The sequence below is a fragment of the Condylura cristata genome, unplaced genomic scaffold (assembly GCF_000260355.1).
Source record: "Condylura cristata isolate star-nosed mole 26May11 unplaced genomic scaffold, ConCri1.0 scaffold00011, whole genome shotgun sequence".
In the NCBI taxonomy this organism is placed as follows: Eukaryota; Metazoa; Chordata; class Mammalia; order Eulipotyphla; family Talpidae; genus Condylura; species Condylura cristata.
Window position 1 is genome coordinate 18,832,158 of NW_004567112.1, and position 71,448 is coordinate 18,903,605.

Below are 71,448 nucleotides of genomic sequence, written 5' to 3' on the forward strand. Positions count from 1 at the left end.
AAAGCTGATCAGGGCTGACTCACCTTTCGTACTGCCTATCTCGTGGTGATGGAGCACCCCAATGTCGAAAGTCCATGATTAACATCAGTAAAAGGAGACAAGAGATAAAGAAGAGTCCTAGAAAGGCTACTCGCTGCCGGGGAAATGGGCTCACAGTGGGCACAGTGAAATACCAGGAGGCTGGGCAGAGGTAGGAAAAACTGATCCTGAAATGAGACAAACACTGGTAAGTATCTACAAGTGAATGCTGGAAACGGTCATTCCAAGGGGATAAAAGATCTTCCAAAAAAACACAAACATTTACACAGCCAGAAGTCTCAAAGTCCTTTCAGCCTCATGGAAGAGAAGGAGCTGTAAGGTTCCTGGTGCTGCTAACTACATAAATCAGAAATGCCTTACCAGCTCTTTTTCCAAAATCTGCACTTCGGGGTTTAATTCAGAGTTAATCTTTCATTCATGAAAAAAATTAAGTCTCTCTCGGCAATCTCATAAGATTGGAGAATCTGAGCCACTGTAATATTCTCACAAAGAAGGTTGTCAAATGCCTGGGTAGCAGAAGATGGGTTCCATTGATTTATAAAAACATTTTTATTCGTCTGGTCCTTTGGTCTTACACCGCACATACTGTGCTGCAGGTTTCCCCCACTTAACTCTATTTAACCACTGTCACGTGTAGATCCACGCTAATCTTTTCCATAAGCTCCAAAGAATTATGACATATTTGTAAGTGTATCCCTGAGTGAAATTCATTTACTGTATCGACCGACCCCGAGTGCTTTCAAAGTTCACTGTCCAAAACAAAAAACAAAATATCTTTGTTTAACCTCCTCAAGGGACCCCTGGCCTCACTCAAATGGAATTAGAACACTAAGATCTAGCACTTTTCAGTGCTGAGTGAGCACTCACTCCATCATCTCTGGTTATGAGCTGTTAACTGTTGCATCCTTCCCCAAACTGCATTGTTGATGTGTCGGTATTCATCTGACCAGGCTGCAAAGTCCAAACGCAGCCCTGGGGTCAATCTCACTAATAACAGCCTCCCCGGGGCTGTTCCCCAGCCAGCCTGCCAGCTCCCGACGAGCCCTAGCTGAGGAGAAAGTGTGCAGCCTTACCTAGCCATGGGTTCCCTTAAGTGGTCTCAACACCTGTCACCTCCTTTTCCTTTTGCCTTGAGCAGATGGTCTCCGTGTCCCAGGCATCTCCTAAATCTGCAGCCTGGAAAGAGTTGGTTGGATTTCAGGCTTACCTCCAGCGTGCCCTCGAGACCAGACCCGCACCAGAAGGTCACGGCGCCCACTCTGCCCTGGCGCCCACTCTCTCCCCTGGCTCCCACTCCAGCTGCGTTCGCTCTTGTCCGAGGGCCCGGCGGACCCCTACCCGCGCTCGGTGAGGAAAGAGCATCCCCGTCCCTCGGCCCCCAGAGAGCGAAGGTGGGAGGGGTCCCCGCCCCCCTTCCCAGTCCGTCACAGCCGCGGAGCCCGCAGGCGCTCACCGGGTCGAGCCGCTCGCCGGCTCCCTCAGCACCTCCGTGCTCGCTCCAGAGCGGCTCCCCAGCGGCCTCTAGCCCAGCCGGAAGAAGGCCCGGGCCGCCGGCGGCGCCACGTCCCCAAGGAAACCGCAGGGAGCCAATGACAGGGGACCCGCGGAGAGGGGCCCGCCCGCCGCGCTGTCTGGGCCTTTTGCAAACTAGCTCCGTGGCCCGCACGTCCGTCCGCCGAGGTGGCCAATCCCCAAGAGCGCTGGGCCTCTAATGCCCGCCCCGGGATTTCGATCGCGTCCAATCCGAAAGGGCATCGTGCGACAGCTCCGCCGGGCGGGGAGGCGCGCAGGTGAGCCGGCGGGGAGGTGCGGCGGCGCTCTCTGCTCACTGCTTTCTCTGCCGCTGCTCCAGGACCGACCCGCCGACCGGCGCTGATGGGTGGGCCCGGGGTGTTCGCCCAGAAGTGCATCCTTTGCCCACAACCTATTGGATATTTGTGTCTGCCAGCCCTGCCCACCAGAGTGGCAGGTGATCCTCCAACCTCAAGCCCTCCCTCTTGCCTCCCCTCTGATGCTGCCTTGGCTTCCATACCTCGTACCAAGGTGGGGAGGGGGCGGAGCAGTGACAAAACAGGGACATTGACGTCTACAGCCAAGAACTTATATCCATCCATTCATTCATTCAACCTTCAATGAATGTCTACTGTGTGCCAGACAGACATTTTGAGCGGCTGTGTCCCTGTCTTTCCGGTCCTACCGTAATAACATGCAAACGTAGTATTTCCTTCGTGCTGTTTTTCTTCCTTGCTTCCACCAGGAGAGAGCCGCTTGAACTGAGTGAAGACCAAACCCTTTAAGGCTTCACATACAAGGCTATGCACGACCCTGCAGCCCTCTCTGCTGCACCTCACCTCCCTTACTCTCCAGCTGTGTGCTTCAAAGTTTTTGGCATCTTGGTTTTTGGTAACACCACCCAACCCCATGCCACTGCACCTGCCTTTAAGATCCTTCCCACTTAGCCCAGCCATCTCCTACTCATCCCTTACACACTGGGCATAAGGGGCACCTCCCCTAAGCCTGGCTTGCTCTATCTCCCCTTGTGTATATACGTCCTTGTTTCACGTACCACGTTGAATTGCAATTATATTCAATAGACAGACTACCCTGGAGAGCAGGGGCTCTTCCCACATCAGTGCTGGATAGATTGTTACAATTCTCACCTGCCACATCCATGCTAGGCACTACCTCGTACAGAAAATACAGCTAGTATATGATAAGTGAAATGGCTACAACAAATGATCACTTCGATGAGTAGAAAAAGAGGTTATATGTTCTATGCCTGCTGTAACAAGGCAGTCAGTCACCATCACATATCAGATAGGGGAAGGGACAACTTAAGAATTAAAAAAAAGAGAGTATGCACTTAGCTCTGATTGAGATGTTAGACTGGAGAAGCTGGAAGAGGGCTAACTAGAAGCAGGACAGCTTATGCAGATGGCTTGGGGAGCAGATTTAACTTTGTCTACTTGAGCTGGAAGGACAGGGACAAAAATAAGAAAGCTGATCGGTCAGTTCTGACAGTTGCTGACTTGTTGCTGCAGAGTTCTGCTTACAGATGGCCTGCCCGTTGTCCAGTTTGTATAGTCAGTTGTGATTATTATCTTATTCTTCCATTACCCTCCCCATTTCTTAGGACTTCTCAACTGCCCTTCTTCAATTATCAATTTTTTCTCTGTCCCTTGGTCTCCTGTTTGCATTAAGTGCTTTATCCAGGCTTCCAACTATTCCACCCACTGGGTTAAGTTACTCACAAAATTATATTCATGTCAGGCATTTTTGTTATTGTAGAGCCTGAAACTAGCTATGGAGAAAGATAAAATGTTTGGAACAATATATTTTTTTTAGTTCTCAAAGGTGATATATTTCAAACTTCAGTGTTCCACTCATTGGGTATTTTTGAGTGAAGTTTCCTATTTATGTGTTAAACAGAACCGAATTCATATGGCTTATGAATTATATTGACTTAGAGCGTGAAGGTACATTGAGGCATCTTGTAATTTACATTTCTCAACTATTATAAAGAAGATGCTTCCATTTTAACCTTCTCATTACACTTTCTTTATACATCTGGTTTGGACAGTTCTTTGTTCAGTAAGTTCATATGCCCTCAGTCATTTGTAAAGCATGATTCTTTACTAATACCTTAATGCTTATCTGATTAACAGCTCATAGGGTTGAGTCCCAACATTTCCAGTCAGGAGGCCAAAAAAAAAGTTGAGATCATTTCTCCATCTCATTTGGTGTAACTCAGCGTGTTGAAACAAATTACAGAAATCTGTATTTCAAAACAGGTTTTTAACTGCTTTTTAAAGGCTCGTCTACAATGACATTTCTAGTTTTTCTAAGAAGTCTTTGATTCTATGTAGCCATCAGTAAGATCAGCCAAACCAGTGCTACACTGGTTCATCAGTTCCCCTTCCTTCCAAACTTCATCCTGTCCCAGCCTCTAAGAAGTTTGTTGTAAGATCATCACACTTTGACTTTATATAATTCTCTTCATATCTTTGGGGCACCTCATTGTCCAAGACCAAATTCATTGTCTCTCTGCTCACTTTATCTATCCCTCCAACACCCTTCCCTCATATTCCAAACTTTGATGAAGTAGCCTATGATTCATCCAAGGAGAAATCTGCAAGTCATTCTAGACTTCTCCTTCCTTCTCCTGATTCCATCCAATTAGTGAGTAGGTGTTCCTAATTCAAGTGTCTGCAAACTTGCCAATATCTTCTGAGGAAGCCTTCTAACTGGTGGCCCTGCCTTGAGAACCACACCTCTCCTACATACACCTCCATTGTGCTATAGTGAATTATAATCACGCTACTTCCCATCCTGCTGGTGATTCCCTCTCTGTGTGGGCTATAGTCCAAATGACTTAGCTTGATGTGGCAGTTCTGCTGACTGCCTACTCAAAAAACCAACACCCTCTCTTCCATCTTGTTAACAATTTCAATTTCACTCCAGTAACCACCCTCCTATGCAGACCATGTGTGCTTAAAGCGTGCTAGGCTCCAACCCCAACCCAGGGAGTAAACTACAATTGACCTAAGTCAGTGATGGCCCATTCTCTCATTTGCTCAAGCATGGAAATACAGTGTAATTCTAAGCACTAATAGTGAAGCAAAGTCAGCCACTGGAAGCAATGACAGGAGGAAGGGATATGTTCTGGGAAAGATTTCCCCCATCTTAAGAAATACAAGCTTACATAATGACAAAGTGGTCTCTTTTCTACCTCCAGAAGTAATGTTAAGGGTATGCTGCCTGGATATGCAAAAATCCTACAGCCATTGGAAACAAGCCAGGGACAGCAGAACAGAGTTTGAGCAAAAGCCTGGGTCCTTGACAATATCCTTGCGCTACTGAGTTAACCAACATGGGAGCTGCCTTCCTTATGGACTTACTGAGATACTGTTATTTGAGAGTGAATTCATTGTTCTTAATTCTAAGTCAGTTGAATCAGGGGATCTCTCTGCACGCAGTCTCCTAATTTATACCTGTTGCTTACATTGCCTGATACAATGTAGCCCCCAACATCCTTCAAGCTCCCCAATAGGCATCTCACCCACACCCTTATTTACAGTTTTCAGAATTTTGTCTTTTCTCACCTCTGAGCTTTTGCTCTTGCTATTACCTCTCCATAAGTGACTTTCATTCACTTCTCTTCCCAACTAACTCCTATTTACCTTTCAAATCTCAGTTCAAGTATCACCTCCCCCGAGAGCTCCCGGCCAGCTTAGGTGTGTCTTCTCTGCTCTTGTAGCTCTTTGCTCATGTATACTTCTATTAGTGGAAGAGTAATTGTTTTAAAAACTGTCTGACTGAACCTGGTACCACCTGATTTGGTAAAATATATATATCTTTATTTTGAAACTTAATGGGTTTTTTGGTCAAGGAGAGTTGAGTTCCCAGGGCTAACCCTAAATGGAAGAGGTCTAGATGAAGCCTAAGTTACTCTGCATAATAAAATATAGGAAGTTTGAGCACCCCTTTAGAGCTGGATTGGGGAACTGTAGTGTGAAAAAAGAAAAACAGATGAAGGAAAAGAGGAGAGACCCATGCAAGGTGGTGGCAGACGTGACTAAGGGGATTAGCGCTTTATTATTTGTTCATAGTTTCATATTATCCCCAAATGTGATGGCTTATAGCAATGAGGATCATTTCCCAGTTTCTGTCAGTCAGGAGTTTGAGGGCTGCCCTTCTGAGATTGTACTCACTCTGTCAGCTGGGGCTATAGTATCTGAAGTCTGCACAAGGACAAAGATAACTTGTAGGGCAGCAGGCTGGCATGGCTGGCAACTTGATGCTGGCTGTTGTTGGGACATTTTGGTCCCTTCCACAAGGGGCTCTCCCAGAGTTGCTTTCAAGAGATGAAGAGGGGGCGGTGCTGATGGAAAGACAGAGAGAAGGAGAAACTTTTCTATGACCTAGCCTTGGAAGTCATAGATCTTCACTTCAGCCACTTTTATTTGTTAAAAGTGTGTCTTAACTCATGTTCTGGGGGAGAGGAATTCGGTTCCACTTTTTGAAGGGAGAAATATCAAATAACTTACAGACATATTTTAAATTCACTACCATAGCCCCCAAGTCAGGAAACTCTCAAGTAGTGATGTTTACACCCAGTGTTCACACTTGATTGTGCTATTCTAGTCCTCTCCTTGACTCCCAGCCTACAGTAAAAGCCATGTGTTGGTGAACTCTAAGGAACCAAAGCAGAGATAGTGCAAAAAGATGACAGCAACTACAGAAGTGAATTAATTAATAAGTAGGATGATTGAAAAATTGGCAAACACAGGAGATCATGGCCCCAGGTCATTCAGAGAAGAGCAGGGGCTGTCAGGGCAGGTAGGTACAGAGCTGAGTACTCGGGTCAGAACCATGGGGACATTGACCCCCTTCTCTTGGTAGACATTCTAATTGTGTTTGAGGATTCTGACCAAACGATATTATTGTTAAGAGAAAAGAAGGCTTATTTGTGAGATAGTCCAAAATTGATGTTGTCGTTTAACAACCACTTGATTGTGTAAACCGGCAAAGGACAGTTAACTAGTCAGTTATCTTGGTTTCTTGCTCAGCAGTTAGGCAACACAAAATGCCATCTATATTGTGATGGGCGGAAAGAAGTCCTAAGAGAAAGATAGGTTATGATAATTATAATAGTAATAGTCATCAACATGTGGTGAGTTCTAACTATATGGTTGAAATATACTGAGAATATCACTTTCTTGATTGAATCCTCATATCATGCCAGAAGTGTGTTATTGTTATTACTATTTCACAGATGAGGTAAGTGAAGCTTAGATCAAGCATGCCCAACTTCTAGGGCTGCTGCCTTTCTCCACAGCAGCTGAAGTGACCTTTTCAGAATGCAGAATTGACCTGATATTCAACTCCAAGCAAAGGTCCATGAGGAGAACCTGTTATTAAATACAAATGTCACTCACATGGTCTGGCCCCTACTCACCCAGGCTTTATCTCAGGCTATGCTTCCCCCAGCCCCCAAACTCTGGCCATATCCTCTCATTACAGTGTTTTGCAGTATGATGTGCAGAAAGTTCTGCCTCCTTCACCCCATCTGACTTAGCCTAATTAATTATACTTTAAGATCTTATTTCAAATGTCACTCAGCCTGTGTTATGGTAACTCCCTAGACGAAGTCAAATACACCTCACATTTGCTTTAGTGCGCCATGTACTTTCCTGGCATAGAACACATCCCAGTGGTGATATTTCATGCTGAGTGTATGGACAATGCTTCTCCTCCCCAACAGACCCTGAGCTCCACTAGAGCAGACCGTGCTCTGTTCTGCTCACCACTGTGCACCTAGTTCAGAGCCTGGCACATACTGTCTGAAAGAATACATGAACTGCTAGCATGGTTATTAAGTTGTTTAGACTCTGATTTTAGCTTACAAAGCAAGAAACACTGCTTGGGTGTTTGGACTAGGAAGGCCACAGAAAGCAGCAGTTCTGAAAGTGTGGCCTGGACCACCTACCTACCTACAGCAAAGGGTAAAGGAACTGGAACTCACTGATGAGTTACTCACCTCCTGAGGGGAACTGTAGCAGCTTAGACCCACAATCCATGAGTGTCTGAGTCATTATTTATGTATTCAAATAAAATTTACCCCATACTTAGTGATTCAACTACTGTGTTATTCTGAACACGGTGAGGAAGAAAAAAAGTAAAATAGGTGTTCCCTGCCTGAATGGGGCTGAGCAGTTCTACAAACATTCATGAAATAATTTTAAAAACATGTGCAGAATTATAACCACTTAGGGAGAGGACCTGAGGAATACCTGAGGGATGGGGGAGATATTGATCAAGTCAGGGAGAGCAGAGAAGGAACTCCTGAATTGGGACATGAATGTAATATCACTATAAAATTTTGACCAATAACTACTATAATAAAACATAAGATTTCATTGGGCTACAGCTCTTAAAAGATGAATGAGGTTTTTATAACATTTTAATTACATCACGGATACCTAGAGGACGATTATATTTTGGTAGCATGGCAGAGTTCATTATCAGTTCTAGAATTTTCTTTTTCTTATAATAGGTAGGTACCAAGGAAACTTTTTTTTAAAGATTTATTTTATTTGTGCATACAGAACTGGGGTACAGGCCAGAGATGCAGGGGCAGTGAGAGGATTCACCAGAGACAGAGTGGGGAGCAGAACAGGCAGATCGATGAAGTACACTGCTGAGGGGAGCAGGGGGCCGGTCCCGAGAGGTCTGCCACGCCATGTGGTCACATCCGGGGCAGGAGGGGATCTAACTCATGTGGAAGTGGCCTTAGCTTCTTAGTGCTGTGCTTTAACCTGCTGTACCACCAGGGAGGGCCATCAAGGAAACTTTTTATATAAATAAGTGAATAAATGGCATTTTGCCCAATCTTTGCCACACATTTTCCATCTCCTTACTTTTTGTTAAAGGATTAGAAACCATCATGTGTGCAAAAGAGTATGTACTCATTTAAATAATCATGTTATCAATCTGGAAATAACATCAAAAAGGCTAATCAAATGACTTATAACTGTTAATTATTCTCATTTCCCTTCTTCTTTTAGCTTTTGGCTTTGGAGGTAAAACCCCCCTTGTAATTCGAAGCTGTGTGGTTCATGGTTTTTCTTAATTTTTAACAGATTTATTTCAATTATTTAGATCATTTACAATGCCTATAAGACACTACAGATGGACATAAATTAGTATTGTAAAAAGATATTCATGTTTGTAACTTCATTGTATGATTTCAACAGTTAAGTTTAAAAATCATACATCTGACAGTTAAAAGAACAGATCAACATCTGAGAAGGAGAAGTTACTTCTAATGAGATAAAATGGTCCCCTAAAGTTCACAGCACTATAGCTTAGATTACATTTTGAGAACACTTATAAGGTACATAAATATATGTTTTTAAGGGTGCAGGTTTATGTACTTTGTGGAAATCAATAGCTAAAAGAAGTTAAAGAATTATGTGAATATCAGGAATTTCAAAAGGTGTAAAAGTGACATTGGGGCATTACTTAAAAATTTATAACATGTTTCTGTTAAGCTAATAAGAATATATATATATGAAATAGATGAAGGAGAGGGAAAGTGGCAGTAAGAGATCTGTGCCTAAATGAAGATGAACTTACTGTGGTAAATACTATTTTTGCCTATGTTAACTTAATTTGAATATAAAATAAGCTAAAACTTCTTACTAGCCAAGAACCAGTGACATTACAGTAATTTTTTTCTGGATTTTTGCCTGTAACCCAGAGATGACATTTTGTTTGTTTCTTAGATTAAGATGAATAAACTTCCTTGTTTTGCATTTTCATCTTTTAAGTAACAGGATCCTTTAGGAAAAATTTAAATAAAAAAAAAGGATAAAGTGTGATTGCTGTAACTACATCCCACCAAAAGATATGCAAAGGGAAACAGTTTATTGCTTAAAGAATGATGAAACTGAAGCTTCAAAAGAAGCTACTCTTCATTATATCCCAATTACATCTTTTTGTAAATAAAATAACTTCATTGAGATATCATTCATCTACCATAAAATTCTCCCACTTCAAAGATTTTTACAACACCCACAGGCTATGTACCCATTATAATATAATTTAAAAATAATTTTATCAACCACAAAGAATGCTGTATTTATTGGCAGTCACTTCCTAGATCTTTCACTTTTGTCCAGAGGAGATTTCTTCAGGCTGATGTAACCTAGAGCTGGACAGTGGCTGGTTTAGAGCTGTGGGAATCACACAGGCACAGCCACTGGAGGATAACGAGACACCAGCTGAGTCAGCTCCTCTGGTGGGTGCTAGCCAGGCTTTCATTCTTCAAATCAAGGTGAAGGCCATACAACATAAAATTAACCACTTTAAAGTGAACATTTCCCACACACACACAAAATGGTGTTGAAAACAAAAAAGGGAACCCCTGTACCCCTGAGAGCTGAAGACAAAGCAAAATATAAGGCCAAGAAAGCAGGGCTGCCAGTCATCCACAGCAGCAAAGACAAAAACAAAAAGATCCGCAGTTCACCCACCTTCCAAGACCCGAGACACTGCAGCGCAGAGGGCAGCCCAGACACCCTGAGAAGCGCACCTCCAGGAGAAACAAGCCTGACCACTACGCACGCATCAAGTGCCCCCACCGTGAGGCAAGTCAAGACATAACACAGTGTGGTCACCACGGATGGCGTGCTCAGAAAGCACGGAGCAAGCAGGCTGTGAAGAAGCCCTGTGGAATGATGTGGCCAAGGTCAACACTCTGATCAGACCAGATGGGGAGAAGAAGTTAAACACCCAGCCAGCTCTTACTAGGATGCTATGGATGTTGAAACAAATCTGTGACCCCCCCTAAACCGACTCTAGCTGACTTACTAAATTTTTTCCCCATAATGAAGAAATAAACAATCCATGGATTTCAGTGCACTCACATGTTGTATAGCCACCACCTCTATCTAGCACCAGCCCTTTCATCCCCCTAGAAGGAAACCCCTATCCAGGAAGCAGTTGTTCTTACCCCCTGCTGCTGTCCCTAGTAACTGATCTGTAATGTACAGAGGTAGCTACTCTGGATGCTTCCTGCAAGTGGAATCATCTGTGACCTGAAGTATGCTTTTTACTGTTGCTTCTACCTGTTGCCTGTTGAGAAAAGTGCTGCAATGAGCAAGCACATGCATGTATGAGTCCCTCTGTTCAATTGTTTCGGATATACCTAGGAGTGGAATTGCTGGGTCATGTGCTAACTTCTTGAGGAACAGCCAAACGGTTTTCCATAGGGACTGAATCATGTATCCACCAGCAACGGATAGAGATTCCAATTTCTCCCCATCCTTGCCAGTACTTGTTATTTTCTGGTTTGGATTATAGATATCCAAGTGGGTGTGAAGTGGTATAGCCAATCATCTTTCGACAAAGAAAAATAAAAGTGTGTTTACTGCAAACCTGAACAAATATTCAATAAAATAATTTGTCATTATTTTCCTTTTACTGGAAGACGTGCTGTAAATATGTGAAAAGTAAACATGTATTTTCCTTATATTCTGGAAACAATACAAAATGTACAACTGAGAACAAGCTGAGACAGGAATGGGTGAAGAACACCATCAGCATTTTGTTTCTGCCCAGAGAAGATGCACTGCATTGTAAAGCACATTATGACTCCCCAGCAGCCGTTGTTTTAAATCTTGAATATGTGACATAAATTTAAAACCCAGTGATTTGCTGAATCTACATAGAATCTATTATACAGAGTTCCTCATTAAGACTACTCGTTGTTTTGCCCAGAAATATATGCAAGAGGAAGAGGTTAAGTCTACACTTGTACTTTGACTGAAGAGGCCTTGCTAACACTGAGTGCTTGGCTACCTGGAGGCTTCTATGCACCAGGGCAATGAATCACAGTAAGATGAAGGATGTGTGAGACCCATTTTTCTTTTGTGGGATGGGAAAAGAGAGAGAAATGGAGGAAAGGAAAAGAATTCTTCCACTACATTCTCAGGAAGGTAAGTTTTAGGAAAGATGCAGAAAATAAGCAACAGCCATTGATTCCCTCAAAACTTTACCTTCCACATACCCTTTGGAAAGTCTTTCTGTCCACATTCCCTAGTTTACAACATGTAAAATATATAGTATCTTCTCATCTGTTCAGGCCTTACTGATTGCCCTATCTCTAAATTTCTACAGCACTTACAATTTAGGAATCAATTTTGCTTTAAATGACTAAAGAAATCAGTCCTATTTTCAATGTGGCTGCTGGAATCAGTCTCTTATTGTGTACCAGTCATGTATGGCCTGTTATGGTAAAAGGGTGAGTAATGTAAGCTGGAAGGAATAAGGGGGCCTGTTTTGGACCTTCAAAAATAGAATTTTGATAAAAACAAAGAGGGAGATGCATTTTGTGAGGATCCTTAACAAAGATTCAGGCTAGCAGCAGCTACTGGGACCAGTTCTCTCCTGCACCAGACCATGAGCAGCACAGAGGTACTACTGCTACTACCCCCAGGCTGCTGCATGGTATGAAGGATGCAGGTTTCTTCTACCTCTTGTGCTGCCACCTGCTAAGGTGCAGGTCTTATCTTCAATGACAAAAATGACATCTTTTGTGTCTCTATTCTAGATGACAAAAATGAAGAAAGGGTGGGAGAAGAAGACACACTCTTTTAAAGGTTTTGTGTCATACTCATCCCACCGGCTAGAGCTTAGTCACACAACCTACACCAGTTACATGGGAAACGGAAGAAAGAGTGACTTCAACTTGGGAAGCCACGTGTTGAAGCTCAAACTTGGGGTTTCTATTACTAAAGGAAACAAATGAGACTTGGAGAGTTAGTGGTGTCATTGATTGTTGTAGAAAAGAAAATGACAGAGAGAGAAGGGAGACTGGAAAATAACTGCCCTAGGTTATAAGAAGCCTCCGCTGCCTGTATGGGGAATCACTGGAGTCTGAGACTATCACCAAGAAAACTGTTTCTTTCCTTGATAATTTGTTTTTCAGGACAGTTTAATTGCTGGAGAGAGATTGGCTGGAGTGTGTGCAGATGTGCTGAGAGGGTGGGTCAGTCAGGATGGGTTAGGTCCTTACTATTCAAAGCGTGGAGCTGGGCCTCGCAACACCAGCATCATGTATGGGCTTGTCAGAACTGCAGAATTTCAGTCCCCATTCAGATCCACAGAATTATACTCTGCATTTTAACAAATTCTTCCCATGTCTGATATATTAACATCTAAGAAGCACTGGGCTACACCACTGCCGTGATATGGCTTAATCCTAAAATTTCTGTGTCTTCACTGTAGTATAATTTATAACAGTTAAGCTATGGATGTAAACTAGATGCCCCAAAATAGAAGATGTGGTATAGTTACACAGTGGAATATTACTCAGCAATCAAAAGGGAACTCATGTTCTTCGCAACAACATGGATGGAGCTGGAAGGGATTATGCTCTTCAAAATAAGCCAGAAAGAAAATGAAAAATATCAAATGGTCTCATTTATATGAGGAATGTAGAGAAAACAAAAAAGGAATCAGAAAAAAATAAGTAACTATAATAAAGTAAAAATCAAAACCATCAGGCAACTATTGATCAGAGACATTCTGTATGGGAGGAAGAAGGAAAAGGACCAGGACAGGTGTGGGAAGAGCACAAGACACTACAGTGATGGTGCACAGGTGAATTGGTGGTGGGACTTTCATGGGGAAACTATATATTGTACAAAAATGAAGGATGACATAATGAATATTTTTTTTAAAAAATGTTTACGTTGTGTCTTCAAACAATATTTATTTCCTCCTCATGTTGAAATTCCATCTGGGAGGGAGGGGATGGCAAACAGGATTTTGTTGTCTTCCTTACCAGGGTACCAAGCTGATGGCACCTCCACTCTCTGGTCACATCAGATGGCAGGAGAAATGTGCGTCTCTCACATTTCTTTGGTCAAAGCAAATCCCATGGCCATGCCTATCTTCAAGAGAGTGGGACAAGCCATTCTACTGTGTATTAGAAAGTGAAGTATCAGAAGCTAGTGAAGGCAAGGAGTCCCAGAAGTAGGCAGCCCTTTTAAAGGCTATTTCAATATAGATGGAAAGTGATCAGGTACTGGGGAAAGTTATCAGTTGGAGAGCATGGTCAAAAGAAATATCTCAGAACCATTATTCTGAAGGGGGTAGTCAAGGAATATTCTGTTTTAGAATCTGATAGGGCCCATAGGGAAGACTACTGTACAAAAGAAAATTCCTGGAGGAATTAGAGTGGGGAGAGGAAAGACTATTTAGAATGGGAAGACTGAGAAATTAAAAGTGGATATTCACTCTCTCCAACCTCATCTTTACCATTTTCCCCCTCATTCACCATGCACCAGCCACCCTGGCCTTCTTTCTATTCCTTCTTGCACGAACTTTGTTCTCACCTTAGAAACAGTAGTTCTCCTTGTATACTCTTCTCTGCATCCATCATGAACTCCTGGCTGTCATTCAAAACTTAGCTTAAATGCCATCTCCTTCTCTGGTCATACAAATGGAACCACCCAGTCACACTTTAATCACACTTCTGGGGTTTCTGCCAGCATCATGCACCTTGAACTTAAAAGTATTCTTCTTTCTCCTCCATTAACATTGCTCCATGCAGGCATGAACTGTTTATTCTGTATCATCAGCTTTAAGTATAGTGCTAAAGCTGATACTCAATATTTGTTGAGAGTTCACATGGAAATTTCAATTTAATAGTATGAAATAAGGGGACTAAATAGGACCCAAATGCAGAAAATAATTTGGAATGGCAATTTCTCAAAAGTATCAAACAAGAGCATTAAACCACTAGGAATGTTCCCTCATTGGAGAAGTGCAGGAGACAGAAATCTAAAAGGATGGTGAACCTACGCCTAAGTTTCAGTAAAAGGTGGACAGAGGAGATGGCAAATGTTTTCTGTACAAGTGAAAGATCATTGGATTTGGAAAGGTCATTTGTGGTCATTGATTAAAGAAGTCAAAACGAAGGAGAGAGGGGATGAAGCAGGTAGAGGTCATCAGTGCAGTAGTCTGTCAGCAAAGGGAATTGATATTATAGCAGGATTTAGTGGGTTTCTTTTCTGTGATAACTATTCAGTTCTCAGAAGAGAGAGGACTGGACATCCTGTACATCAGAGATTCTTAACCTGATGTTCAAGGGACACTAGAGACCCGTGAGTCACCTTCAGGAATTCTGCAAACTAGAAAATAAAAAGCAAAACCGCTTATCTACAAAAAAGATATACAGTTGGAAAAGCCCACAGTTGCATCATGTCAGTCATTAATATCGGTAGTAAAACCAAAACTGGAAATAGTGGGGAGGCTTGTGCAAACACGGTCCAATGGAGAGAGCGAGAAATCCAGGCAGATAAGAGTTGGGAGGGCGCCGACGATGTTCAACCCGGCTTGCAACCCTAGCCAAACTCCCGGGCAACGTCAGGCCCCGGGAGGTGGTGCCCGAGGCTGGGAATTGCTCCAGATAGCCTTGTCCTTTAACCAGCGAGCAGCCCAGTCGGGCCCCAGCCCACCAGTGAGAGAGTTCATCACAAACGGCAGTTATCACCAGGCAGTGGGGCTTCACGGCGTCAGCTCGGGGTTGAGCTACGCCGGAACTTCCCCACAGCTGCCAGCCGCGTTCGGACAGCTGGCACCAGTCCGACCTCTCCACCTGCCGTCCGGTCTGAATCATCCCGCCCCCAACTCTGCGCTAGCGCTAGCGCAGGTCCCAGGACAGCTGGCCCGGAGAACTCATTCATTCAACAACGTCGGGGTTTACCGCGCCACTTGGGGCTCAAGCCCAAGGGGCTCCTTCCTGAGGCGACCGGAGCCATCAGGATGGCGCCCACATGTGGCACGCCACCCGACGTCCCCACAACTTCCCGGACGCACCCGCGAGCCGCGCCAGGGGATGCCCGGCCCCGGCGGGCTCTGCCTCTCGCCCGCCCGAGATCCCGCGGGAACACAGCTGGCACCCCCCCACCCCCCACCCCGCTCGCCTCGGGATTTAGGCCGGGCGTTGGAGCGCCGCTTCCAACGGCTCCCGTCGGCGGTTTGACCTTGAAGGCCGGCACCGCCCCCCTCACCCCGCCCGCGGCGGCCGCGGAGCCCGCAGTGCCACTGAATCCCGTGTGGGGTCCAGATCTGGCCTCAACCACGCTTCCGCGCTGCGCTCTCTCTGGAGCCAATAGGATCCCGACGTCGTGCGGCCCAATGGCCGCGGCCAGAGTATCTGGAGTGTTAGAGCCTATCCAAGTTCTGCCTTAAGTTTCTCCCGCCCTCCAGAAAATCGGAGGGCGGGTTGATTTTTACATGTCGGCCTATCAGTGGCCAATAAACAAGAAGATTCCAAGATCAAAGGGGAAGGGGTGGGACTTAGGCGGTAGCAACGCCGCCGGCCGAGGAATGACAACCAATTTCACTAATAGCACATTCATATTTTTTCTACGTAAACGGGAAGGCGGGGCTAATCTGGAGACTGCACCAATGGCCGGCTGAGGGGCGTGTCCACGGGGCCAAGCGGGAGCCGGAGGCCCCAGGCTCTCTGGGCCGTGCCTGAGGCGGACGCAACGGGGCCAGGGGGAGGCGGCGGCGGCGGCAGCGGCAGCGACGGCGGGGGTGGGCGCCGCAGCTGGCCCGGGTGGATGGAGTTGGAGGGGCGGGGTACTGGCGGTGTGGCGGGAGGGCCGACGACTGGGCCGGGGCGGAGCCCCGGGGAGTCGGCGCTGCTGGACGGGTGGCTGCAGCGGGGCGTGGGCCGGGGGGCCGGCGGCGGGGAGGCCGGGGCCTGCAGGCCCCCAATACGGCAGGATCCGGACTCCGGCCCGGACTACGAGGCGCTCCCGGCTGGAGCCACTGTCACCACGCACATGGTGGCGGGTGCCGTGGCAGGGATCCTGGAGCACTGCGTGATGTACCCCATCGACTGCGTCAAGGTGAGACCTGGACTGAACCCCAAATCTTTTCTGGGTTCACCCGACCTCTGGGTCCTGTCCGGAGCTGTACTCCCCACCAAGAGCTGGAGCCGACAAGGGTTCCTTCCTGGCTCCGGTCACAATCGAACGATTCAACCAATTACACCTTGCAAGCCCAGGGAGTCCGAGTCCCGGCTGGGAGTTGAACCTAGTCAGAAGCCAGGACCCATTTCCAACCGTCGTTGAGATCTGAATCGTGACCCTGTCACGGTGAAAAATCTGCCAGCCAAAGCCCTGGTTCCCAGCTTTGACTAAAGAGGAGTAGGATGGGATGGGATGGGAACAGGTAAGTGCTGCTAGAGTGATTAAGCTGAAGCCACCTGGTGTGAATCAGAGCCTGTATGGCTTGGGATGTTCTTTGGGCAAGTGCTTTTACATGCTTCTTGCTGTGTCTTCCTTTACAAGTGGGAAAAGGTGAAGCAGAGCCTGGGAACTCGCGGCTAGGCAGAGGATATACTTATTAAACCTTCACTTATTAAACCTTCAGCTCACCTTCACAGTGGTTAAATCACTGTGCAGTCAGAATGCAAATTTCCAGATTGGAAATAATCTGGGAAAGACAGATCTGGGTTTCGGTTTCTCTGTGCAGCAAGATACCCCACCTATTTCCTGAACATGAAAATCGAGCTGGGATTAGAATCTTATGTGTGTAGGGAGTACATCAGCCCCTAAAGGAGAGATGGGACTGATAGTGTATTTCTTTTCCACCTGAACATGACAAAAGGGAAAAATTGGGGGAGGGGGGGATGAAGGGGAAAGTTTCCTAGAAGGAAGCATGACAATATTGACAGGCCTTTGTACGTGAAGAAAATGAAATGAGATAAGCACTAGGGCACGATTCATGCAAAAGTAAAACTAACTGCATCCAAAGCCAAGCAGGCTGATTAATGTGCTTCTGAAGAAAACTGGGTGAAGAGAATACAAGGTGGTTTTTTGTAGTTCTTATTTTGCATTAGCAAAGTTACTACCACTAAAAATGAGGACCAAATTGAGCAAGAAGAAAATTCCAGGGGACAGCTGAAATAAATGCAATGCAGAGACTGGTTCCTCCTTACATGTTAACAGTCTTTAAGAGTATCCTCTTTGATGGATGTTTGCTTTCTCGCAAACTAGGAAAATGTTACATATTTAAAATGAGAATATCAACTTGAGAAATGTAGCCTGTCTCTTGAGTCTCCCTGGTTCCACTACTATTTCATGGTTTTGTTAGTAAGGTGGATGAGGAAATGGGGAAAGCCTCATTAAGCTCTGTGAATGACATTTAGTCCATAGGAGTAACCTAATACACTGCAAGGTAACTGCTAACAGTGCAGGACCCATAGAAGCTGTGGTAAATGCAGTTGGCGAAAGTAGACATTAGAATTTTAAATACTCATCAATTGGGAGGAATAAAGATCAACAGTAAAGACCTGTAAGAGAAAAGTAAAAGGATAGTTAATGCTCTTGCAATACTGAAGTGTAAAGTGATAAGCAACTATAAAGAGTCAGACATTTATGGGATAGAGTCTAGGTTGAATGACTGAGTTGTTAGTGCTGTATATCCAAATGCTGATACTTTCCAACTGCAAAGTAACCTCACTGTACTTATTGAGTAGATGAGTCTACAGTGCTGTGTTTCAGGCTGGATATCAAATGAAAACTAAAGAAGAGTAATGACAATTATTTAATAATTATTTAATGCTTACATTATAGTTCTTACATTAAAAAATACAATGTAACAATGTACCTGACTTAGCAGTACCACCTCAACTTGTCAATTTAAGTGTTGACCAACCCTTACCTTGGGCCACTGTCTCCTTATTCCCTGTGTTTACATAATGCTATTGTTGCTGTAAGCATTTTATAAAGTCCTCTGTTTAGAACTGCCTCTAGAATATTTGGGTGCATTATTATCAGAAGGGTAAATCTGTATTCTGACAAGATGGAGTGGGTTTTCTAGTAACAGACCATCCAGAATCAAATATGGTGGATAAGGTGGAAGATCAAAATGAGTAATGAATGTTGATTGGGTAATACTCACGTGATTATCCCAAAGATAAGGTGAGGGGGTTGGGGAAGGACACTGATTTACCTATTTACTACTGTGACTGATAAATCCACTGAGGAAATATTTTGCATAATAGTAGCATTGCTGGAATAAGTCACTTCTAGCTTTTCAAGGTAACTTTTTTGAAGCTCTTATTTACGTAAGGTTTGAAATCTTTGTTTTTTAAAATTTAGAAATCAGTCATACAACATTACAGTCATGCCTTAAAACCACAGATTAAATAATTATTTGGTCTGGAGAAAGATGCTTGGGAGTCTTTTAAACATCAGAAGAATCGTTTTCATTTTCTATTAATGCTGGGATTTAAATAGCTAGAAGGAAGAACTAGGTGAGACCACCCGTGTTTAAAGCAGTAAGTCTGACATTGCTGTATAGACATGAAAGTAACACTGAAGTCTCTTCCTTTAGAAAGTGCTTCCCAGTTCACTTGTCTCCAGGCAGCTGTTCTTCCTCTTTTACCAAAAATGGGTGCATGGGTGGAAGAGCAGCCCAACTGTACCCTAAGACTAGAGACAGATATCTGTGTGAGGGCCTAAAGGGCAACCACAGTGTTTGCAAAAGAAAGCTGACATTGCTTCTTGGCATGCAAGCCCGCGTACCCCCAGCCACTTGTCAGGGTCAAGTTGACTTAAAATATCCTTGGGAAGGGCCATGGGAATTCAGCTTAGCCTTGCAAGGCCATAGTTACTCAGCCAGCTATTTCCATGGTCATAATAGGGAGGTTTGGCAACCCAAATAAATATGTGTTTTCCTTTTCTGGGCCTCTGGTAAACACCAGACTTACCTATAAGCTTAGCCCTGCAGCCCATAGCACTGAGAATCTTCTCAAAATCATCTGCCTAAGAGCCTACCTGTGTTACCAAAGTGCTGCTTTCTGGTTCTGTAGTAGTAAAGCAAATATCTCTATATAATAAGTTAAAGAGAAAGAGCGAAGGGAAACAAATCTTTTCTAAACTTCCGACGTAAACAGTTACCTATACACATTCACTGGTAAGAGATTAGGAAGTAGAAACAATGGCTTATTTTACTTTCTTGCATCTAATAAGTAGTCAGTAATGGCTGGTTTTGTTTTTTGGGTTTTTTTTTTTTTTTTTTGCCACTCACTATCTTACATGCCTTATATACATGTTTTCCTTTACTCCTTGAAATAATCATGGAATAAACACATTTTTTATTTTATAGATGAAGAAAAGGAGGCAAATAAATTGCCCCAGTTCATGTGATTTAAGTGGCAGAATCATGATGTGATCACTGATTGCCAAGCCTTCTAGACACTTCCAAAAATAGATTTCATGACCCAAGCAAGGCACAAAATTTTAAATCACGCTTGTCCCTGCTCATGATCTTCAGATGTATAGCTGCACATATAAATTGTCACAGCCACTGAGAAACTTCTGAAGGAAATACAAAATTAAACATGATCTTTTAGTGGTTAAAGGCCTGTTTGCTCCTCATACATAGTTGTGGAACAACACTGCGATGATCTGGAAGTTCTAAGACTGGAGCTAGTATTTCTGAGGATCATCTCTGGAGATAACAAAAATCCTTAATTCTAACACCTCATGAGTGCCAGTGGCTTTTAAATGCCTTAACTCTGGCTCCCTGCAGTGGCCCTACCAGCCAGTCATTCTCAGTCACGGTACACATGGCAACATTGAAGCTCTGAGAGAGAAAGGGACATATTCCAGACCACACACCTAGCAAACTGGACCCAGGCTGACCCAAATGTGGCTAGTCTTTTACCAAACCTCTTACCTCCCAACTAGTCTATTAGGCTTTTCTTCAGAGCCAGGTGGTGGTATTTTTTTTATATATTGAAAGCTATTCATAAATTCATGCTTAAGAGAATTCCTCTTGCTCTGAAAGATTTACTGGCCCACAGATGTAGGGAGCTGGAGTCACCTTCCCATTTGGCATAACTTATGGGAACCTCTCCATAAGGGTAAATTTTGACTTAGATGTATGTAAATTGTTCAAAAAAACTTACCCAGAGTTCAAGTTTCTCATGGAGTGAAGGTTCCAAGGTTTTTAGGGTGCCAGGCCTCTGAGGCCAGACTTTTCTAGACTTGTTGCTCAAATACTTCCTTGACTCCGGCACAGAGTAATGGAATTTCTGAACATTTTCCTTCTGTAAGATCAGTTTCAAGCAAACCTGTGGAGACACAGTATTGCTAAGCTGCCAGGCCCTGTTTATCTTTATTAATAGCCATGGTGAGCAAAGACCTGTAATCGCTGGATAGCTACTCTGATGGATTTTATACTCCCTGGAAGGGATATAAAAGATCAGTAAGTACAACCTTTATTGGAAATGTATGGATTTTTTTATTTTGAGAAGTGGAAAATAATGTGTCAGATTGTGATAAGCAATATGTATTTCTCATTGAACTCCCACTAATTAACCTATAAAGCTTCTGGTTCTTTATTGGTAGCAGTTAGGAGTAGATAACTAGAAGAATGTGGACTGCTCCAGGCTAACTTGTCAGTCTGGTTAGTTTCTTTTGTTCCACGCTTTTGAGAAGTGGCATTGCTCCGCATCCAGGTGGCCAACTGAAAGGCTCAAGCTTTTAAAACCAGATTGAATCCATTGGTTGGAATGAAGTAGGAATTTAAACTGTACTTGGGCATCGGTTGTTTTTTATTGGTTTACTAAAGGCCTACTTGTTACTTTTTCTGAACAAGTGTAGGAACAGAGGTTCATTCTTTCATTTCTTCATTCAACAAATCTTGAGTGCCTGTGGTGTTCCAGCACCGGACATTCAGTTTATATTAACTCTTAATCTCCACTTTAACCTTAAAGTGGATCAACAGATCTTCATTGGAAGACATTCTTCAGGGAAGGTTTGTGATTTGGGGCAGTGTTCCAAGTAAGATTTATCCCTCAAATTGCAATAAAGCTTTGTCTAGGAACATCATACAGAGTATCATCTATTTCATTCCAATCACTGAATCCTAGAAATCCCAAAGATTAAGTTCTACTGAGACTTTATTCACTGACCACAGTTTTGGAATCTGGACAATTTAGATTAGAAATCTAAAAGCCTCTTTAGTTTTAGAGACTAGGCTGGTTTCTAACTTCATAATTTTAAACTGGAAATTAGAGTAGCATCTATTAATATGACACCTGCCATGACTTACAGATCTAGCTGCTAATAAAAAAAAGAAAAACTAAAAAAGACCATCATCATGCGTCTAGCCCAGCATGAGCCCTGATTTCCTCAGCGTGTGGTGAGGAAGCAGGCCCAGGATCAGTCTTTAGAACAGTGCATGAGTCACGAGGTAGGGAGTAAATACTTGACTTTAAAATCCACTTGTAACGAACGCCTACCTTGGGTTTATTTAGGCAACTTCTGAAACCCACACCTGGTATTGGCTGCTGGGGCTAGGAATCATTTTGGAGTTCAAGGACACTTTTCCAAGTATGATATTCTCAGGGGGAATAATGGCATTCTACTTTAGGGTCAGAGGTGACTCAGAAAAGAAAAGCCTAAGGCTTGAAAGAATTGAATGTAGGTTTGGAAGGAAGGAAACCGGGACTCAGGTGTCACACCTGCACACTGGCACATTCCACATAGAAGGCCCCTGAGCTGGCGCTCAGAGCCTGAGTGAGCTGGCATCACTAACCTTGCGCTGCTTTCTGTAATTTCAGACCCGGATGCAGAGCCTGCAGCCTGACCCAGCAGCCCGCTACCGCAACGTGTTGGAGGCCCTCTGGAGGATTATAAGAACCGAGGGCCTGTGGAGGCCCATGCGGGGGCTGAACGTCACGGCAACGGGCGCTGGGCCTGCCCATGCCCTCTATTTTGCCTGCTACGAAAAGTTAAAAAAGACACTGAGTGATGTAATCCACCCTGGGGGCAATAGCCATATTGCCAATGGTATTGAGCCTTCCTGTGCTGATCCCCCACTTCCCAGCTCTTTGGGCTTTGCGGCTCTCACCGCTTTCCACTCTCAGCATGGTTTGGAGCTGAAGCTTTGGGCTGGGGTAGGCCAGATTTTAGGGGAGGTCCTTCTAAACTGATGTTCTCAGACAACGGGCTGCTTCAACCCACCCCTCTTCTGGGGCACCTCAACAAAGGGTTACAGTATCTTCCCTTACCTGCCAGCTTGACTCTCATCTTCTCCCTGGCATCAACTTCTCATGCCCTGGTGATGTGGAGACACACTGAACTGCCTCCCGTTTATATTTCTTGGTAGTCGGGTGGTGTCCTGCTTCCTGGGGCAGGATCGGAGGTGACCCAGCCACCCAAGGAAGACACTACAGGAGCCCCAGATCTTCGCCTCAGCTGTTCAGGACCCCAGCCTACCAGAGGCAGTTTGTGTCGCTGAGGATATGACGAGGCCTCAGCGAGTGAATGGGGGTGGGGCCGAGGGACTTCTGTGCAGAAAAACCAGCGGGCTGGAGGTTGTGTGGATGTAAGGGCGGGTGGCAGCCCAGACACGGACTGTCTGAAACCAAGTCTGGAGAGGAGAGGGGGAGGGCTGTGGTAGTCCTGGCCTAAGGGAAAGGTCTGGATGGAAGGTGTGAGGATGTGGAGACGGGCGGGCTGCAGCACAGAGGGTGAGAATCCAGGGTGAAGGCTGACCCTGAGCCTCGTGTCCCCCCTCCACTGGAGGCAGCTGGCACACTGGCATCCCTGGCAGCAGTGCATGTGCTTCCTGTCTGGGGCACGAACTGCATTTATTCTCAGAACTGTATTTATAGATAAAATCTGGGCTATTTTAACTCTTCTTGGCCTTCATATTGAAAAGTAGAACAATGCCCTCGTTTCCATCTTTTGAACTGACTTTTGTCATCCCCTCGCCACTTCCCTCCCTCTAGGGACTCAGTGACTCAGTCGCCCTCTCCTGGCCTTACATGTGGCAGTTGTTTTCTCCTTTGCAGGTGCGGCTGGGTGTGTGGCAACGTTACTTCATGACGCAGCCATGAATCCAGCAGAAGGTAATGACTCCTCAGCCCTTCCCTCTGTTGGCAGCAGAGGGAACCTTGTATCTCTGGGCCTTTCCTTTAGTTCTGTTTGCAAGACCTAACACCGGTTCTTTTGGGTGGAAAACCCCACTGTGCTACTCAGTCTCACCACTAGAGGGTGCTCCCTCCACACCGGTACCTTAGGAGGAACCTCTTGCACAGAAAGCATATTTGAGATTTAGTCAGTCTTTGGGGCTTCCATGAAGTAAAAAGAAGACTCTTCTTGGCCTGCCTTTGGGCTTTCTTGGAAGTCCCCTTGGTGGTGGATTTGATTCATCTGCAAACCTAGCAGCTTATTTCACTTATAAGAGGTGAAGATGGACTTTGACCTTAAAAAATACTGCTTTGTTGGAATGAAGATAGTTGAGATAGGAATAGAAAGTAGAGCTAAGTCCCTACTTTTTTTTTTTTTTTTTAATTTTGGTCTTTCAGTTGTAGACACCCAACTGAAAAGGTACCCAAAGAAATACAAAGGGAAGGCTTAGTTGTGTCCTTAATATTCCTGTTCCTTACCTGTCTGGGCCAGGCCCCAGCCTGGAAGGGGGCAGAGCTCTGCTGAAGACACTGTCCATCACGTGAGGAGGCCAAGTCACCCTCTTCTTGACTAAGAATTTTGTTTTCTTTCTGGTGGCACTTCTTCCTTTCCTGGGGGAGGACGACCATCCTCATGTCATGGGTGCGGGTACACAGTTTCTGGGGTTGGCACTGTTAGGGCTAGAAGTAGTTATTCACTGCACTAGGAGGAATTTCTTGGCTTGGGAGTTGGGAAAGGATAAGATACCCAATGACTGGTGCTTATTCAAGGAACTACTTTAGCACCTTTCAGCCACAGAGAGAGCCTGTGTTGACTGGCTGGTTTTGAAGAAAGCCTGCTAGAAGTGGGGCCGTCATCGTTTGACCCTTCACCATCCCTGTTCTAACCCTTCCTCCCAAAAAGGGGAAGCCCTGACTTAGCAGCCACCAGCTCAGTCATCCTTTTTTTCTTTCTATTTCATTGGCTGCTCTGCTGATGCGGCGCTGAACCTGGACCTGCGCGCCCCTGTTGGTTCCTCCTGGTCGATGGCGCCCCCAGTGGTTAAGCAGAGGATGCAGATGTACAACTCCCCGTACCACCGCGTGAAAGACTGTGTGCGAGCAGTGTGGCAAAACGAAGGGGCCGGGGCCTTTTACCGCAGCTACACCACCCAGCTAACCATGAACGTTCCCTTCCAAGCCATTCACTTCATGACCTACGAGTTCCTGCAGGAGCACTTTAACCCTCAGAGACGGTACAACCCCAGCTCCCACGTCCTCTCCGGAGCCTGTGCAGGAGCCGTAGCTGCCGCTGCCACAACCCCATTGGACGTTTGCAAAACACTGCTCAACACCCAGGAATCCCTGGCTTTGAACTCAAACATTACAGGACACATCACAGGCATGGCTAGTGCTTTCAGGACGGTGTATCAAGTAGGTGGGGTGACCGCCTACTTCCGAGGGGTGCAGGCCAGAGTCATTTACCAGATCCCCTCCACTGCCATAGCCTGGTCTGTGTATGAGTTCTTCAAATACCTAATCACTAAGCGGCAAGAAGAGTGGAGGGCAGGCAAATGAAGAGGCACTGGAAGAAACTGGGGGCTCAGACGGCACTGCTGCACCCCGCCCGCTCTAGCCATGTCTCTCCTGGCACGTTCCAGCCTGGAGTGGAGTTGGAAGGGAAGTAGAAGAAGGCTCTTGGTGTTTGGGCTAACACCGGTTCCTGCCATCCTCCGTTGCTGCCAACTTTCCTTCCAGGCCCTGAGCAAGTGCAGCAAAGCACACCACAGCACCTTTGACAGCCTCTCCATCCTGGGCCTGGTGGCCTGTTCTAGACTGTTCTAGAGTAAGCGGCCCGTCCCCCTGGTTCCTAATAAAAAAAAAAAAAACCTTTAAGTTAAATGGTCCCACTGGGTTTGTCTTGGCAAAAGGGAAGTGAAATTCTGTCAGCCATTCTTTAAGCGTCTAAGTCAGGGGCGTCAGGGGCCCAAGCGGAAGGCTTGCTGAGTATCTGTAGTTTTGTTTCTGCTGCTTTTCACGATGGTTTAAGACTTTGGGACCCCATTTCCCTTGTTAGAGCAATCGGCTTCAGGGATCTCCTGACTGGCAGAGCCTTGCTATACACGTGCCCTTGGTACCAACTCCAAGCTGCCAAGGAGAAGGCTCTCTGCCCGAGACCTCCCAGGCTGTGCGTGGGTGCTTGCAGGGCCCAGGCTTACGCTGCTTCGTGAGGCAGCCTCCTCCTCTTGGGAACGTTAGCGGGTCCTGTAGTCATACAGTGGAAATCTATCTAAAACTTCTGAAACTTCATCTGTCATCCTTGTTATGTGGTCTGTCATTCATACATTCAGTAGCTGTTAAGTGTAAGGCATTGATGTTGGAGATATGATGATTAATAACCATTCCAAGCTGTAAGGAGCTGGTCTGGAAAGGAGGACACAATAAATGGCAACTGCAAAATAAAAGGACAAGAAATAGGGAGAACCTAGAATACTTAATTGGAGCTCAAAAGAAACCTACCCTGAATGAGGGGGTGGCTTCTTGCAATTTCTGAGGGAACACCTGGGAGGTAAATAATACCTAGCTACGTGAAGGGAGAGGAAAGGTCCCAGGCAAAGACTGGGGGTAAACGAATAAGAAGTATCTGGGGCTGTGTAAGTGGCTTGTAGGGCTGAACTCAAGGTCTGCAGCTGGGAGTCAGGCAGAGGCTGGGTCTTAAAAGTACTGCTGAGGAGTTTAGAGTTTATCCTGAAGGCAGTGTGCAGGCATTACAGGGTTTAAAGCAGAGGTGTGGTGTGATCTGATTTACAATTCAAACATCGCTTAGGCTCTCTGAGGAAGGATTAGGGAAGCAAGACTGGACAGGCTGGCGGGCTGGTTAGCAGGCTGTGACAGTAATCCCGGCTGAGGCTGCATGGTGGTCTGGAGCGGGACTGTGGCGAGGGAGACTCAGAAAAATGCCAGACTGTCAGGATTGGAGAAGCAATAGGATTCGGTTACTGAATAAATTGTCCTTCCACCTGACAACCCATCAAATGTCTGTGGAGAATCATGTCTGAATCACTTGAAAACAACGGTCAGGAAAGCAGAGGGGCTCCTGGTCTGAGCCTCTGAGTAAGTGATGTGGCCATCAGATTTAGCGACAGAAGAGCGAGATGTTAATGGTGCTAACTGGTGGCCTCTGGCGTTGAACTGCCACCGGAGTCTAAAGAGCATGATGAAATCATCACAGAGATTATTTCAGAGGGTTTGCTAGTAAAAATGTGAGAGTAACTGCCTCAGTGCTGACTGAGCATGAGCACAGAGGGATGCCTCTCGGACCCCGTCCCTGCTATCACCTTACAGAGCCGCTGCCAGGCGGACCGACCACCACAGGCACCGCCTTCAGGCCAGTTCCCAAGAACAGAATGCGCAGTAACTTCAGAACAAATGGCAGTCACTAAAGACCACCTGAGTGCTGATGCTGGTCTCTGACTGCCTTTATTGGAGTTTGGACAGGCAACCAGTTTTGCAGGTCTCCTTGGCTTTATCACAAGAAAAGATAAAGTGGAATAGTAAGATAATGTCCAGCTGGAGGCGGGTGGCTGGAGACCTGGGGCGGGAACCATGTCTCCCATACACAACCCTGGGAGCTGTGGGCACGGGGACATCCCCTCCAGGGCCTGTCGCAGAGATCTACCTAGAGGGCCAGGCAGCTTGAGGATCCAGGACCATGCCACAGTCACGTGACCCATTCCGTGTTGGCGCTGTGCAACAGGAAAGAGGAAAAAGTAAGTTCCAGTTTGACCAAAGAAAACCTTTTCTTCACAGGAGAGCCAAGATCAACGTGAATGTCAAGTGACAACACAAGACAGAACGAAGCCATGTGCTTAATCACACAGAACTAGCAGTGAGGTTTAGAGAAAAGCATAACAGAATTTTTAAAAACACTGGCATGAGAGTCAATAAAAAGTGAATCACACTAATTTTATACATTTTAGAAAACATTAAAATACCCAGAGAATGATATTTTGACCTCCATATCATCTCATAGTATTTCTACGCATATTTTTAATATTTAAAAATCAGCTCATACTGTGTGTAGGTTCTTTCACAGAACGGTAGACAGTGCCCCTCTTTCCACGTTATTAGATTTTCTCCTATAATCGCAGTACAAATGGCCACATGACACTTCATTGTGTGACTGTACAAATGCCCACCCAATCAGTGCCTGCCATACTATAATAATTCATGATCAAGAAGCAGCGAGCAGGGAGGTGTGGAGAGAAGGTTCGCGGTGGCGCCACCTCGCGGCAGGCGCCGGTCCAGCCTGGCGCCCAGGGTGTAAGCTGGGAATGGAGGACAAGGGAGGAGGTCCCCGTGTTTCATATCCCGCCGCTGCAGCCCGACTTCCCTCTTACAGCCTCCCTGACAGAGAGGCAGCGCTCCCACGCCTGTGTCTGGAGCTGCTCAAGGACACCCATGTCGCTGCCGCAAAGTTCACTGCTGTCAGACAGTTCCTTCCTCAGGACTCCCGCTCTCTTCCACCATGTTATTTCCCTGCTTCCTTTGCCTTGCGAACAAAGGCCGGACTCCTCATCAAGGCCAGTGGGTGTTACAGAGCTTGGCCCTGCCTGTCTCTCCAACCCAAACCTACCCACACAAGCAGGCATTCTCTTGAAACCCTAAAATGTTTCTACTGTCCTCATTGACTTACAAGGTTTGTAAAGCAATAGTCTGCCCAAGTTATCAAAACCTCCACGTGACTGATGCTGAGGCTGCATAGGCAGGATTCTATCACTCCAGCCACCAGAGATGGGGGCGCACAGCAAAGGGTGCTGCACACTCTCCCGTGTGTTACCAGAGCCCGGTAAGCACAGCCTTCACACCCCGCCACCCTCAGCCACTGAGGAGGAAGGAGAGCAATTCTTTCCATGGAAGCACCTAGGTCTCCCTGTAATTTCCCTTGATGACAGCGCCTTCTGCCTGCTGGAGCAGTGCAGATTCAGATTAATTCTTTTGCTCCCTTACAGCCCTTCACAAACACTAAGACAGCTGCTTGTCACAGGGGAGAGTCAGACTATGGGGGCTGGAGAGCCAGGCAGAGGCCTCTGGACTTGACTTGGCATCTGATGAGCTCTCGTGGTCCTTAAGCAGGGGAACAGGACTAAAGCAATGTCTGAGCACAGTTCAACCAGGAGCCCAGATACAGGGGAGGGAGCTGCAGATTGGGGCTTGGGTTGAAGGACTAGTCATCATCTAGAAAAGAACTCAAGAAAGATCATTATAGGTGCAGGACTTGATGATGGCAATGACTTTCATAGATACTATCCTGGCTTCTTTTTTAGAGTTATTTATTTATGCACATAAGAACAGGACTTTAGGCCAGAGGTGTGCAGGAGTGAGGGTTCAGGCCAACTGACAAAGTACACTGCTAAGGGGAGCAGCGGGCAGGTCAGGAGAGGTCTGCTGTGCCGTGTGGGTCAGCTCCCGGGCTGGGGATTGAACTCATGCTGCAGTGGCTGCGGACAGCTTCACAGTGCTGTGCTTTAACCCCTGCACCCGCCAGGCAGTCCCCGGTGTACACTGTCTTGCACTAGGTTTCACTAACCTAGTTCACCAGGAGCCCGGAATCATCCCTGTTTGGGGTCACCCCAGCACCTCAGTATTCCTAACAGGTGCTTGATGACGATCACTGATGGTGGGATGGCTGTGGTCAGACACTGAGGTTTGTCTGGGGAAGTGAGGGTGCTGAGTGAGGAAGGAGCCATTCCCCCACGGTGTGAGCAGCAGGGGGGTGGGGGGGGTGCAGGTGCTGTGTGAAGTCAATCTCTGTGTCAACATGGTGAGGGCACAGTCCCAGTTTTTCAGCTGAACACTAATCTAGACATGTCGTGAGGGCATTTTGTGGTTGTGATTAAAGGCTACAATAGTTGACTTTTAAGCAAGGAAGAGTGTCCAAGATGATCTGGGTGGGCCTGACTCACTCTATTAAAGGGCCTTCCAAGTGGAACTAAGTTTCCCCTAAGAAGAAATTCTGCCTGTATCTGGTGCCCAAGACTGTGTGTGTACAAATATGCACATGTGTACAAGCAGATTCTGGATATAAACACACAAATGCAATGTGTATGTGAATATATGTATACATGCAGGTGTGTGGATGCGTGTGAACAACCACAACCCCACGTCTCCCACGAGTGCTGAGTCTCTGGGGGACCCCTGGCTGACACAGTGTGCAGGTGTGTGTGAAGGAGGCAGCTGCCATGTTCTGTCAGCATCAGCCGCCAGCCAGGCCCACACTTCCTCGGTCCTGTTCAGTCTTCACACGTGCCTCCCAACAATCCTGAGGGGTGAGCACCCGGGTTCCCATTTTCCAGATGAGAAAACTGAGGTGGGGTTAAGTAATGCACCCAGTTCAATTAGATTACAAACCCTTTGAGGACAGAAGCCAAATTCTTTTTGAGAGTATTCCCTAACGCTAAGGAAACTGGGTTGTACTTTGTCACTTGGTCTGTTAGTGAGTCACCAGGGATTTAGTGCAGGGAGGAGTGTAGTCAGATTCGGGTTTTTTAAGTGGTAATTCTGGCAGCCAGGGAACGGTTTTGTGAAGAGGGAGTGTGATAAGTTGAATGGCGTTCCCCCCAAAATTTATGTCCACCTAAGATGTCAGAATGATCTTTGGAAACAGGATTTTGCAGATATACGCAGGGCGGGAATGAGAGCATACTGCATTGGAGAGGGCCCTAAATTCAAAGATCGGTGACCTCAAAAGGAAAGGAAATGGCGTCATGAGAGGAGAAGGCGACGGGGACGGAGGCAGACTGGGTGGTGCAGATACAAGGCAAGGGGTATTGAGGTTTCCATCAACCAGAGCAGCCAGAAATATTATCAAAATCTGGAGATATTATAGCAATGATGTCCTATCTCATAGTAATTTTTTTCCTGATCCAGCCTCCAGTGCAGGACCACAAATTGTACCCACCGGTCACATCCCTCTAGCCTTCTTTAGTTTAGACCAGGTCCTCAACATTCCTTTACCTTTCATGAATGTAATTTTAATTTTTTTAAAGATTTATTTATTTATGCATACAAAACTAGGGTACTGGCCAGAGGTGTGGGGGGTGAGAGGATTCACCAGAGACAGAGTGGGGGGCATTACAGGCACATATACTGAAATATACTGCTGAGGGGAGCAGCAGACAGGTCAGGAGAGGTCTCCTGTGCCATGGGGGTCACCTCCCTGGCTAGGGATCGAACTCTTGCTGCTGGGCTGCGATAACAGCATAGTGCTTTAACCCCTTGTGCCACCAGGCAGGGCCCTGTAATTTTAATTTTATTGCAACCAGTTATTTCATAGACTACCCACAGTTTGTCAGATGGTTCCTCCCTCACAATTAGACCCCGGGTCTGAAGCTTGGGCAGGGAAAGGAGGCTGAGTCCTGGCCTGGGCTTCCTATCGTATTGGAATGAGAGCATACGTGAGGTCAATCTGTCTCTTTATGTGCATTGTTAACTCTGATTAAGTGTTGTTTTTAGCAGGTAACCGTGATGGAATTACTAACTTTCCCTTGGTCGTCAGGAAGTAATTTGGAAGGAGATGCTTTGAGTTTATGTAAATATCCTGCCCTTCATCAAACCCCACCCACTAGATTTAGCATCACTGATAATTCTTGCCCTAACCAATTATTATTATAATGGCTGACGAGCACACTCTAACTTCATTGCTTGTACATTTTTCAGCTGGTATTTTGTATAAGAGAGAGCTATCTCTTTTTCCCTATTTACTCAGCTGTGTATTGACATCAACATGAGCTCATCGATACGTATCTTTTTCTGTGAATACTGGTGGCAACATGACCGGGGTTCTCCTGGGTGAGGGGAGGTAGGGAACCATGCTGCCTATGACACAGGCCACCACCATAAAGGACACTGTGTGTCAAGGGGACTGTGAGGAAAGCCCGCGTGGGGCTGAATTGGGCAGCTGCCGGATGCGGGGTCACCTGCTGGGGGTATTTGCCTCAGCTGGGGCTGGCCACAGGGGGGTCCTGGGTTAACCATCCTACTAGCAGATCAATAAGAGATGAAAATAAGAACTTACATTTTACGACTGGTTTGAGAGCACAGTTGTGCATACAAAACTCTTAGGAGCAACGAGGATTATTTATAATTACTCGCCGAGTGTCTACTGTGGGATGGGCACTGGGTTAACTGCTTGGGAGCGTCTCCCAACCATCCCTGAGGGAAGCGGATGGAGGTCACGTCCTCTCCCCCAGATGACATGGTGTAAGATTGCTCAATTGTGAGTGCCCTAAGAAGCGTGTGAGTTAAAGGCAGTAGGGTTACTATCCTGACTTTGTAGATGACAGAGTGGGTGACGGGTGTGGTTAGGGCTCTTGCCTACCGTCCCACAGCCAAGGAGCACCAGCCAGCTCTCGGCTCCTCAGTTCCAGTCCTTACTTACACTCATGTCCACAGTCTCAACAGAGACGCCCCAGGGCGAAACACCACATTGGCCTGACCCGGCTGCCCATTTCAGCTAAAACACCAACTTGCTGGTCCTTGTTCAGCAAAGGTGAGTAATTCAAGCTTGCTCAGGGTTGCTCAGCTGAGTCTGGTCAGCCTGGGCCAGGCCCCAGGGACGGAGGTTGGGTTGAAAGGCAGGGAGCCTACTGTCACCTCCCCATCTTTTAGGACACACACACCCCTGTCCCCTTCTTTCCCAACTCCAAGAAGGCTTGTGCTGCCAGAAGGCAGAGGACATGTCCCACATGCGTCCATCAGGCTTTCCAACAAGCCAGAAAGACCGGGGCAAGGCCGCTAGGTCACCGTTACTTTTTCATGCCAGGGTTCAGTCTTGGATGCAAACAGAATGCCGACGGTTGCTTGGAATCAGAGCCAGAACCAAGGAGATTCCTGGGGAGGCCCTTTCCTGGGCTCTGTCCGGCAGGGACGCCCAGCCACCTCAAGCCTCAGCTGACGGTCGCCAAGGGAGCGTACGAAGCTCTTTCCTTTGGGGCGTCCTCCCATCGCCCCTCAGATCCTCTTTTCCAGAACCATGAGTGCTTGTTTCCATCTTTCTTACCGACACAAGGACTTGGCCTGTTGGACCGTGAATGAAGACGGTTCTTGCCACTGTCAAGAACATGGGAACATAGGTGTGTTTTGCATCTGGTGGAATGCCGAGACTGCGGCTTCACTGTCAGCTGGCTCACCTCATTCTAGGGCCACATCTGCAGTGACACAAGGCACTGGGGTGGGGGCAGGGAGAGTAAAGGCCCACACAGCGCTCCAGAGGCAGCGGAGACCGGGGTGGGGGGGCTGAGGGGGCGGACAGCTCCGGGTGAGGACTGGCACCTGTCTGTTTTTATCAAGTCAATGGCGTGACAGGTTTTCTATTGAGAGCAAGACATCAGAACAGGAGCAAGTTTGCCACCCATCCTGCCAGTGTCCCAGGCGAGAACTGTGTCCTGAGGAACCTGCCGGTCTCCTCATAAGAGTGGCAGCTCTAAATACAAAATTCTGCAGGCCGCATCTTACTCTGGAGCTTTCCTTCTATAAGACATAGCCTGTCCTGCAAGCCAAACATCTGGAGAGTGGGTGCTGACAGTGCTATCATTTTGCACTTACTATATGCTGGGCCCTGCTCATCTCACAACAGCCCTGTGGGGGAGTTAGGATATATAATATGCCGGGGGAGTTATAATTTATAATATGCCCATTTTAGAAAGGAAATCTGGGCTCCTGTCACATCAGTGTTCTGACTAAAAACAGAAGCCAAAATGGCTTAGTGGCAAAGCAGGGGGAGAGAGGGCAGCCGCCAGGGAGGGAGCACATGACCCCACCCGGCCTGTTCTCCCAGTGACTGTCACCTCAGCCTCCCTCTGCTTGGAGAGGCCTCTGTGGTCCAAGTTCACACACAGTGTCCCCAGTTCCCGCTGACCACAACAGAATCCAGGTGGAGGAGAATGTGTGGAAACCTCTATGCACAGGGCTTGCCATTAAGCACTGGTGGCTGTAGGTGTCAGTGGCTGTCCTCGTCTCAGCTCTGTCTCCTGCTTCTCCTCGGGAGCACCACTGTGCCTGGCATCCCCCGCAGGCCAGCGGGCTGAGCGGCCGTGCACTCAGTAAATGTCATCTCCCACTTATGGAATCCTTGAGAAACTTGGAAATGTGGCTGAATGTGTAAGTTTTATTAAGCAGGATGTTGGGAAATGGCTCGTGCTATCTAACATCCCCCCAAATCATTCACGGCGTTATTTACTTTGCCCTAGGTTGCCTCCTCACCACCCTCCTCTTAGCCCTGTCTCTCTCTCCTAATCTTGGTGACCCTTTAAAATCCTATAATGTCCTCAAAGGGCCTTGTGTGGCTGTAAACTGGGGCTTGCATAACAATGGGGGTCAAGTGAAGTATAACAGAATGATTTAAGCCAACAAAAGCTGCTTTAGCTTCCAAGCTAAATGTCAAAAGCATAAAACCATTTTTATATACATGCCAGCTAAGTATATGGAAAATAAAACTTCTTTAGAAAATAAACGTCTTCCTCTATTGTCGGTTCATTAGACCTAATAGCAAAAGCATCGTTCGGTCAGAGGAAAAGCGTTGCCAAGCAGATAAAGGAGCTGGAATTTCCAGTGGCTTCAGAGTGGGGGAAGTCGGGGTGCCTCAGTGCAGGGAATGAGGTGTCTGTGGCTGAGGGACTGCACTAGGCTTTTGTTCCCCTCCTCACCAGTCAACACCATGAAGTCACAGCCACCCATCTGCACTAGCAGGAGACAGAGACGAGAACAGCCACTGACACCTGTTGCCACCAGCGCTTCATGACGAGCCCTGTGCGTAGAGGTTTCCACACACTCTCCCCTGCCCCAATAATTGCAAAGAAGGGATTATCATCCTCTACTCCACATAGGACCTCGTCACAGTCATCCAGCTAAAAGGTTTGATTTAAACCCAGATCCTTTCCTCCCTAAATCAGTGGTTTCTTTTTTCTTTTAACCACATCATGAACATACACATCTGACATGAGCATTTTCATGGATTCTCATGATTTCCCCATATTTATTAGTACATTTTTGTCTCTGAAGAAATCACTTTAAATACAAGATTAATACATTTTTATAAAAGCCAGATAATTCAGAATTAACAAAATGAGAAGAATTCTCTTGACCTGCCCTGTAATTAAAAGTATAGCTATAATAAAAACAAATTGGAGGGCCCTCCCCGGTGGCGCAATGGGTTAGGACGCAGCACTGCAAGCGAGCCACAGCGCCTTCAGTGTGAGCTCAATCCCCACCCCGGAGCTGACCCACAGGGCGCGGCAGACCTCTCCTGACCCGCCCGCTGCTCCCCTCAGCAGTGGACTTCCTCAGCCGGCCTATTCTGCTCCCTGCTCTGTCTTGGGTGAATCCTCTAACTGCTCCTGCACCTCTGGCCTGTACTGCCTTTCTGTATGCATAAATAAATAAATCTTTAAAATATATATATATAGGCCCTCCCTGGTGGCGCAGCGGGTTAAAGCACAGCACTGAGAATCTGAAGCCACTTCCGCATGAGTTCGATTCCCGCCTGCCGCCTGCCCCGGAGGAGACCACATGGCGAGCCAGACCTCTCCTGACCCGCCCGCTGCTCCCCTCAGCAGTGTACTTCGTCAATCTGCCTGTTCTGCTCCCCACTCTGTCTCTGGTGAAGCCTCTCACCGTCCCTGAGCATCTGGCCTATACCCCAGTTCTGTATGAATAAATAAATAAATCTTAAAAAAAAAAAATATATATATATATATATAAATGTATTGGAGAAAAAATTTAAGAAAAAGAAGCAAGATCCAGGGTCCTTTCACTTAAATAAAACAAATGGAGTAATTTAGGCGACTAGTTTTCAATTTCATTTCTTCCTGCACCTGGGGCCCTGCTGATGACAGTGCGCGAGACACACTCGAGCCTCCTTGTCGCTCACTCTGCCACAGGCATCCCCGCGCCGTCTGCCTGGTCTTCTAACTCCTTGCGGTTAATGGCTGAGCCATCATTTGCTCAGCCATCCCCTTTTGCTAAACTTTTAGACTGTTCCAATTATTTGTCATCATCAAGTATTCTGTGATTACGATCTCCATGCATTTTTCTTTCCTAGTTTGGATTATTTCCCCAGCTTTCCCAGAAGCAGAGTGAAGGGGTCAAAGGGTGTGAACATTCTTGAGGCTCTCGATCCATAGTGCCAAATTGTTTTCCGAAAGGATTGAACCAATTTTCGCTATTTGGAAGCTTGTTGCTTTCTCTGTGTAAGAAGCTCTGGGGTGAGTTTTTGCTTAAGGCTTCTTATTCCGCTGCACTGAAACCGTAACACTTCAATTTTGTTGCTGCATACGGCACGTTTCAAAGTCTGATGACAAATGTTTGACCATCTGGTTACTGGAGGGAAGACTTACACTGTCTCCAGGCTCTCCCTGCCCTCGATCTGCTTTTGCACACTTCAGCCAGATTAATTCTCTTGGAAACATCTCTTGCCTCATGCCACTGTCCTGCTCAGTAACTCTTGGTGACTCTATTTCCTCAGGAATCAAATCCAGATTCTTCTACAGGGCCTTGAAGACCCTCATAACAGGATGCTTCCCCCACCCCCAATTCAGTGTCATCTCTTTATCACCTTCAGCAGAAGCCTTCATCCACTTCCCTTTTAGTTCCTAAATGATGCTCTCTCTCTGCTTTCTGTTTTCTTCTGCCTGGAATGTCCCCTGCTCCTTCCTACCTAGTCCAAATCTTTCTCTGCTTATAGGTGGTTGGGCCCCACCCAGTAAGCTGCAATTCTGCAAAGAAGACTCAAGCAGTGACGGCAGATCTGGAATCAGGACCACAGAGGGGGCAACAGCGGAGGGGAAGCAGTGAGGGTGTTACTGCACACCCTCACACACCGCCGTCAGAGCCAGGTGGACGCAGGACCCCACAGTCGAGAATGCACTGGCAACAGAGATCAGAACCAAGACAAAATTCTTTGTACTTCTGGTGACTTTTAAGCTGTTTCTGATGGCCTAGAGAAGGGATCTGAGTGCGCGCAGGATTGTGGGTTAGGGCTAATAAAACAATGACAATAATAATTATAGAATATTAGTTAGGATTAGCTTCACTTTGAGAAACTAAGACCTGGAAAATAATGGTTTCAATATGAGAAAAATTAATTTCTATTTTATAAAAGAAATTCTCAGGAAGCCCAGAGTTGGAAAGGCAGCCTCCTAGTCACTCGTCAAGGACTGGGCTCTTTAGCGCTTTTTTGCAACGCCGACCTGAGGGTGGCCTCCCCCTCACGCTCTAGAGCAGCAGTGGAGGGGCCAGCTACATCCAGAGTCCTGACCAGTAATGGGCGGAAGGATGAAGACGGCCCCTCCATTCAGAGAGACTTTCCGAAAGTCCACCACGCTCCTGCTCAGAACTCGCTGGCCTGGGGGTGCGGGGGGGGGGGGCATGAGAGGCCATGGGGGGGAGGGGTCAGACATGAGGGCTGGCAGCCTGTGCCACCATTTATGGGCACCGTGGGTGTCAGCTTACACCTGTTTTATCTCTAAATTTTTATACCCTTCCTTACAAGTACATAAGACTAAAACCAAGACTGTGTCTGAGTTCTATGCCTATATTCTTTTGAGGCTTCATGGTAGTTTCATTCTATCAAAACTACAAAAATGGCATCTTATTTGTTTGATTGCACAGGGACACACGGACACAGACACACACACACACACACACACTTGAATTCATCTTTCAAAGCCTGAATTTTATAATCTCTGAAATTGCATTACACCACACATAACTCACTGGACTCTTTCCTTTAGGATGTGTTTTATATGTGTGTGTGTGTGTGTGTTATATATAAAAAAAAAATATATATACATAAAATCATATTTCAGGTATTATTTGTGAATATGAGAATTTCACTCTATGTTTTAAAACACAAGCAATTTTAAATAAACAGCGTTGAGATGAGGCTCTAGAGGGGAAAATAGCTATTTTTTTGGAGAACATAAGGTAAATCATTTTCACAAGTGAGAGGCTGATTAAAATGGTTGTGAATATGAAAGCGGGTGAGAGAGATGACATGCTTTCTTTGTATTCTTTGCATTGCTACTCCCGTTTAACTATAAAACAAATGAATAGGAAAATCACCCCAGAGAAAGATGAAACAGGTCACGCAATTCTGACACAATCAAGAAGTATTAATTCTGGAAAGGAACCTAGTGGGTGAGGGAAGATGATGGCAGAGGCAGATTTGATTACAAAAGGAAAGCTGTTTGAAAAACAGGTTCCAGACTGGTATGGACTGCAGTCAGTGGAGGAAAACTCGAGGTGGAGGCTAGGCGAAACAAAACGGAGCAAACAGAGCAGGCAGGGATGAGGAAGGCTGTTCTAGTCTATGCAGATAACTTCGAATTCACCACCCTTGGTTTCTTCTATGCTCCCAAGGCCGGATTATTCCCGCAGACAGCAGCTGAGGAATCACGGGGCCATTAACTGCCGACATCCGGCCACTGCGCCCTCTCTTCTGAGGCCCGTGAGGCTGTCTGTCTACCTCTGCAAGAAGGGGGGTTGTGCAGTGTGTGGGAATGACAGAGCCTGCATGTGCCGAGAGCACAGCCAGACAAACAGACCAGCTCCTAGAGTGGAAGCGCCTGGAGGGCAAGGTCCAGGGGTTTGTTCCACAGCAAGCACAGCGTCTGTCCTCTGATCTCTCCTCCCTCAGCCAGGGGAGTTTTGTTGAATGAATGAATGAGGGTCCCACGGTCACAAGCGAAGAAGGATGGAGAAGTGCCTTCTTGCTCGCCCTTGAAGATGGTGCCCAGAGGCGTGCAATGGGAGGTGACCCAGGCCTACTGAGGACATGGACCACTGCCGGTCAGCCAGGTGGTCACAAGGATGCTACAGTGGGGGGCCTGGGCCTTCCTGGCAGACTGACAAGTCATGAAGATGAGCTAAAGGAGGACGCTGTCCCTTCTGTTTCTCTTTTTGTCCTCTTCCTATGTTTATCGAGCCCTTGCTAAGACTCAGGCATCCTTTTTGACAACATGGATGGAATTTGAGGTGACTGTACTGAGTGAAGTAAGTCAGAAAGTGAAAGACAATTGCCGGATGGTTTCTCTCATATGTGGAATATAAATAACCAAAGCCAATGAATTAACAAAACATAACAAAAATATCTCATAGACTATGTGAAAATATGGTGGTGACCAGAGGGGAAGGGGAAAGGGTGGAGGAAAGGGCAAAAGGGGTCAGTGGTTAGTGTGAGCACGGCAGAACTTCGGCGGTGGGCGCGGGGAGCTGTGAAGCCTGTTCCCGAGATGCTTATGCTGTTACTCAGAAGCGATGGGAAATAAGGCCACTTTTTAAAAGTCAAATGCATCCTAAATGCTGTACAAGTACTGTCTCACTTAATCCCTTGCTATTCCAGGGAGGCTAACATCACCCGCATTTTCTAGATGAAGAAAATGGAGCTTCAAGAGTTGAAGGGACTTGTCCAAGATGAAACAACTCTTTTTTTGTTTGTTTTTTAAAGATTTACTTATCTAAGCATACAGAATTGGGGTATAAGCCAGAGGTGCAGGGGCGGTGAGAGGATTCACCCGAGACAGAGTGGGGAGCAGAACAGGCAGATCGATGAAGTACACTGCTGAGGGGAGCAGCAGGAGGGTCAGGAGAGGTCTGCCGTGCCATGTGGGTCAGCTCCAGGGCAGGGACTGAACTTATGCGGAAGTGGCGTAAGCTTCTCAGTGCTGTGCTTTAACCCGCTGCGCCACCAGGGAGGGCCCCCCAAGATGAAACAACTCTTAAATGGGGAAGCACAGTGCAAATCAGTTCTCCCTGGTCTCAAAGCTCTCATTTTAATACCTCCCCCCATCTGCTCCATGTTGTTATTCACTGATTCACCTGGTCACGGAACAGTTCGCTCATCTAACTAACATTTCATTTTGAGATCTTTTCTGGTGAACAGAAATTTAGCAAAACTAGTAGAAGGGGCCCTCCCTGGTTGCGCCTCCGGTTAAAGCACAGCACTAAGAAGCTAAAGCCACTTCCACATGAGTTCGATTCCCGCCTGCCCCAGAAGGTGACCCACATGGCGCGGCAGACCTCTCCTGTCTCTCCACTGCTCCCCTCAGCAGTGTACTCCTTCTGCCTGTTCTGGTCCCCTCTCTGTCTCTGGTGAACCTTCTTGTTGCCCTGCACCTCTGCCTGTACCCCAGTTCTCTATGCATAAATAAATAAATCTAAAAAAAAAAAAAAAACACTAGTGGAAGAATTTCCAATACACCCTTTCTCCACATTCCCAAATGTTGGCCTTTGGACTACTGCAGGGAGTAAATACCAGCAACACTTACTACAATTTATATCCCCTTGGACTTGAATTTTATTTCGTTTGGGGTAACTGTAGACCTTTGCTAAGAGGGAGTGAAAAAGCTACCCTGCGGCAGGCTCCATCAACCACAGGAGAGCCTTGAACCCCTGGGACAGATCTGCGGCCTCCCCACATCTTCCAGAGGACAAGGGGGGTCATCCAGTGACTCGCCTATGGGGGAGGTTCCTGAGGAATGTCCCAGACACCACACAGGAAAGACTCACTGGCTACCACAGGGGAAATATTAGCAATGACAGCCCCGTAGACGAATTCCTTCTCTTCCTCTCTGTGCTATCAACTCAGGGCAGAGAGACTTCCCGGAGAACCTACTGTGCAATGGGGCTGTGGATGGATAAAAGAAGGGACTGCCTCTGTCTATGGAAAAGGCAAGGGAGGGGGTGGAAGACTTGGTAGGAATTTCCCCACTAGTAGTCCACCAGGGACCCTCGGTTGGGAAAAAGTCTCCAATTATTTTGGAAACAAAATTAGGAGGCCGGGGGTGGGGTAAGGGCGGCAGAGAAGATGAGACAAGTTCTCGCATGCAGCAAGGCAATCCAGCTCTGCTTCCTGCCTGACGCTGGTGGTCTCTGAAGCGGGCGGGCTCAGGGGAGGAAGGCCCTGTTAGGTGTGGCCAGAGAAGCGGGTGCCGGAAGGCTGCAGTTCAAAGGGCAGAACGGGCTGACCACACCGTCACAGAGCAGTTCTGCCCCCAACAAGTCAAATGTACAGACCATAGAGAGGAGGGGGTCTGGTCAGCGTTTCGGGGGCAATACAGGGCGCTACTTACATACAAGGCCCGAGAGGCCTGGCGTGGGAGGTCCAGGCGCTGTTCCCTCCCAGGGCCTGGGTGCCTATCAATCTTCCTGCTCCCTTTTCCGGCACATTCTCAGGGCCTCCCTCACACTGTTTCAACCTTGGACTTTCACCGACTCTAAAACCCCCGTGGAGGCCTGCTAGGCTCTCAGGTCAGACCAGACTCAAGCCCCCGCTCTGCTCCTAACCAGCCAGAAGCCTCTCCCAGCCTCAGTTTCTCATCTCTAAAGTGGAGGTGCTGAGGCTTCTTTCCTAAGTGTGGGGTGATGACTGAAGGGGTTTCTGCTTCAACGCGCGGGCCCGCCGTGACCCCCGGCACGTCGTGCTCCCCTGCCTGCCCTTACCTGTGAGTGACCCCAGTGAGCAGCGTGGCTGCTCTTGCCTTGCTCACCTTTTCCAGGTTATGGTGAAAACAGACCAGAGAGCCTGCACATCTGCCTCTGACCCCGGCTGGGCCACTTCACACCGCGTCACCTGGGACAGGTCAGCTAGCCCAGCTGAGCTCTCATCTCCCCGCTTGCTACTGCACCTCCAATGAGATAATACGGGGTACAGTGTGTTAAAGCACTTTGAGAGGGCCCTCCCCGGTGGTGCAATGGGTTAAAGCACAGCGCTATGAAGCTGCCCGCAGCCACTGACGCACGAGTTCGACCCCCGGCCAGGGAGCTGACCCACGCAGCACGGCAGGCCTCTCCTGACCCGCCCGCTGCTCCCCTCAGCAGTGCATTTCAGTCAATGCGCCTGTTCTGCTCCCCACTCTGTCTCCGGTGTACCCTCGCACTCCCCACACCTCTGGCCTGTCCCCCACTTCCTGTGTGCATAAACAAATAAATCTTTTTTTTAAAAAAGGCACTTTGATAGTCAGCTGATGTTTTGCTCCCTTCCTCCTCCCCTCCTATCTCTTCCCTCCGCCACCCTCCACCAAACCCAGCTGGGGTGGAAAGAGCACGGAGCTGGGGCCCAGACCCATCGCCAGTTTGGGCCCTCTGGCAAGTCACCTTCCTCCCCAGAACCTCCGTTTCCTCATATGTGAACGACAGTTTAAATAGTGTCTTGCTCAGCCTCCGCCACGGTGCAGCCGCACACATTCACGGGCACAGGTCAGGAGTTTGCTGGCGGGCAGGAACGCGGCAGGCAGGGTGAGGGCTGTGCCCTGTCCGCTCCGCGCTCGCGATCGTGCGCTTCTGGGTCATGTGTGGGCCCAGGGTGTCTCCGAGCCTCGGCTTCGGGTAATTAGTCTTTTTGACCCTTAACAGGGGAAATGTCTCCAGTTGGGGGGAAATGAAGTTGTCAAACATAGTCCTTAAGGAGAGGGAGATTTATGGGGGATCACATACAAAAGCACAGGAATTAAACAAACAAACAGGGAAAGAACACTTAAACGCTCAGACCAAACAATATATACTGCACGCTATGCTCGGGCAGGTCAGCCCCTGCCCGAGGTCTCCCCAAGCACCACCCAGGCCTAACAGCCTGGACAATTGTTCATCTTCCAAGAAGTCCTTCCCAGAAACCATAGGGTTGCAGGAAGGTAAAGCCAATGACTTCATCGAGGAGAAGAAAGAGCAGAGGCCAGTACAATCCTTCAGTGACCATTTTGTCTTTCAAAACTTGCCTTTGTTGAGTCCGAGACTTGGGCCCCGCTCTCTCTCCTCCCTCTCCTCAGGGCGCCCTGCTCCCTGGTCACCCCAATACGCTCCCCCTGCATCCGTCCTATCTGCTCCTCTTAGTCCACTTTCAAACAGGGCCCCCAGCAAACGCGGGTCATTCAGCGAAACCAAAACTACTTTTCGTTTATCCCATGCAATATTTGGGATCGACTTGTGCTAAAAATTACCCTAGTCTAGTTGTAAGTGGGCATTCTGTGTTTCTGTGTGCTAAAGCTAAGATCTACTTTCCAGGCATTGTTTCTTGTTACTCTCCGCCCAGAACACACCACCGCACTGTCCCCTGGTCCATCCCTATGCCAGTCATTCGGGCTCCGCTGCTGGTCCGCTCTGCAGAGACACTTTCTGGCGCCTGACTGAATGCAGAAGCGGGCCTCCATCGTGGCTCCTGGCATGGCCTCCGGGTTGTTTTGTTCACTCTGAAAAAATGGGTTTGCTTGTTGTTTCTCTTTTCTTTTCTTTAAAGATTTGTTTATTTATGCACACAAGAACTGGGGTACAGGCCAGAGATGCAGATGGTGAGAGGATTCACAGAGACAGAGTGGGGAGCAGAACAGGCAGATGGACTGAAATACACTGCTAAGGGGAGCCGTGGGCAGGTCAGGAGAGGTCTGCTGTGCCCTGTGGGTCAGCTCCCTGGCTGGGGATCAAGATCAGGGCTAAGTGGCTGCCCAGAGCTTCATAGTGCTGAGACTTTAACCCCTGCACTGCCTGGGAGACCAAACGTGCTGTTTTTCTTCCTTAATGTCTATTTCCTCCGGCTAGAATGACAGGTGTTGCTGTGCCCACCCCCAACACTCTCCATCACCTGAACGTATCTGGCACTTGCCAGACATTTAGTGCCAGCTGAGTGAACGAAAGAGGGAAATAGAAGCTTTAGAGTATGCTTAGAGTAGCACCTCACCAACTTTAACGGCAGCCCAGAGATTTTATTCAATGTTGTCAAAACCCAGATTGTCTACAAGACTCCAGGGATGCTGCTGCCCCCAGTGAAGGGGCCACACTTTAAGAGGCAACAGAATTCTCTGCAATGATGAAATGTCTTCTATCTGTGCTGTCCAATGTGGAGGCCATTGGTTACATGTCCCTACTGAGCACTCAAAACGTGGCTGGCATGATTGGAGGAGTGAACTTTAAATTTTATTTAATTCCAAGTAGTTTATGTTTACCACAGGGGGCAGCAGGGTTCTCAGGAAGTGTTTCTGAATCTTGGCTGTCTATGAGAATCAGAACGCCATTCACTGAAAAATACAGAAGTTCAGGATCCACTCCTGGTAAAGTAAGTGGGTTTGGCTTTGAGAACATCAGGCTTGTTGTTTTATAAGCTCCTGAAGGCGATTCACAGTGAATCCAGAGGCCAGGGCCCTGCCTTAGAGTTCTCAGAGCAGCCAGACTTTCTCTCCCTTGCTCATTCTGTCCACACACTGGCTGGGCACAGGAGGGCAGCTGTGACTAAATATCACAGACCTTCATGAAAGGGACAAAGGTCTTGCTTTACTCAGGCTGTCAGGCCAGGCCAGCTTCTCTCCACAGCTGCCACCAACCTCCACCTACCTTTGATGCTCCCTTTCCCAATGCCTGGTCTAGCCACATCACTCTCCGGGGAGGAACGTTGGTGAGAATCATCAATAAAAGTATGGGTCTCAGCCCCTGCCTGGTGGTGCAGGGGTAAAAGAACAGCACTAGGAAGCCAGAGCCACTTCAAGCATGAGTTCCATCCCAGCCCCGGAGGTGACCCACATGGCTCAGCAGACCTCTCCTGACCCGCCCGCTGCTCCCCTCAGCTGTGTACTTCGTCGATCTGCCTGTTCTGCTCCCCGCTCTGTCGCTGGTGACTCCTCTTTACCACCCCTGGCCTGTACCCCAGTTCTGTATGCGTAAATAAATATTTTTTTTTTAAAGTATGGGTCTCTTTATGGACAAGAGAAATCCAAGTTTCACCAGAAGAGAACCTCACAGTGGATCTTGCCGCTCCCAGGGTGTGGCCTCAAAGGGACCAGATCCACTTCCTGCCACCCCTGCCCACAGGCTGTGGGGGTCCAGGGAGAAAGTCAGCAGTGACCACCTGGTGCCTGAGGAGGGTCTCCTGCAGTCTCCAGGCCTTGCAAGAAGCACCACCAGTGGGGACACAGAGGGACGGTGGTTTTAGGTGGTCCGTGGGTAAATGTTAAAAATGTTTCATATTTCTATATTTTTTAATGAATGTGTATTCAGCAAACAGTAGCTCATTAAATCTGTAACTTCACATATAACCCTGATGTAGTGTTCCTGACTTATAAGAAAAAAGGGGGGCCTCCTTGGTGGTCTAGGGGTTAAGTCTCAGCACTATCACTGCTGCAGCTTGATCCCCTGTCTGTCTCACCTGCTGTTCCCCTCAGCAGTGTATTGCAGTCGATCTACCTGTTTTGCTCCCTGCTGTGTCACTCGTGAAGCTTCTCATCCTCCCACACCCTGGCCTACACCCCAGTTCTTCTACACAAAAGGAAAAAAGAAGCCCATTTGTAGCACTGTTAAGGCAATAATCATATGAGCAGGACTTGGGTAGGGCAGACATGGTGATGGCAGCCTGGATGCACCCCAAGAAGAGGAAGCAGCAAGAGGTGCACAGTGATCTTCTCACAGGAGGTCAGAGGTGGGAGGGAGGACTTTCTGGAAACATTCTTGTCAACAGACTGTCTTTCAGTAATAAAGAGTTACTATTGCTGAAAAGAAACCCACTGTCAGGAATGAAAACATCACAGTGAGGTTCAGCTGAAGGAGGGGACTAGCAGCTTCTCCAGGTCTTCAAGCACCCAAAAGCCTGCTGGAGAGCACTCCCAGCCCTGTACCTCATCCTCCTGTTAGGGGGCAGGGCTGTGCTCACTCACCTGAGGACACGTGTACTAGTGAGGTCAGAGAACCTGTCTCAGCTGCCAGCAACAGGCTCTCTCGTCTCACCAGCCCCTGCTTGGCCTGCGAGGACCAAGCTCAGAGTGGTCACCGCCTAGAAGGACAAGCCTCACACACACGCATTTGTCAATGGGACTCAGCGTGTCCTGATGTGAATGTCCTGGGGCCCTGGAGCACTGGGTTGGAGAAGGGAGGAGTGTTCGGTTTAATGGGCTGATAGTCATCCTCTGAGAGTGAAAAGGGTTTGGGTTCAATTTTTAGGAATGACACCTTTAAGATGTTCCAAAGTGGGGGACATCTTTAGGGCAGTGAATATACATATGATATTGGTGGGTACATATCGTCATTAAATGCTTGTCTAGACCTACAGAAGGTATAACCCCAAAACGAGCCCAATTATGAAGCCTGAACTCTGGTGATCATGATGTGTCACTTAGGCTCATCAGTCGTAACAAACACTCCAGTCTGGAGCGGGGTGTGGACCATGTGGGAAGCCCTGGATGTGTAGGGTCAGGGGTATATGGAAAGTCTCTGTCCTTTATTTTCATTTTGAACTGAAAATGGTTCAAAAAATAAATAAAGTCTTAAAAATAAAAGCCCCAAGGGAATTTGTGGACACTCAAAATCCAGTCAAGATAACATGACTGGATTGTGGTATAACTGAGATGCTTGAATTCATTGTATTTTATGGTGCTAAAGAGAGAACATGCTCGAAACTGGCATGAAAGGGCAGCTGGGCATTGTGTCTTCAGTGTGGCTTTGTTTTGTTTTCTAAGATATATATATATTTATTTATTTATTCATACAGAAACTGGGGTACAGGCCAGAGATGCAGAGGGTGAGAGGATTCACCAGAGACAGAGTGGGGAACAGAACAGGCAGATCGACGAAGTACACTGCTGAGGGGAGCAGCGGGCGCGTCAGGAGAGGTCTGCCACGCCATGTGGTTCATCCCCGGGGCAGGCGGGAATCAAACTCATGCTGAAGTGGCTTAAGCTTCTTAGTGCTGTGCTTTAGCCCACTGCGCCACCAGGGAGGGCCTAAGATATATTTTATTTATACACATAAAAATGGGGGTCCAGGCCAGAGGCACAAGGGGTGAGAGGATTCACTAGAGACAGAGTGGGGAGCAGAACAGTAAGTTGACTGAAATACACTGCTGAGGGGAGCCGCGGGTGAGACAGGAGAGGTCTGCTGTGGTCATCTCCCTGGCCGGGACCAAACTTGTGCTGCAGATCACTTCATGGTGCTGCCCTCTAACCCGCGGGCCACCAGGGAGGGCCCCGGACACGATTTATATTAAAGTTCCCTTCCAGTGAAGTCTTACACACCAGAGCATGTTTTGTCTTTGTGCGGCAGGTGGCAGAATCTATTCAGAGCAGCATGCTCAGGGATCCTGGGGTCCTCTTGCTTCCCGGTAACAGTAACACCCAGGCTCCAAACTCGTGTTAACCCAGCCATGCTGGTTCAGAGGCAGCAGGGTAGAGTTCAAATATTGGCTGTCAGTCAAGTTCATGCCCTGTGCCCTTTCTGTAAGACAGGACTAATGGTGTCTCCCTTGCAAGGTGTATAAAGATGAAGTGAGATGATCTCGGAGCCCATGGCAGAGTGCAACGCATGTGGGAATCTCCACAGGCTACTCAAAGTTACCCATTGGCTTCATCTCCTCTGCAGACAAATCTCCCTCTGAGCTTGGCTCCCTTCCTTGAGGGTGCCCCACATGCCAGCACCTTGTGAAGAATTTTGAGTGTTTTCTTGCTAGGCAGGTGTTATCATTTTAACTTAAAACACTTGATTTAAAACATTCTCTTTAGGGGCCTCCCTGATGGCACAGGAGTCAAGTCTCAGCCCTATCAAGCTGTGGCCACTGTGGCACGAGTTTGATCCCTGGACAGGGAGCTGACCCACATGGCACAGCAGACTTCTCCTGACCCACCACTGCTCCCCTCAGCAGTGTATTTCAGCCAACTTGCCTGTTCCGCTCCCCACTCTGTCTCTGGTGAACCCTCTCAGTCCCTGCACCTCTGGCCTACACCCCAGTTTTTATCTGCATAAATAAATAAATCTTTAAAAAAATTTTCTCATTTATGCATTTGCCTCTTGTGAATTTAATCACCTCTCCAGAGACAAAGGTCTTTTGAGTAGCAACAAAACTGCACCTCGATCCTGCAAAGCTGCAAAGCTGAGCCCCAGATCCCGGGGGGCTCAGGGTGCCTCCCAGACACCAGCCATCCGACACCGGGAGCCACCTCTCCGAGGCTGCCACAGGATATACGCAGGACACCCGCAGCCGCTAATCCCAGCATCAACACAGAGCCCTTCCTCTAGGGATTTGCTTTCCTTTAACAGAACCGGCACAGGAGGCAGCTGCGAGGGTACTCAGAGAGCAGAGGGCAGAACTCCCTTGGAGCAGGTAGTATCAGCACACAACCACAACATTGCCAACGCCAATACTTGCTGACTTGTGGCCTCCCAGGTATTTCCACCTGGATACAGACATACTTTTGTTAAAAAAAAAAAAAAAATGAAGGCCCTCCCTGGTGACGCAGCAGGTTAGGACGCAGCACTGCAAGATGGCCACAGCCGCTTCAGTGCGAGTTCAATTCCCAGCCCCGGAGGTGACCCACGTGGCACGGCAGACCTCTCCTGACCCGCCTGCTGCTCCCCTCAGCAGTGTACTTCCTCAATCTGCCTGTTCTGCTCCCCACTCTGTCTCTGGTGAAGCCTCTCACCGCCCCTGCCCCTCTGGCCTGTACCTCAGTTCTGTATGCACAAATAAATAAATCTTTAAAAAAAAGTGAAAGTGAGATTCTATATTATGTATTCTATTTTATGTACCATTATTGCCTTTTCACTTAATATGTGATGTAAATATTTTCATGTAAAAATATCTAGTCATATATCAGAGTACAGCATGCTTTAAAAAATTAAACTGTTGAGGGAGATGGACCATTTTTCTTTTTTACTCAAGTGCATATGGTCATTCTTCAATAATGACATATTACTTTTCTTAACAAGAGATCATAAAGCCTATCTGAAAACTTGTATTACAAAGGTGATGTACCAACATTCACAAACCTAGCGAGTTCCATTTTTATTAACTGCTTTCCAGTTCTTGTCCACATACAAGAGCTAGAACAAATATTCTCACCTAGCTAGAACCACATGGGACAGCCCTGCACCCACTATATCTGTAGTGTCTTCCATGTTTCTACAAGGCTCCCTTACGGGGTGGAGGGTCTGAGGTGACCAAGCTGGGGCAGTCTCCTCAGGCAGTGTCCAGAGCAGAGCGCCAGGGACAGGGCCCTTTGTGGACAGGAGGGGGCCTGGAGCCCCTTCAGATTAATGCCACCAAATATATCAAATAAAACTGGTAGGATGACAAAATGCACCAACTGGATTGAAATATCAAAATTAAAAAAGATGTACTATTGTAGTAATCCATGGACTTCTTTGGGCATTCCTGTGCTTAAATCATGAGTCTTAATATCAAAGTAGTGATGAACACAAATATTTCCTATCGACACCACAACCACGTAATTTGAAAACATGTGTGATCTCTCTTGGGTTCAGTCTCAGGCTCAGGAATTCAGCTGTGACCCACTGCAGACATTCATAACGGAAGGGAACGTTACATTTCATTTCATTTTGGTAAAAACAAAATTGCCTTTTATGTCTCCTCTCCTTACCCAAGTTCACAGACTTTCTGAACCCTACGAGGGCAGTGGGTTCTGGGTAAGCAGACTGCTGCTCCCGTGAATTTCCAGAGTGAGGAAGGCAGGAAAGGTGGAGGGAGAAAATTATTTCAAAATCTCTTTTTCCTTTCATTTTTTTCCCTATCCCTCTCACCCAAATCACTGGCCTCTCCGACTCTTTGTGGGGCCACTGAGAATTAATTTGGGGGTTTCTGCTATCTCTAGCCATCCACCCAGCCCCCAACCTCTTCCACGCCGCTCATGCTCCACATACACAGAAAGCTGGCCTTGCCTTCCTCCAGCTCAACACGCTTCCTATTTGCACTAGATTTAACATGCACATCTCTCCTTCTTCCTTCCTGATCATTACGAAGTCGTCTAACGAGTTCTGTCATTCTGAACCAAGGAAGCTGGATAATCCACCTACTTATTGGCGGCAGCCTCATCCAAATAGACGTTTTTCATCACCAAAGGTTTTTTCCAGGACTCTGCAAATCCAGAGGATCAGTCTCCTTCCTTCGCACAAGCATCGGCACTGGGTTCATTTCTGAAGTCACTGGCACCAACCAGGCTCCGATTTCTGGCCCAGGTTTAAGAAATCATCTGCGATTATACTCTTTCCTTCCATCAATAATTATACCACATTTTGCATTTGCGTGGTGTGTCACGCTTCTCAGAAGTAACGTTCACGTACAGATGCTGTATCCAAGAGGCAGGATGCAGACCCAGAACTTTGTATTCCTAACCCAGTATTGATTCCATGATGCCATGATTCAATATGCCCCTTTCCCTTGTAACAGAGTTCCTTTGACATAGTAAGCTTGCACCCCCTCTAGCTAAACATAAAAATCTCTTGTTCTCCTTTGATAGTATCTGAAACTTTAAAATGTTGTGGCTAAAAACACAACAAAGCGGTGGAAATTTAAAAAGTACTCTTTGCTTGTTTTTGCAAAATGCCACTCTTATTTTGACTTTTAAAAACATTATATTTAATTACAGACAATAACCTAGGGTGATCAAATTGTTCTGGTTTGTCTGGGAGTGCCCTCGTTTTAAAACTGAAAATCTCGTCATCCCAAATCCCCAGTTACATGCAAAACCTGCATCCCTGGTGAACCAGGATAGCTGGTCAAACCAGCTGTCACTCTGAGCCTTGACACTGGGTATTGGCCATACAGTGTTACTAATTCTGCATGGGGCCAAAGGGAGGGCACAGGTGGCTTCTCTTGCCACCTGTTCTCTTGCCCCTCCCCCACCTGCACTACACTAAATGGAAAGAAAAATCAAATACTTGGTTTTTGAAATGATTTTTTAAAAAAATTAAAACACTTAAATGCTAAAAAGTTAAGCTTCTAGTGAAATAAGCCAGAAAAAAAAGGGAAAATACCAGATGGCTTCACTCATAGCAGGAGTATAAAGGACCGGGGAGAAAATAATAATAAGGTGAACAACTATATACCAGAGGCATTTTACGGGGGTGGAGTGGGGAATGGGTTCAAAAATGGGGGGAGCGAAGTGCACTGGACTATGGTGATGGCACACGGGTGAATTGATGATGGGAAGCCCACGGGGATTAAGATGGAAAAATGCACAAAATGATATAAAAATAAACTATTATATTATTTTTAATGTTAAAAACTACTATATAATTTTACCTACTTCTTTACTCAATAAAGATATTTATCTCTTAAAAATAATCAAGCTTCATCGATTGTAAGCAACAGAAACCAACACACTCTAATTTAAGCAAAAAAGGAATTTCTTAGCAAAGTAGAACTCAAGGCAAACCTCCAGAGTCAGATCTGGGGTTGGACAGAGTCGCTCTTGGGATCAGGACTCGGTGGGTGACCACTTTGGGGTTATGACCTTGGGGCTGAAAGTACAAATTTTTCCCAAGGGGATCCAGATAGTAAATATTTTAGGTTGTGGGACAGCCTCTGTTCAGAACTATTTAATTTTGTCATTGTTGCATGAAGACAGCCATTAGACAACATACACACCAATGACTGTGGTTGCATCCCAGTAAAATTTTATTTACACAATCAGCCAGAGGGCGGGATTTGGTCCCTAGTCATTTACTGACCCAACTTTCAGGCCTATCTTTTGGCCTGTATCTGCTCTATTTTCAGCTTCACATAACTTGACTCAAGATTCACATTCAAGGGAGAGTGTATCCGACTGGCAGAACTTGGGAAACACTCACTCCTTGACTCTGGGAGAGCAGGGTACCTTGCCTAACAGGACTTCATCCAATCAGAAAGGATGATTCCAGGCCCTCTCTGGTGGTGCAACCGGTTAGGACGCAGCACTGCAAGCTGGCCACAGCCACCTCAGTGGAGTTTGATCCCCTGCCAGGAGGTGACCCACATGGCGCGGCAGACCTCTCCTGTCCTGCTCGCTGCTCCCCTCAGCAGTGTTCTTCGTCAATCAGTGTCTCAGGTAAAACCTCTCACCACTCCTGCACCTCTGGCTTGTACCCCAGTTCTGTATGCATAAATAAATCTTTTTTTAAAAAAAAAGAAAGAAAGGGTGATGCCCCACAGCAAAATTGTGCATCCAACATTTATGCATCCCCCAAAAAGAGGAGAGTAGGATGTAGGAGAGGCTGAAACTACCTGTGTTCACCTTATCATCATCTCATTTTCTTCCTCATTCTGTTATTTTCTCTCTACCACATACAAAGGGAAGGAGCCAAAAGAACCCAGCTGTACAAGCACCCACATACAGGGTTTTTTTTACTTTCTCAATGAGCACTTTGTGACAGAATCCCATTTCTCCCAGTGGCTGATTAGAACTGAGCCATAAAGAACAGCAACCGAACGAGAAACACTAGTCTCAAATGTAGCCTTTCGTGTTCAGAGGAAGCAATGGAGGCCCAGGGGAGATCTGGGGCCCCTGCAGGGCCAGCTCCACGGGGGCACAGCCACATGTGACTGACATGCACCCTGGAGTTGTGCAGGGCGACCCAGGGAGAAGTGGGCAACCAGGCAGTAGTGTTAGCTCACAAAAGGATCAGGCTGAGAACTTCATCCCCTGTCATTCAGTCCAGGTCTTTTTCCTTTGCACCATGAAATTAAGTCTAATTAAGCCAAATCCTAATTTCTCCAGCACAAGTCATCCCCTCTCCTCTCCTACTCAACCAGTCAGGATTTGGCACTTTGGGATTTGCAGGATCATAGACCACTACGTACCCCCCAGAGCAGGCACAGCTTCAGCGGTCGGACTTGAGAAGTGCGTGTTGATTACCGCTCCCACCCCACGCCCCCCATCCAGTGACACATACCCGCCACTACTGTCACAGGGTAGAATGACAGCGAGGGAGACAACTGCTCTGTTAATTCTAGCCAGTCAGTCCTGGGGAGATTACTCTGTTTCTTTATTCCAGAACCAAAGTGTCTCCAGGCAAGCTCCTATGTCTTGCCATCTTTCTTCCTTTTACTTTCCTCTTGCCATATTTCGACCACCACCAACCCCTACTTCTCTCCCAGCAACCTTCCTCCTCTTGGTGGTGGGGGTGCTCTTTGATCTTGGCTCAGGTGGAAACCAGAGGAAATCCTAGATTAGGCTCTGCTGGCCAAAGAATGCCTGTGTGTGTGTGTGGGGGGGGCACTCTACTGGAATGAGATAAGAGAACAGATTTCATGTTTATAAAAAAAATGCATTTCAGAATATTTCTGTACAGTGTTGAGCTAATCAATGGGGGTGATGGGCAGCATGGTTTTCAAAAGGAAAAAAATCCCATAAATTTCCATATGATAATAGGAATGACCAAACATCCCAGTTTACTCAGGATGGAGCTATTTCTCACCATGTGGGACCTTCTCTGATAAAACAGGAATATCACGAGCAAAAGAGAATGAGCTGGTCACCCTAGGGGCAAGTAAAATTACCAACAGTATGTTACTAGGTGTCAGACGCTCTTCTAAGCACTTACATTCATTTCCTCCATGAGAGAAGAACTACTGTATTTGTTCTGTTTTGAAAAGGAGGACTCTGAAGATTAAACAAGGCAGGTAACTTTCTCACACTGGAGGGGGGTTTAGGAGACTCTTGTTCTTCTTTTTGGACATATCATGCTCAGTCATTCCTACAGGTGAAGCAGAATGTTCAGAAATAGATACAAGCATTGCCTGCTCACTAACAGCTACCCATTTGCCAGTAAGAAGTGCCTACCCTCAAGTGCCAAGGCTAGCTCTGTCCTGTGGGAGCAGCCACTTGTAACTTAAAAACTACCTGACATTTCAGCTTTTTGTGAAAGGAAGGTCTACACAATAAAAACCTCCTGTGCTTCTGCCTGCAAGCAGCCCAAGCAAAATGAAGATGCTGTTCCATGTATGCCGAGACACTCTGCTTCTAGGTACTTGCCATGGTGGCCGTGGGAGGCCTGCCAACCGCAGCACAGCTCCACCTGGCTGGGTGCACTGGCCTGCTGACCTCTGCTCTAAATAGTCCTGCAATCTGGGCATTTCACGAAGGATGCTTCCCTGCAAGTGAATGGATTATAAGTATGTTTCATGATGAGACTAGAATGAGTGTCAGAAACACTACAGCAACGTGAACCAAAGGCAACACTCAACAGATAGGAGGGAGAAAGATGTCGCTTAGGACCCATGAGGTAAGTGCATTTAGCCACTCAGCTGTCAAATAGGTAGAAGATTACCCATATCATCAAACGATGCCATGGATTAAATGAAAGCGGAGGTGCGAATATGCCTTGTAGACCGCCAAGTATGAAGATCTCATCATCCCTGTTTTTGCATGAGGATAATGTTTTTTGTGGGTGCATGTGTCCACACTACTGGTGCTGTTTTAAACAAGAGAGGGCAATCACATTTAATACACTTGAAAAATTCTTTTTTTCTAAGTACAAAAGTACTACAGAGCCTCATAATTGCAAAATAAGCAAACAACCCTGAAGGAAATAGGGTAGAATGTAGAAGTTCTCCCTTTACCTTCTGCCCCAGATCCACGAACAGAGAATAAACTGTACCAGGCTTTTTAAATGCATCTGAATAATTTGAAATAAAATCATGAGGCCCTCCCTGGTGGCACAGTGGGTTAAAGCACAGCACTAAGAAGCTAAAGCCACTTTAGCATGAGTTCGATCCCTGCCCAAGAGGTGATCCACATGGCACAGCAGACCTCTCCTGTCTCTCCCGCTGCTCCCCTCAGCAGGGTATTTCAGTCCATCTGCCTGTTCTGCTCCCCACTCTGTCTCTGGTGAATCCTTTCACTGCCCCTGCACCTCTGGCCTGTACCCCAGTTCTGTATGCATACATAAATAAATCTTTAAAAATAAATAAAATCATGAGCACTCTGTGAGATATCTGACTACCCCTCTCCCACCCTAGAGCACATTATTGTTTCTCATGGGGTATGATTCTCATGAGTAGCCCCCCTGAGAAGAAGAGATGCCTCAAACTCCTAACCCCACTTCATTAAACGAGTTGCCCAAAGTCACACTGCTACCTTCCCATTGAGAATAAGCACAAGCAGTCATTTGAAATGCCAACCCTATTGTTAAGTGTAATACCTTTTAAAACTATTTTGCCCCAAAGGGCACAAAGACATTAAATCAAAAGGAAACCTACACTCCTAAGTGTACTGCAGCACTATTTCCAATAGCTAAGATATGTAAATAACCCAAATGCCCAAAAACAGATGACTGGATCAAGAAGATACGGTACACATACACAGCGGAATACTACTCAGCACTCAAAAAGGTAGACTCATGCGCTTCACAGTGATACGGATGGAGCTGGAAGGGACTATGCTCAGTGAACTAAGTCAGACGGAAAATATCAGATGATATCACTTAAGGAAGGAACGTAGGGAAACCAAACAAAATGTCAAATAAAAAGAGACAACACTTACAGGTAAACATAGATCTGAGGCTTAAAGCAGGGGGAGGGGAGGAAAAGGATCAAAAGAAGTGAGGGATGAGCACAAGGTGCCATGGTGATGGTGCACAGGTGACGTGGTGGTGGGTTGTTTACAGGGGCTACACCTGAAGGAGAAAGCAAGTACTATAGGAAAATGACCAGTGATATAAAAAATTAAAAATTAATAAAAAAAAAAACTAAAACCACTTTGCACATATTACCTGCATCAGAACCCCCGGGGATTAAACTAGGCAGATTCCTGGACTTCAGTCTAGATCTCTTGAATCAGTAGTGTGAGACCCTGAAATCTGCACCCCAAATTTTTGTAATTTTTTTCTCTTGTGCTGAAAAGTACATTAATATAAAACACCCCATTTAAGGACTGTGTTGGGGGAGCTTCTCCCCTCACCTGAGGGGAGAAATCCTGGACTGTCAAAAAATTAACAAGGATGTAAAACAACAGTACTTCATTAAACCATTATACACACACTCTTTCTTTCCCACACACCATTTAAATGATTTCCAGATATAAAATTCAATGACATTAATTGTGAAAGTACCTCACCATCCTACTTTCTGCCTCTGTGAACAGACCTGCTCTAGACATCCATGTATGGAATCATACGATGCTGGTCTTTCTGTGTCTGGCTTATTTCACTTAGAGGCATGTCCTCAAGGCCATATCCGCTGTGGCTTCACTCATTGTGAAGGCTGAATAATAGTCCCTTGGGTGCACATACCACATTTTATATATATATAATAGTTTATTTTTACATCATCTTGTGCATTGTTCCATCTCAGCTGTAATCCCCGTGGGCTTCCCATCACCAAATCACCCATGTGCCATCACCACAGTCCAGTGCATTTCCCTCCCCCCACTGTTTTTGATCCCATTCCCCACTCCACCCCCATAAAATGTCTCTGGTATATAGCTGTTCATTATTATAATTATTTTCTTGCCTGGTCCGTTATACTCCTGTTATGAGTGAAACCATCTGGTATTTTTCCTTTTCTTACTGGCTTATTTCACTAAGCATGATCTTTTCCAGCTCCATCCATGTTGCTGCAAAAGGCATGTGTTTCTCTTTTTGGTTGCTGAGTAATATTCCCTTGTGTATAGCACATACCACATTTTTTTTAAAAATCTGTTCATCCAGCTGGACACTTAGGTTACTCCCACCTTTTGGCTACAGTGAAGAATGCTGCCACGAATGTCCACGTACAGACACCTAGTCCCTGCTTTCAACTATTCTGCGCCGACACCTGCAAGTGGAGTTGCTGGGTCAGACAGGGGTTCATGCTTCATTTCTTGCGGAACCACCATAATCTGTCCTCAGCAGCTCCGCTGCTGCACCTTCCACCGGCAACATACAGGATCCAATTTTCCTGCAGCCTTTCTGACACGTATTTTCTATTAGGGGCGGGGAGGGAGAGTTAGAAATTTTTCTAATAGCCATTGTCGTCACTGTGAGGTGGTAGGACCTGCACCTCTAACATGATTCTTATTCACACCAAAGTGTGAGAACTGCTCGTCTTTAAATTTTTAGCAGCAGAAGAGAAGGACAGTGAGCTGTGAGGCAGAGCAGGGGTTTGGCCTCAGATATCATCATCCACAGTAGGTTGTTGGAGAAATACAGCCACCCCTCAAAAGAAAAATTGTTTTAAAAGAATAATCTTACCCCACCCGCTAAGAATTTAGTAGAATGAATAGAAACAGTGGTCACCCTGCTCCTCCTCTGTTCCTTTTCCACAGCTGTCACCTTCACAGCCACCCTGAGCTGGGTCAAGCCGAGAGCCACACAGAAGCTCTAAGCAGTGTTCTGAGATAACAACATATAGTTACACAAAGGGGGAAAGTTCCTTCCTGGAAACGTCTACTAAGGCCCTGTCATACCAGGTGAGCGGCCCTGAGGATAGTTAGGACAGGGGGCAGATGAGGGAGACAAGGGACACATAGGAGGGTGGAACCATGAAGCCAGAACCGTGGTTCTTCTCCACTGAAAGATTTGTAGTCACAGAGCTTTTGTTTGGGAGAAAGCTCTAGTAAGAAATTAGGGAGATGGGACCCCAGCTTTGAAGCAATGAACGTGTGCCCCCTAGTGGTCGTTCTCTAGGACATTCAAGCCACTAAACATTCCCGGGGAAGGCAGGGAATGGCTTGTGATGGAGATCAGCCTTCCCTGAACTCAGTGGGGGCACTTTGAAAACAGTTCCCTCATTCCTATTTCCTGTGGTCATCTGGATGATGGCAGGAGTGAAGAGCAGCATTAAAAGCGCATTTCGGCCCTCCCTGGTGGCGCAGCAGGGTAAAGCACAGCACTGAGAAGCTAAAGCCACTTCTGCATGAGTTCGATCCCCTCCTGCCCCAGAGGTGACCACATGGCGCGGCAGACCTCTCCTGACCCGCCCACTGCTCCCCTCCGCAGTGTACTTCATCGATCTGTCTGTTCTGCTCCCCACTCTGTTTCTGGTGAATCCTCTCACCCTCCGCATCTCTGGCCTGTACCCCAGTTCTGTACGAATAAATAAATAAATATTAAAAAAAAATCGCATTTCTTGGGCCCTCCCTGGTGGTGCAGCGGGTTAAAGCACAACACTAAGAAACTAAAGCCACTTCAACATGAGTTTGATCCCCACCAAAAAAGGAAAAACAAAATGAATTGTTCGATCCCCAGGACAAAAAAGGAAAACAAAATGAATTGTTCAACATTCCATCCCACAAACTATTCACTATTTGCATTTTGGCGACTATTTTCCAAGACTTTCCCTATGCCTACATATTTGCAGTATGCACTATTATTTTATTAAGAAAGAAGTAACAGCCTTTTGTTGCTGTTCACTGAGACACTGTATTACATGTATGTATCCCGGCCCTAGAAAAACAGTCAGGGGTTTTCCCTCCTGGGTGTTTGGTCCTATTCCTCGTGGTCCATGATGGACAGAAGCAGACCGTTCTGTGATTTTTCTAGATCAATCAATTGCACACCAGTGTTCTGGCCAATCACTCCACGCTTGTCTAACCTGACTCTGAGGGCCCCAACAGGTCCCCAGCTCTGTGCTCATCACCAACACAAAGACGCTTCACCAGCAGTTAGAAACCACAATGGGGGCCCTCCCTGGTGGTGCAACAGGTTAGGATGCAGGACTACAAGCGAGTCACAGCCGCCTCAGTTTGAGTTTCGAGTTTGATCCCTGCCCCAGAGGTGACCCATATGGCGCAGCAGACCTCTCCTGACCTGCCCGCTGCTCCCCTCAGCAGTGTTCTGCTCCCCACTCTGCCTGTTCTGCTCCCCACTCTGTCTTTGGTGAATCCTCTCACCCTCTGCACCCCTGGCCTGTACACCTCTGGCCTGTACCCCAGTCTGTATAAGTAAATAAATAAATCTTTAAAAAGGAAATCATGATGGAGGGACCCAGCCTAACAAGAGCCACGCGGGCCTCTCTGCCTGCCCCTCACCCATGCCCCTAACAATGCTGGGCGGGATGTCGCCATTGGGGAGCACAGGAAGCAGGTGGGAGAGCCTGGCTGGTGTGTGACGTACTTTGCCCTTTCTCTACCACAACATCCTAAAGGAGGCCGTTAACTTTGTGTGTGAGTGACTTTATTTATAATAGAAACTGGAAAGAAACCAAACAGGCAGATGGTCATCAATGAGTTGAATGAATAAACAATTTGTGGAATGTATATATAAACTATCTATATATAAATAATATCGTTCTAGTTATATATATAATATATAAAATACATTGTATAGACATAAAATACACTGATATTTGTAACATAAAATTCACTGTTTTAACCATTTTGAGCGTATGATTCATTAGCTACATTCACATTATTGTGCAGCCATCACCAACATCCATCTCTAGAACTTTTCACCATCCCCAACTGTAGCTCTGTTCCCACTAAACAATAATTCCCCATTCACCCAGTCTGGGCCATGGTAACCAATATTTTATTTTCTTTCTCTATGAATTTGACTATTCTAGGTCCTTCTCATCTGCAGGGTCATACAGTCTTTGTGACTGGTTTATTTCTTTTTTTAAAAAAAAATATTTATTTATTATGCATACAGAACTGGGGAACAGGCTAGAGTAATGGGGGGAGGTGAGAGGATTCACCAGAAGCAGAGCAGACAGGCAGATCTACTGAAATACACTGCTGAGGGGAGCAATGGGTGAGACAGGATAAGTCTGTGCGCCATGTGGGTCCCCTCCCTGGCAGGGGATCAAACTCATGCTGCAGTGGCTGTGACAGCTTCACAGTGCTACGCTGTAACCCGTTGTGTCACCAGGGAGGCCCCTGACTGGTTTATTTCACTAGCACAGTATTTTCAAGTTGCATCTATGTCATAAGCACCTATCAGAATTTCCTTCATTTTGAAGGATGAATATATCCCATTGTATATTTATGCCACATTGTTGTTTTTGTTTTTTTTTTTAAGATTTATTTATTTGTGCATACAGAACTGGGGTACAGGCCAGAGGCTCAGGGGTGATGAGAGGCTTCACCAGAGACAGAGTGGGGAACAGAACAGGCAGATCGATGAAGTACACTGCTGAGGGGAGCAGCGGGCCGGTCAGGAGGGGTCTGCCATACCATGTGGTCACCTCCGGGGCAGGCGGGGATCAAACTCGTGCGGAAGTGGGTTAAGCTTCTTAGTGCTGTGCTTTAACCCGCTGTGACACCAGGGAGGGCCCGCCACATTGTTTTTTATTAATTTATCTTTTTATTTCCTTGCATCATTGTTCATTTTTATACTGCATTTGATTCCTCCCCTCCTACGCCACCTTGTTCACCCACTCACCCACTGGTGGACACTGAGGTTGTGTCTCTAACTCTTCTTAGTTAGATCATTACAAAGCCTTTAGAACATGAAGGAGTGAGCGTGGCATATGGCACTGGATAGACTCGTCATTTAAGCTAATGCTTTGAAGAGTTCCTAAATCAAATTCCTAAATCTTCAACAAAGCCTGATGCTGGGCATATTGGGGAAAAGCATTAGAAGTAAGCCAGAGAGCAGTATGCAGCAGACTCTGGTGCATGCTTCATATAGTTCTGACCTTAAGATCTCATAAGTTTGTTGAAAAAGACCTGGCCAGGAAGTTACTGAAAGGGCTGAAATTTCAAGAGGGTCTGAGTCGTAGATGCAAGTATTAGGAAGGCGACCAAGTATTAGACGTTAGACTGGTAACATCTTTTGAAGATAGATAGTGACAGAGAACAAAAGAAAATTATGCAACGAGTAGTAAGATGTGACGGGAGTTACTGGCCAGGTGGCTGGGGCTCTGGTGTAACAAGGTGCTCCTTACTGCTGTGGCACCAGTGGGTGAAGGAGGTAGAGAGCCGAGACCCACAGCGAGTCATCGCCATCATGTTGTCTGCATTCTAAGGTGCTCCCCCTCCTCGAGATCTCATCCGGTTTGGTCCTGATAACAGCCCAGTGACTCAGGCAGGGAACGGCTCAGCTGCTCACTGCACAGCTCAGGAAGCCGGCTCAGAGCGGTGAGCTGTTTGTGTAACGTGGGCAGGACAGGAGGAGAATTCTCTGGGCAGTTCCTGCAATGGCTACGTCTTTCCGTGACGCGTGCTGGGAAGAGGGAAGGGGCAGACCCTGAGCTTCAGTGTCTGACGTAGCCCAGCGCAACCTTGTCTTCCACTTGGGTGACCTTGGAGGCCACATCACAGATTCCCTAGGGGACCACAGTCCAGGCCTGTCATCTCTGTGTCTCTGATGTGCCACTGGAGCCTTGGGCCCCTGGCCTCAGCAATAAGGCTTTTCTATGGCTGTCATCTAAACCACGGAGAAATGCTCCCTTTCCTCCCTGAAAATGCTCGGTTGGGCCCTGCCTGGTGGCGCAGCGGGTTAAAGCACAGCACTGAGAATCTAGAGCCATTTCCATATGAGTTCGATTCCCACCTGCCCCGGAGGTGACCACATGGTATGGCAGACCCCTCCTGACCGGCCCGCTGCTCCCCTCAGCAGTGTACTTCATCGATCTGCCTGTTCTTTTTCCCACTCTGTCTCTGGTGAAGCCTCTCACCACCCCTGAGCCTCTGGCCTGTACCCCAGCTCTGTATGCACAAATAAATAAATCTTTTTAAAAAAAAATGCTCGGTTGGTAGGAGTATAATGGACCAGGAGAGAAAATCACAAGAATAATGAACATCCATATACCAGAGACATTTTGTGGGGGCGGAGTGGGGAATGGGATCAAAAACGGGGGGGGGGGGAGAGGGAGGGAAATGCACGGGACTATGGTGATGGCACACGGGTGACTCGGTGATGGGAAACCCGTGGGGATTACAACTGAGATGAAAAAAAATGTACAAAATGACGTAAAAATAAACTTATAAAAAAATGCTCAGTTGGACCTTTACATTTAAGGCTATGACCTGCCCAAGTCTAGAGACAATACTTCCTCACTCCCCCAGCCTGAAACACTCAAAAACACTTTAAAATATCAGGTGTCAGGAGATATCTTATCATCATTCTCAAAAGGAACCTTCCTGCCCAACTTCCTCTGCCCCAGGCCTCTGAATTGTTCTCAAATAGACAATTTGGTTGAACTGAGAATCTACTGAGCCCCTCAAGGCATGGAAGAGCGGAGAAAAGAATGGCCAGTGGGGTCTGGCTTGCCAGCTGCTTGGGACCCCACTCCCTGTTGGCCGAGGACAGCCTCCTGACAGCTCACCAGAACCCCAAGCCCAGGCTGAAACCTTCCTGCATGAAAAGGATTTGACATGAAATGCCTAAAAATCTAGGGCCCTCCCTGGTGGTGCAACAAGTTAAAGCACAGCACCGTGAAGCCTGCCACAGCCCCGGCCAGGGAGTGACCCACATGGCGCAGCAGACCGCTTTGTCGCACCTGCTGCTCCCCTCAGCATTTTACTTTGTCCATCTGCCTGTTCTGCTCCCCACTCTGCCTCTAGCCTATACCCCAGTTCTGTATGCATAAGTAAATAAATCTTTAAAAAATGCCTAAAATCCTAGACTTAGAAGCTATGTAATGCAATTCCGCTCCTAGGTTACATCACCTCAAGAAAATAAAAACATGTCCACACAACAGCTTGGTCACAAGCTTCACAGCAGCATCATTCATAATCACTAAACAGTGGGAGCGACCCAAGAGTACAGACAATGTGGTCTACACGTCCAGTGGAATATTATTTGGCCATGAAATGGAATGAAATTCTGGTACACGGATGGACCTGGAAAGGTTCGTGTGCGAGGCCAGCCACGAAGGATCCCACCAGCTGTGCTTCCACTTACCTAGTGCCCTCGGTGGCCAGTGCATCGAGACAGAAAGTGGACTGGTGGTAGTCAGGGAGGGGTAGGGGGAGAGAGTGGGAGTCACTGCTAATGAGTACGGGTTTCTTTTTGGGTGGGTGATGAAAATGTTCTGGCATTAGGCAATGATTGCCTCACTCTATACTCTAAAAATCAGCGATTTGTATATTTTAAAAGAGTGAATTTTATGGATATAAATGGTAAGTCCTTCAAAAATTAACCCAAAATAGCCATGTAAACACTGAGTAAGTTACACTGCAATAAGAGTAATAAAAGGGGAGAAGGCTCAGCAGCTTCCTCTGTGCCTGGAGGAAGCTCTCAGGAAGCACCTCGACCCAGAGGACAGAATGCATTCCTGGGCCACCGGCGTCCCCCCAAGGAGAGACTCCGCCATCCACCTCAAGTCACCAGACACCCCAGCTCCTTCCTGTAGAGCCCCCTAAGACACGTGAGCCCCCACGGACGTACCTGGCAGGCTGTCCTGTGACACGGCTGGGTCTCCTGCGTGACCCCAGGGGCAGAAGCAGAAGGGAGGGCAGGGTCAGGTGGGTCTGAAGAATGCTCTGAGGCCCTGTGCCCTCCAGCCTGGCTGGGTGCCCAATCTGGACCCATTCAAGCCAGGGTACGGAGCTGCCTCTGGGACCTGTGATTACGAATCCTAGCCGGGGACCGGATGTGCCGCTCCGAGGTCCTGCAAGTCTGCACAAAGGATAAGGGAGGAAAACAGGAGACAAGAAACTGAGAGGAGAAAGGGCAGAGGGCTGGTTGCCAGGGCTGCGACAGAGGCGTCACAAGCAGACCGGCCCTGGCTGAGGGGACGTCACGCAAACGCAAACCTTCAGACGGACCCGGAAGGACGGTGCAGCGGCTGCCTGCGAGGACTGGGGGGGCCAGTCCTGCATGCAAACCCTGTCCCCCAAGTAGCTGTGTGGGTGCAGGCAGTGCAACAGACCTCTGGGTCTCCTTTTTCCTTGTTTTTAAAAAAGGAATTGGGCCCTCCTTGGTGGCGCAACGGGACGCAGCACTGCAAGCTGGCCGTAGCTGCTTCAGTGCGAGTTCGATCCCCGCCCTGAGCTGGCCCACATGGCGCGGGTCTCTCCTGAGCCGCCCGCTGCTCCCCTCAGCTGTGTACTTCTCCCACCTGCCTGTTCTGCTCCCCACTCTGTTTCTAGTGAAGCTGCTTACCACCCCTGCACCTCTGGCCTGTACCCCAGTGCTATATGCATAAATAAATAAACCGTTTTTTAAAAAAAGGAGTAATAGTGCTGTCCACCTCACAGATGTGTTCTGAGGATTAGATGAAATCAGGGAGATAAAGTGTTCTGCCCTAACACACTGTATCAGTAGCTGCTGCAAACTGACCTACACAACTTCCTTGTGCACAAACCTTCAGTGACCTCCACCCCAACTGCACACGCAGCCCCCAAACGTTACGAGCTGTCCAGGGCTCGCCACTCCCTGTCCATGTCCACTGCACACACTTGTGATCGAATGCTGCCACACTGTGGGTGTTACTAGACATTCTCTGAGTAAGGCCACAAAACTAACCCGTTCTGAAAGTTGGCCCGGTCTCTGTGCTTTTAGGGGCTCTAACCAGGACTTACATGGAGGTTTTTTCTAGAGGAATGCCCCCCTCCAGAAGCAGGATGAGGCTTATCTGAAGGCTTTGGACAAATTAAGCTCGGACACAGGACCAGGTGAGACACCATTCAGAAAAGCAAAATGTGTCATTTTTCCTATCCAATTCTTTTTTCCTAACATGCAAGGGTGGGGATTGAGCATAAAGTATTTTTGCTACTCTGTTTCTTTCCTTTTTTTTTTTTTTTAAAGATTTATTTATTTATTCATACAGAACCGGGGTACAGGCCAGAGATGTGGAGGGTGAGAGGATTCACCAGGGACAGAGAGGGGTGCAGAACAAGCAGATCGATGAAGTACACTGCTGAGGGGAGCAGCGGGCGGGTCAGGAGAGGTCTGCCACGCCATGTGGGTCACCTCCGGGGCAGGCGGGGATGGAACTCATGTGGAAGTGGCTTAAGCTTCTTAGTGCAGTGCTTTAACCCGCTGTGCCACCAGGGAGGGCCTCTGCTTCTTTCCTTTTAAGAAAAAAAAAAAAGTTTTATTTATTGATGCATAGCAGAACTGGCTACAGGCCAGAGGTGTGTTTGGGGGGTTCTCACAACAACCCTCATCGGTGTGGGCAAAGGCTCACAACTGATGAGGAAACTGAAGTTCAGAACAACTGTTATTTGCCCAAAGTCACAGAGCTGTGGGATATGTGGCAGAAGAAGAAATGAAGAGTGCCCTGTAAAGGTGCTATCTCATCTTAGGTGACGCGGAGAGACTGGCTGTCTGGCCTGTCTCCCGCAGAAAGCCTTCTCTGGAAGAGTCACTCACCCTGTCACTTAATCCAGGGCTTCTCATTTGTCCCCATTTGAACGTTCATTTGCTACTCTCGACTGACTGCAGCGAAACGCACTCTCCCCTCTGCCCAGCTGAGGCCCTCAGGCTGTCCGAGCTGCCCAGCCCACGCCCGGCCACAGCCCCCTCCATCTGGGAGGGCAGGCGCGCAGGGCTAGGGTTACTGCACTCAGGCTGCCTCGCTCCAGCCTCTGAGAGCTAATCACTCATCGCTTGCCAGTTGGCCGGTGTATTTGGGGCCTGCTCAGTGTCTGCCAGGGCTGAAAACAGGTGAAGGATGAAAAGGCATCAAAAATGGAGCAGGGCTGGAGGCTATGAGTGACGTGGGAACTCCGAAAACCACATCCCTAGGATGCCAGGCCTGGTGGACAGGTGTGAGGTCTCACAACCAGCAGAGTATGATCCACAGTGGGGGTAGCTGTGGGCCTACCGTGGGCAAGGCGTTTTTGTTTTTTTTTTTATTACAAAGTTTATTTTTACATCATTTTGCACATTTTTTTTTCCATCTCGATTGTTGCAAGGCGTTTTTTTTAAAAGGGGAACGTCGCCACATTCCCTGTCTTGAATGGGCTCCCTACAGTGTGGGGATACACGTCCTCCTGGCTTATCCACCAGCACCCCCCGTCACTCTGTTCCCCACTCTTGTTCTAGTCTCCAGGTGACTCCTAGTCACACCCTCACTCAGTCCAAGAACCTGGGAGACCCCTGGAGTCACCCTCTCCTTCGCCTTTCACATCCAATAAGCTCTCTCTTTTCTTTCCCACTTCAGTGACTTCCATTTAGCACCTCATCCATTCAGCTCAGACCACTGCCACCTCTCCGACCACTGCCCCGTCTCAGACCACTGCCACCTCTCCAACCACTGTCACTTCTCAGACCACTGCCATGTCTCAGACCACTGCCACCTCTCCAACCATTGCCACCTCTCTGAGTAGAGAGGCTTAAGCTTCTTAGTGCAGTGCTTTAACCCGCTGTACCATCAGGGAGGGCCTCTGCTTCTTTCCTTTTAAGAAAAAAAAGTGTTTTATTTATTGATGCATAGCAGAACTGGGGTACAGGCCAGAGGTGTGTTTGGGGGGTTCTCACAACAACCCTCATCGGTATGGGCGAAGGCTCACAACTGATGAGGAAACTGAAGTTCAGAACAACTGGATTTCATCCTTAGCAGACACGTGGGGAATCCGCACTCACCACAGCTCATCCGGGTGGCCCCATGAAGAGGCCGCTGGAGAAGAGGTGCTCTGGGCGGAACTGTGCGCCCTCCCCAGACTCACAAGTCGTACCCCAGTGCCTTAGAATGCAATCACACGTGGAGAAAGGGCCCTTCAGCAGGTCAGGTAGGGCAAGGAGGTAATCAGCACGGGCCCCAATCCAGTGCGACCGGCGTCCTTATATAGAGGCCATCAGGACACGGAGGCACACACACCTGGGGAGGGCCAGGTGAGCCAGCTGGGCGAAGATGGCCCCGCCACGTCTGGGAGCAGAGGCCAACCCCGCCAGCCCCCGGGCACGGGCTTCCAGCCACCAGACCCCGAGAGGATTAATTCCTGTCACTTAAGCCGTCCAGGTGGTGGAGCTGGTTATGGCACCTGAATGGCCTCCGCACAGGTGGGACAAAGCCAGCCGAGAGAAAGGTGTTGGTGGCCCATTCCAGACGGGAGGGCAATGGGAAGGGGCAAACTGAATGGACCCCAGAGAGTCTGAAGAGCAATGTATAGAACCAGGGTGCTGGCCCAGGCGGGGTCACCCAGCCAGGATGGCCTGAGCAGGGTGCTGGGGGGGAGGGCCGGAGAAAGGGGGGGGAGGGAGAGCAGGAGGCTCCATACTGCCCTGCCATGGATTCTATACGCTCAGAGACTCCCCACCCCCCATAAAGAAATTAAATGGCCCCAAATTATTTTATTTCCAATGAACAGACTATTTTTAGGACATTTTTAGATTTACAGAAAAATTGGGCAAACAGTATAGACAATTCACAGACACCCTTTTCTACACAGCGTCGTAGTATTCCAAATTAAGTTCTAAAGTCAAAGGACATTCTTTCAAAGTCAGAACAAAATCTTTGTATCACTACCTGAGTCTCCTCCAACACAGAGATGCTTCAACGAAGGGCAGCTCGTGGCACAAGTGAACACAGCCACCCCAGCTTTCTCTCAATCCCCTCTGCTCCCAGCTTCCCACCTTTCCTCTTACAGAACCAATTTTAATTGTCTTCACTCACTCCTAACTGCCTCCGAACTTGACTCACCTCCTCCCCAAAACCTGTCCTCCTCCCTCCTGGGTGAGCCCAAAGCAAGCTGGGCAGCATCAGAGGAGGCTTCCCAGTCTCTGAGAGAGGGGAGGTCCTTTACCTCACAGCAAGGGAGCCCCACTGGCCGCTGGCGCTCACGCCCAGGACTCGCTGTAGGAAATACTCCATAAGTGCTTTTTCAACAGAACAGAAAGGGAGTGCTGTCATTAAAAGAGCAAGAAAGTGCTCTGGGAATTCAGGACTTAATAAACTCAAAAGCCAGTCAGCAAGACTGTCTGCTAATTGCAAGCCACCACAGACCCAGGAAGACCTCCAGCTCATTGCAGGAGGGACCCGGAGGAGGATGGGGGTGGGGCTGGGGGTGCTGAGTGCTGAGAGGAAAGCAGATCACCCCCTGCGCCAGTCTCCTGCCCTCCATTAGCCTGACCTATTGTGTGCAAACGTGGATTTGACACGTAATCTATAGACCTTGTTTGAATGTGATTTTGTCCACCTGGTAAATGAGTTGGTTAAATGATCCCTCTTCTCCCTGGAGGTCATAATTCCATTTCCATTTCGGTGATGACTGGGTCTTCCTAAGCAGTTCGAATTCCTGTAGCTCTCATCACGCCCTCATCTTATACACCCTGCATCAGTTCTGTCTCTGCTGTGTCTGGCAAACAGGTTCTACTAGACTACTAGGTCCTAACCAGACTGTGCAGCTTTGGAGCTGTGATGTAATTTCTCTGATCCTCTATTTTCTGTCTGGGGCAACTGAAATGCTCTATTTGGCTTCTTTAGAGAGCTGAGGGGCAAGAGCAGGAGGAAACCGCAGGCAGCGGCTGGACTAAAGGGAGGTGCTGGGCCTAGAGAGACCTGCCTGCAGCACTCTGCTGGGATCCTAAACCTTCCTGGCTGGCCTCCCGAAGATCCCCCCTGGGCTAGGACAGTCCCCTGTGCGGCTTCCCTCCTCCTGAGCACTATACAGCCCTGCATGGGTCTGGGGGTGCTTTTCACTCTGGAGTCACTAATGCACAAACAGAGCACTGCGGTTTAGCTACAAGTAGGACACATTCAACATAGTGGCTAGTTTAGGCTACAAACACGGTAGGTTATTTTACAACTGGTAGTTTCACTTGTTAAATACAATAATGGAATACACAGAGCTATACACTTTTTTATTTCCATATTATAAATTAATTAGTAAATAGGAGGTAAAAAGGAGGAAGGAAAGACTAAAGGGAAAACAGCAGATGGGGGTGTTGGGGGGACACAGAATGACAGTAGAGGCAGACAGAGAAGAGGAAGGGAGGGTGGGGAGAGAGAAGAGCGCGGGGCCAACCGAAGCAAAGCAAAGCGCTGGCGGCCTGGGCCCAGCTCAGCAGAGCTGTGGTCTCCCAGTCGCTGGGCTACCTGTTCCCACTTGCCCTGACAGTAAGTCTCTAACTCATCACTGTCCACAACTTAAGTCTTCATCTGTACTTTTAGTGACTTAAGGACCAAATCTACTGTAGGCATTGCCTTGGGCTAAGGGAGGAATTCTTCTTCAGGCTGGAGGGAAATGGTAAGATACTTGCCCCTGTGCCTGAAGACAACAAGCAAACCAGTCAGAGGGCTAGACTTCCCCCCACCCCCAGCCCCACCCCCCCAAGTTAGAGACCAGGTCGCCTGCTTATTACTGAATAGGCCCCTAAAGCGTGATTGTTTCAGTGTCCAGGAGAGGTGACCAGCACGTCCCTTTAGTGTCATATTATTTGGGAAGCAGAGGGAGGGGTTCAGAGCTGTATGTGAACCCGAAGCCTCCACATACGGACGTGTGGGCCATTCACACCACTAGGATGCAGAGCTCAAGAGACACCATGTCCCCCAGCACACCTAGCACCTGCAGCGAGTCCTGTCCACTTGGAGGAAGTGCTGAATTTTCTAACCCGTCTAAGGGTCCTGTGTGACCCAGAGTCCCCTCAGAACAGACCTGTTTACCTGGAGCAACGCTGCAAGGGTGTGAGCCACCCTGGAGGCTCGGTCCACACATGGGTTCCAGGCTCCCAAGGAGCAGTGGGAGAGGGGGGCCAAGGACCTCAAGTCACACCCTCATTTTGCACGTACTTTACAGCTTGATCTTAACATCTCCCCATGTGAGGAACAAGCTAAGAATTCTCAATGTTCAGGTGACGACACTTGCTTAGAGAAACTAAGACTCACCGACGCAAGGGCACATAAAATAAGTAAAGTTGGGGACTGAGTACAATACCAGACATAGGTGTGGCGATGGACAAAGGACTGTAGGAGCTAAGAATAGGCATCAGTTATATAGACTCTGAGTCAGATGCCCTTGCCAACTCGCTGAAGAGGAATTTCGGGCTATTGCCAAGTCCCTCTCTTATCTGATTTTGGTCTGTCATGCATGGGTGGGTCTTCCTTCAAGGACTAGCAAGAGTGGAGCACACTGACAATCCAGGCCCTTCCTCAAGGAACATCCCAGGGGAGCCTGAAACATGAATGCACCTCTCAAGGCTGAATCCATAGATGTTGGGTTCCTGGCCAACACCAGAGGGTGCTGGCAGAAGTCGTCAGTGGCCGAGAGTTGTGCATCCTCCTGTGACCACGAGGGGGCGCAGGCAGGCACATTTCTCAGCTCATGCTAGACGCTTGAGATCAGCCAAGGTGTGGGAGCCAATTTTTTTTTTTAAAGATTTATTTATTGATGCATTACAGAACTGGGGTACAGGCCAGAGGTGCAGGGGCGGTGAGAGGATTCGCCAGAGACAATGGGGGTGCAGAACAGGCTGACTGATGAAGCACACTGCTGAGGGGAGCAGTGGGAGGGTCAGGAGAGGTCTGCCACGTCAGGAGAGGTCTGCCACGCCATGTGGGTCACCTCTAGGGCAGGCAGGGATTGAACTTATGCGGAAGTGGCTTTAGCTTCTCAGTGCAGTGCTTTAACCCGCTGCGCCACCAGGGAAGGTCCGGGAGCCAATTCTTAGAGGAAAGACCTCACCTTAGGCAAAAGCAGCGGGCGAGGTAAAAGCAGGCATTCAAGTGAAGCAATCAAAGGTTGATCAGTGAGTCTCAGAGGTTGTTTTTCTATAGATGGTAAATAGATCAGAACAATCCTCTGCTTGGATACTAGCGGTGTGAACTTGTGCAACTTGTTTTATTCACGGAGCCTCACTTTATTCATCTATAAAATGGAGCTTGACTCGAGGCTGGACAGTCCCCATGAGGCTTCTAGAAAGTCTACCACACTGTGTGGCACTTTAAGCACTTGCACTATGGTTTACTGTTCTCAAAGTCCTGCTCTGTGGCTAAGGATTTTCTAAGACTAACCGAGCTACGGAGAAGGTCCTGAAGAGGTTCCGAGTTATTCCCCCTGGTGCAGGCTGTGCTCTTCCCAAACAGTCACACTTCATTAAAGTGCCGATGCTCACAACCTCAGAGGTGTTTCGTGTTTACGTTCCCAAGAATACTGTATCCGACATTAAACACAAATTGGGGCACACAGAGTGCAGCTAGGGGAGAAGACATGGGGAAGAAAACTTGCTAGAAGGGAAGAAAGGCTGAAGGGAGGTCTAGAGCACTGAACTTCGGAACACTGCAGGGGGGACACAGTGAAATACAGTGGGGAGAACACTGGATTTTGCAGAGCACCTGAAAACCATTAAGGGCTAAGTTGAGCTGCGGAAAGGTGTCATCCTCTCTGGAAACATTTTCTCACCTTTAACATGGGGAAGCTGGGCCAATCCCTCATTACATAGGGGCAGGGGGAAGCAGGAAGAGAATCCCATAGGGCACAGAAATGTGGGACAAGGTCAACATCTGCCCCAAATCATTTACCTTCTGATTATACTTTCGTCAAACGTGAATCATAATTCCAGCATAGGGCCCTCCCTGGTGGCACAAGGGGTTAAAGAGCAGCATATGAAGCTGTCCAATGCCATTGCAGCAGGAGTTCAACCCCAGCCTAAGAGCCGACCACATGGCACAGCAGACTTCTCTCCCGCTGCTCCCCTCAGCAGTGTACTTCATGGATCTGCCTGCTCTGCTCCCCACTCGATCTCTGGTGAATCCTCTCACCCCCCTTGCACCTCTGGCCTACACCCCAGTACTTGTAAGCATAAATAAATAAATCATTTTTTTAAAGAAAGAATAATTCATTTATAGTGCACTTTATACTTTCCTAAACATTTTATTCCAAATTATTTCATTTATATCTACCTCTATAGGCAATACAAAAGAAGCATAAAGCACAATCCTTACTTTCAAGTAGCTTAGTTTCTAATTGAGGACAGAAATGAGAATAAATAAAATTATTTAGATCAAGAGCTTAATTTTGCAGATGAGGCCACTGCATCTACATTAAGAGAATGTGACGAGTGGTTACTGTGAGCTACTGGGAAAGATGTCCTCACAGGGAGGCACTGGACTCAGAGTTCGGAGGGGTTGACAACACCTGTCCAGGAATGAGGACAGCAGGTAAAGGGGAAGGGAGGAGGAACAATAAGCAGACTGTGTAAACCACTAAAAACAATGAGAAATTTGGATGACTGGGCACAGCAGTGAGGGTTTACTAGTGGTCTGAAGAGTAAATCTGATCCTATTAGCAAAGAGACATTGCATGGTTGAAAAAATATAGGTACCACTGAGAAAGAGGCATCTGGAGAAAATCAATCAGGTGCGACAA

General features: G+C 47.5%; 2 protein-coding genes across 2 annotated transcripts in view; one reads left to right on the forward strand and one right to left on the reverse strand.

Annotated features, from left to right (window-relative positions):
• The window catches only part of ENTPD7 (ectonucleoside triphosphate diphosphohydrolase 7), a 32,346-nt gene extending 30,713 nt beyond the window's left edge, over positions 1 to 1,633 (reverse strand). Inside the window, exons 1-3 of the mRNA XM_004680547.2 lie at positions 1,493 to 1,633; positions 1,113 to 1,215; positions 24 to 206 (exon numbers count right to left, since the gene is read on the reverse strand). Coding sequence (XP_004680604.1) covers positions 24 to 206; positions 1,113 to 1,120 — 191 coding nt within the window. The 5' untranslated portion in view covers positions 1,121 to 1,215; positions 1,493 to 1,633. The remainder of the gene's footprint in view (positions 1 to 23; positions 207 to 1,112; positions 1,216 to 1,492) is intronic.
• Positions 1,634 to 16,055: 14,422 nt separating this feature from the next.
• SLC25A28 (solute carrier family 25 (mitochondrial iron transporter), member 28) lies at positions 16,056 to 25,442 on the forward strand. The gene is made up of 4 exons (XM_004680548.1): positions 16,056 to 16,472; positions 22,205 to 22,433; positions 23,441 to 23,497; positions 24,597 to 25,442. Exons 1-4 carry the CDS (start codon positions 16,182 to 16,184, stop codon positions 25,112 to 25,114), a joined length of 1,095 nt encoding a protein of 364 aa, XP_004680605.1. The 5' UTR covers positions 16,056 to 16,181; the 3' UTR covers positions 25,115 to 25,442.
• Positions 25,443 to 71,448: the final 46,006 nt, after the last annotated feature.

Excerpts from the sequence above, each read along its gene's own strand:
- SLC25A28 (XM_004680548.1), top strand. The coding sequence starts at position 16,182 with ATGGAGTTGGAGGGGCGGGGTACTGGCGGTGTGGCGGGAGGGCCGACG. Across the intron at positions 16,473-22,204 it reads ACCCCATCGACTGCGTCAAG|ACCCGGATGCAGAGCCTGCA; the intron begins GTGAGACCTGGA and ends CTGTAATTTCAG. Across the intron at positions 23,498-24,596 it reads AGCCATGAATCCAGCAGAAG|TGGTTAAGCAGAGGATGCAG; the intron begins GTAATGACTCCT and ends TGGCGCCCCCAG.